The sequence below is a fragment of the Moschus berezovskii genome, chromosome 22, assembly GCF_049115385.1.
Source record: "Moschus berezovskii isolate FMDL1 chromosome 22, NW_MosBer_1.0, whole genome shotgun sequence".
NCBI classification, from domain to species: domain Eukaryota; kingdom Metazoa; phylum Chordata; class Mammalia; order Artiodactyla; family Moschidae; genus Moschus; species Moschus berezovskii.
In genome coordinates, this window is record NC_142481.1 from 52,039,769 (window position 1) to 52,107,223 (window position 67,455).

Sequence of the window (67,455 nt, forward strand, 5' to 3'; positions counted from 1 at the left end):
CTGGTTGGATCTCCTTGCAGTCCAAGGGACTCTTAAGAGTCTTGTCCAACACCACAGTTCAAAAGCATCAATTCTTCAGCGCTCAGCTTTCTTTATAGTCCAACTCTCACATCCATACATGACCACGGAAAAAAACCATAGCCTTGACTAGACAGACTTTTGTTGTCAAAGTAATGTCTCTGCTTTTTAATATGCTATCTAGGTTGGTCATAACTTTCCTTCCAAGGAGCAAGCGTCTTTTAATTTCATGGCTGCAGTCACCATCTGCAGTGATTTTGGAGCCCCAAAAAATAAAGTCTGCCACTGTTTCCCCATTTATTTGCCATGAAGTGATGGGACCAGTGGTCATGTATGGATGTGAGAGTTGGACTGTGAAGAAAACTGATCACTGAAGAATTGGTGTTTTTGAACTGTGGTGCTGGAGAAGACTCCTGAGAGTCCCTTGGACTGCAAGGAGGTCCAACCAGTCTATTCTAAAGGAGATCAATCCTGGGTGTTCATTGGAAGGACTGATGCTAAAGCTGAAACTCCAATACTTTGGCCACCTCATGCGATGAATTGACTCACTGGAAAAGACTCTGATGCTGGGAGGGATTGGGGGCGGGAGGAGAAGGGGATGACAGAGAATGAGATGGCTGGATGGCATCACTGACTCAATGGACATGAGTTTGAGTGAACTCCAGGAGTTGGTGATGGACAGGGAGGCCTGGCGTGCTGTGATTCATGGGGTTGCAAAGAGTTGGACACGACTGAGTGACTGAACTGAATTGAACTGATGGGACCTGATGCCATGATCTTAGTTTTCTGAATGTTGAGCTTTCAGTCAACTTTTCACTCTTCTCTTTCACCTTCATCAAGAGGTTCTTTAGTTCTTCATCGCTTTCTGCCGTAAGGGTGGTGTCATCTGCATACCTGAGGTTATTGATATTTCTCCCAGCAATCTTGATTCCAGATTGTGCTTCATCCAGCCCAGCATTTCTCACAATGTACTCTGCATATAAGTTAAATAAGCAGGGTGACAATATACAGTCTTGACGTACTCCTTTTCCTATTTGGAACCAGTCTGTTGTTCCATGTCCAGTTCTAACTGTTGCTTCCTGACCTGCAAACAGATTTCTCAAGAGGCAGGTCAGGTGGTCTGGTATTCCCATCTCTTTCAGAATTTTCCACAGTTTATTGTGATCCACACAGTCAAAAGCTTTGGCATTGTCAATAAAGCAGAAATACATCTTTTCCTGGAACTTTCTTGCTTTTTCAATGATCCAACAGATGTTGGCAATTTGCTCATTAGGAGAGTTAAAGTTAAAACACTAACAACACCAAGTGGTGGCGCAGCTGTTGAGAAATGGGAACTTTCTGCACTGCTGGAGGGAGTGTAAAATGATACAGCCACTTTGGAAAACATAAACCTATCACATGACCCACAATTCCACGCACAGGTGTTTGCCAGAAACACAGAAAACGCATGCTCACATTAATATCTGTAAACAAATGTGTATAACAGCATTACTCAAGGCTCCAAAAACTGGAAACAACCCAAGTGTCCATGAACTGGTGAATGGATAAACGTACTGGGTGTCTCCGGGCCATGGAGTAGCACACACTGTTGCGGGTGAATTGTAAGAGTGTGACATCAAGTTTAAAAAGCCAAACGTGAAGACGACCTACTATAAGATTCCATGTACATCCAATTATCTTAAAAGACCAAACCACAGCTCAGCTGGTAAAGAATCCGCCTGCAATGCAGACCTGATTTGATTCTTGGGTCGGGAAGATCCACTGGAGAAGGGATAAGCTACTCACTCCAGTATTCTTGGGCTTCCCTGGTGGCTCAGCTGGTAGAGAATCCACCTGTAATGTGGGATACCTGGTTTTGCTCCCTGGGTTGGGAAGGGAACGGTACCCACTCCAGTACTCTGGCCTGGAGAATTCCATGGACTATATAGTCCATGGGGTCGCAAGGAGTCGGATGTGACCAATCAACTTCCACTTTCACAGTGAGAAAGCAGGGAGAGGAGGGAAAAGACTGGCTACAGGAGATGAGGGAACTCCGGGGACGATGGGAATGTTTTATCTCGTCACTGCAGGGGTTACACTGTACACATTTGTCAAAACTCATCAAATTGTACACTTAACACTGGTGAGTCGTATTGTACCTAAATTACATACTAGCGAGCTGAATCCCCAAAGCGTCCTGAGTCCATGACCAAGAACAGTCCAGTACTGCAGTCACAACAGTGGGGAAGTAAGACTTCAGTTTCGTTCTGCCAGAGGATTCCTCTAAATCTAGGTGAGTGAAAGCAAAACATTGCAGACTTTCAGGCTTTCCCTGACGCCTCCCCACACCGGGCCCCTCACCCAGCTGCGTGGCTCTCCGGGCACGTGGCCCAAGACTCTTGGTTTCTCTTCTTTTTAGACAACTTTGACCTCATGCCCAGAGGGGTTTTGGTTCTCAGCTGCCCTGTCAGCGTGGACTTTCCATGTTGTGTTCCCCAGTCAACGTCCAAGATGGAGTCTGGGTCATCTGAAAGGGCTCACCCTCACCCTTCATTTTCTGTGACACTTGGGGAACATTTGCACCGAGGGTGATCCTGAAGAGAGGGTTCTGCAGGAGAGGATAGGTGGTCTTGGGATCCACCTGGAAAGGCATGAGTCAGACAAGGCAGAGAGGTCCGCCAGCGCTCTGTGTCCACCTCCAAGACAGCCTGTACAGGGCTGAGCCTTCAAAGGGAAGGTTCTGGCCATCCTATGTGGCAAGGCTCCCAAGGAGAGGATGGTGGCTTCTAGGATGACCAAGCATGGTCCCTCGAGCAGCGCTGGCCCCGCAGGGAGCAGCCTCGACCTGTCTGGTAGGCCATCACCCAAATTTCCTCACCCTGGGTGGGGGGCCTCCCAGCTTGAGGACACCCGCCTGTCAGTCCCAGGCCTGCGTGCAGTCTGAGGGGCAAAAGCCCACAGCACCAGAAATTCCTAGGAAGGGCTTTCCCTAACCCATCTTCAAGCATCAGAGTAACAGGATTCAAGAGAAACTGATGTGAAAGGAAACTGACTGGTCGGGCACCACTTCCCATCAGAGGGACGACCACAGCAGAAAGCGGGGGAGTCCCTGGGGCCACCTGAGGCACAGACGTGGCCTATAAAAGTCACCCAGAATACACCTGTCAGGAGTCGCCCTCCGCACAGACAGAAACCTGGGCTTCAACCCTCCTGGCCCCCGGGTTTTCTTCCCACTGGCTGGCTCAGGGGCAAATTCAAGCCAGGCTGGGTCGTAGTCCCCAGGCATGAATGAGAAATAACTTGTGAGCTCGTTAAATGTCATCTATAACAGTGTTCTTGTGTCAGCTGATCTCTCACAACCAGCATGTGAGTTTCCTGAGGATTTACACTTCTGTGCCCCCCACCTGTTGGGCATGGTGGCCACTCAGGTTGAAAATGATGGTGATGGTTAAAGTCAGCCCTCCGGGTGACCTTTCTGTGGTGAGCTCTCTGTTCAGACAACAGTCCCTAGTAGGGGCATCAGGGCCCGGGGCTCCCCTCCTGCCACGTGTTCATGAGATCAGAGTTAAGAGCTGGGATTTCCCTGATGGTCTAACAGCTCAGTCTCCAAGCTCCCAATGCAGGGGGCCCGGGTTCAATCCCTGGTCAGAGAACTAGATTCCCCATCTCAAAACTAAGATCAAAGATCCCACTTCGCCACAACTAAGACCTGGCAGAGACAAATAAATAAAAATAAAATTTGCTTTTAAAATCACAGGACTGCGGGCATCCTGGGAGGAAAGTTCACCAGGTCTACCTGGTTCTGAAGTGTGCATCCTGGCTGTTCCAGGCGTCCATGAGCGCCACTCCCCACTCCAGACCTGCCCTCTGTCCGCAGTGGGAGGTCCCGCCTGCTCTGGTCACACAGAGTGTCACCCCCTTGGCCAACACCAAGTCTGGCTAAACACCACCCTTTCTCCACACCTGTGCCCCGCAGCGGGGCACAGCTGGAGGAGAGCATGCACCTGGCTGGCCGCCTCCCTTTGGTCCCGACTTTCATCCTCAGTGAGCCTTTCTGCCGCTGGACCCATGTCTCTCTCTCTCCTGCTCCCCCTGGAAACTGTCGCATACTTTCTCCTCGGTCTCCAGCACCCCCTTGATCTGGTTACCACTTCACTGAGAAACAAATGTAAGCAACCAGAAGAGAAAGAGACAGGAGCCAAGGTCTTCCTTTAATCAGGGTTTTCGTGGAGTGTTTACTTCCCAGAGCCCAGCTCCCCAGGTCTGGCACTGCCCACAGCCCCAGGCCACTGAAGGAGGCCGTGGTGCTTACCTGTGTGTGCCCCGACACTGGCTGGAAGCCCTGGGGTTACATTGCTGGTTTGGGATTCATCTTCTCCTATTGCACAAACACATAGCTTGCAAGTGGACAGGAGTGGACCAAAGGAGGAAATTCCAATTCGAGGATCATTCAACCAGCATCCCTTTCTCAGTCCTGGGAATAGAACTGTGCACAAGACAGAGTTTCTAGAGCAGTGGGAGAGACAGCGCTGAAACACACACACACAGAATCATGATGTGTGCAGATCCTGTGAAGGGGAGGGAGTGGGGAGGGTGGGGTTCAGCGACAGGACAGAGAAGAGATGTGGTTAAGGGTCTTGAAATGGGGGGTACCCTGCCTCATCCAAGTGTGTCTAGTGTCAGCACCGGAGATGTTACAAAAGGACTGAGAGAGAATCAGAGTCAGGGAAAGAGATGTGATGACAGGAACCGAGACAGAAAGGAAGAGAAATTTGAAGCTGTTACACGGCTGACTTTAAAGAGGAGGACAGGGTCCCCAAGCCAAGGAACGTGGAAGACTCTGGAAGGTGGAAAAGGCAAGGACACGGCCCTCCTCTGGAGCCCTCAGGAGGAGCGCAGCCCTGCGACACCGGATGTCAGCCCAGGGACACCCACGCCAGACTACTGACTCCAGGATTGTGGGGAAACAAGTCTGCATGCGTTTTTAAAATTGAGGCAGAAGAGACATACCACCTTATATTTGTTTCAGGGATCCAGTGCAAGGATTCAATATCTGTATATACTGTGGAATGATCACCACAGTAGGTCTAACATCTGTCACCAGATGGCATTACAGAGTTTTCTTCTTGTGATGAGAACCTTTAAGGTCTACTCTCTTAGCAACTTTCAAACATGTGCAGTTTTGTAAACTAGAGTCACCGTGCCATACGTTATATCCCCAGCACTTAAATTTGTGTTGTTGTAGGCCACTGACTTGGTGGCAATTTGTTTTAGCAGTGAGAAGAAACTACATGATCTTAAGTGTCTCCCGCTAATATCTATTCCTTGAATAATGGAAAAAACCAAAAAAGCAATTCAGGTAATATGACAAGGCAGCAATCCATGATGGCTTAGCTTAGCTGTCTTAGCATACACAACATCTAAGTTACTTCAGTCATGTCTGATTCTGCGTGACACTATTGACTGCAGCCCTCCAGGCTTCTCCATCCATGGGATTCTCCAGGCAAGAATACTGGAGTGGGTTGCCATGCCCTCCTCCAGGGGGTCTTCCTGACCCAGGGATCGAACCCACGTCTCTGACGTCTCCTATACTGGCAGGCAGGTTCTTTACCACTAGCACCACCTGGGAAGCCCTAAAGAAACATGTCAGTTCAGATCAGTCGCTCAGTCATGCCCAACTCTTTGCGACCCCATGAATCACAGCACGCCAGGCCTCCCTGTCCATCACCAACTCCCAGAGTTCACTGAAACCCATGTCCATCGAGTTGGTGATACCATCCAGCCATCTCATTCTCTGTCGTCCCCTTCTCCTCCCGCCCCCAACCTTTCCCAGCATTAGGGTCTATCTCAATGAGTCAGTTCTTCACATGAGGTGGCCACAGTATTGGAGTTTCAGCTTCAGCATCAGTCCTTCCATTGAATATATTCAGGACTGATTTCCTTTAGGATGGACTGGTTGGACCTCCTTGCAGTCCAAGGGACTCTCAAGAGTCTTCTCCAACACCACAGTTCAAAAGCATCAATTCTTCAGTGCTCATCTTTCTTTATGGTCCAACTCTCACATCCATACATGACCACAGGAAAAACCATAGCCTTGACTAGACGGACCTTTGTTGGCAAAGTAATGTCTCTGCTTTTTAATATGCTATCTAGGTCGGTCATAACTTTCCTTCCAAGGAGTAAGCGTCTTTTAATTTCATGGCTGCAATCACCATCTGCAGTGATTTTGGAGCCCAAAAAATAAAGTCTGACACTGTTTCCACTGTTTACCCATCGATTTGCCATAAAGTGATGGGACCAGATGCCCTGATTTTAGTTTTCTGAATGTTGAGCTTTAAGCCAACTTTTTCACTCTCCTCTTTCACTTTCATCAAGAGGTTCTTTAGTTCTTTTTCACTTTCTGCCATAAGGGTGGTGTCACCTGCATATCTGAGGTTATTGATATTTTCTCCCGGAAATCTTGATTCCAGATTGTGCTTCATCCAGCCTGGCATTTCACGTGATGTACTCTGCATGTAAGTTAAATAAGCAGGGTGACAATATACAGCCTTGATGTACTCCTTGTCCTATTTGGAACCAGTCTGTTGTTCCATGTCCAGCTCTAACTATTACTTTCTGACCTGCATACAGATTTCTCAAGAGGCAGGTCAGGTGGTCTGGTATTCCCACCTCTTTCAGAATTTTCCACAGTTTATTGTGATCCACACAGTCAAAGGATTTGGCCTCGTCAATAAAGGAGAAATACATGTTTTCCTGGAACTCTCTTGCTTTTTTGATGATCCAACAGATGTTGGCAATTTGATCTCTGGTTCCTCTGCCTTTTCTAAATTCAGCTTGAACATCGAAGTTCACAGTTCAAGTACTGCTGAATCCTGGCTTGTAGAATTTTGAACATAACTTTACTACCGTGTGAGATGAATGCAATTGTGAGGTAGTTTGAGCTCTCTTTGGCATTGCCTTTCTTTGGGATTGGAATGAAAACTGACCTTTTCCAGTCCTGTGGCCACTGCTGAGTTTTCCAAATTTGCTGGCATATTGAGTGAAGCAGCACTTTCACAGCATCATCTTTTAGGATTTGAAATAGCTCAACTGGAATTCCTTCACCTCCACTAGCTTTGTTCGTCACGATGCTTCCTAAGGCCCACTCGAGTTCACATTCCAGGATGTCTGGCTCTAGGTGAGTGATCACACCAAGGCAACATGTACTAGTCATCAAATCAAATGTACACCTAGTAAGCACATCAACAGTTGAGAGGCTTTGTGACTCCTGGAAAGAACTCAGCAAGAATCGTCTTGGGCTACTGAGAACAGCTTCTGAAACAAAGGCTCTCCTGCCCCCAAAGTGAGATGCCTTGTGTTCATTATGTTCAACAGCCCCTCACAGAAAGATGGAGCCTGGAAGACCATCACCCTTGATGCCTCCTGGAATAGTTACTTCATCACTGATTCTCCAGGCCACTTACCCTGAGGAATGCTATGCACAGTCAACACTAGGAAGCAAGTGAACTTAACCACGAAAGAGTTTGAGGTCCTAAGACCTTCTAGCCAGGCCCTGCACAGAGCCAAGTCTGTCATGCAGCACACTGAGCGCATGGCCTGCCTGCAGCACACCAGCTGTGTGCTCCTGCCCCAGTCCCTTTGAACTGCCCTGAGCCTGTGTCCTCCTTTGCAAATGGCAGAGAGAAGTTTCTACCTCAAAGAGCTGTTGTGGCAGGCTTCCCTGGGGGTTCAGTGATTATGAATCCACCTCGCAATGCAGGGGACGTGGGTTCGATCCCCGTTCAGGGAACTAAGACCCCACGTGCCACAACTAAGCCTCCTCATCACAACTGCGAAGTCCGTGCACCTCAGCTACAGAGTCTGCACCCTGGAGCCCATGGGCCACAACTAGAGAGATCGTGCGCTGCAACAACAGATCCTGTGTGCTACAAACAGGACCTGACCCAGCAAAGAGATAAGTCAATTAAAGAGAGAGAGAGACAGCTGCTATGAAGATGAAACGAGACACGTGAAGCAGCTGACGCCCAATAGGCAGTGAGGACAGCAGTTGTCATCTGCATCCATACTTTGACACAGAAGAAGCAGAGGAGAGAGAAGGGTGGTCGGAAGTGAAGGACAGAAAGTCAAAGGATTTCGGTCGTGCCTATAACTGAAATGATCAGGACTTTTTTGGGGGGCGGGGGGCCACACTGCATGGCTTGTGGGATCTTAGTTTCCCAACCAGAAATTGAACCAGGGCCCTCGGCAGTTAGAGTGGGGAGTCCTAACCACTGGACTGCCAGGGAATTCAGATGATTAGTCCTTTTAAGGGCAGCCAAGCTGGATGCAAACTCCACGAAATTCAGAGGTCTGACTGATGGGGAAATTGGAGGAAGTCCTCACTTGATTTATACGGACAAGCGCGAACACTGACATGAGTGGATAATACAAGATACCAGCAGTGGCTGCACATTCCTGATAACCCAGGGACCCAGGGCTCCCCACTGTGTGAAAGGGTAGTTTTAAGAGCTGCAGTCCTCTCAGAACTGCTCCCCCAGGTGATTCTGAGATGCATTCGGGATTGAGAACCACCGCTCCAGGTGAAGTATTTTATTGCTTCCATGAAAGCAGTGCCCCCCAAGATAGAATCCAAGATCTTTCCATTGCTAATTCCATAGACATGCATCTGAACTTGTACAATTAACGTTGATGAATTACAGGAGGTTGAATGAATTATAGGAGGTCAAATCAGTCAACCCTAAAGGAAATCAACCCTGAATATTCATTGGAAGGACTGATGCTAAAGCCGAAGCTCTAATACTTTGGCCACCTGATGAGAAGAGCTGACTCATTTGGAAAAGACCCTGATGCTGGGAGAGACTGAGGTCAGGAGGAGAACGGGGTGACAGAGGATGAGATGGTTGAATGGTATCACAGAGTCAATGGACATAAGTTTGAGCAAACTCCGGAAGATGGTGAAGGACAGAGAAACCTGGAGTGCTGCAGTCCACGGGGTCGCAAAGAGTTAGACACATCTAGCGACTGAACAACAAAGGAGATCGACAGAAAAGAAATTGACATTTGACAGATTTTCCAAAATAATTATGTGAACAAACAGAAATGGAGCAGCAGTCCGGGTCACTGGGACCTCCCAGTGGTTGGGTCATTCTATTTTTTCCTTGTCCTTCCCCAAACTCTTAACTTCCTCATTGCAGCCCTCATTGAGTTGACCTCTCACTCCAGGCTCATTTCCAAAAGTGTTTAGACTCTGCTCTGAAAGTCTCTTTCTCTAAAGGCAGTATTTCATGATCCCTCAGATCCTTACTTTCCCTGACTGTACAAGGGGATCCACAGAAACCCTAAGTGTCTTCTGATACCGTGTGACTACCAAATAGCAGCTGCCATTGACAGCATGAAGCCCCCCTCACCCCACCTAAACTCATGCCTGTTGTGAAATCTAGGGTGTAGAGGGATGTTCAGAAAATAGCTTCTTCCTTCCTGTGGCCAATTTCATGTAGACATGTCAGAATTGCAGGGGGAAAACGAGAGGTTAAAAAAATACACTGGATTTGCTGAAAAAGTTATTTCTTGTAAAAGTTTCTCCCTTCCATTTAGGGACGACATGAACAAGCAGATTACTCTGTTTCCTTAATCTGCGAAGGTAGAGAAAACCCCACTTCAGCAAGGGCTCTGTGCCTAAGCCAGTCACCGTCTCCAGCTGTAGGGTGAAAATAACATTGAGGGTCCATCAAACCAAACCCCGGTGGGTTCTGTTTGAACATTTCTTCAGTCAGTCAGTAAGTTCAGTCACTCAGTCATGTCTGACTCTTTGTGACCCCAAGGACTGCAGCACGGCAGGCCTCCCTGTCCATCACCAACTCCCAGAGTTTACCCAAACTCATGTCCATTGAGTCAGTGATGCCATCCAGTCCTCTCATCCTCTGTCGTCCCCTTCTCTTCCCATCCTCAATCTTTCCCAGAATCAGGGTCTTTTCAAATGGGTCAGCTCTTTTTATCAGGTGGCCTCAGTACTGGAGTTTCAGCTTCAGCATCAGTCCTTCCAGGGAATATTCAGTGTTGATTTCCCTTGGGATGGACTGGTTGGATCTCCTTGCAGTCCAAGGGACTCTCAAGAGTCTTCTCCAACACCACAGTTCAAAAGCATCAATTCTTCAGCACTCAGCATTCTTTATGGTCCAACTCTCACATCCATACATGACTAATGGGAAAACCATAGCCTTGACTGGATGGACCTTTGTTGGCAACGTAATGTCTTGGAGAACTTTGAGCATTACTTTACTAGTGTGTGAGATGAGTCCAATTGTGTGGTAGTTTGAGCATTCTTTGGCATTTGAATATTTCTCATGACCTCAGAACCAGGCTGAGATGTGGTTAGATCTTGTATTCAGTTACTCCATTCCTGCCTACAGCCTTTAAAAGGTCTTTTATTTCAGATCACTAGTGGTAACCCTCTCTCAATCTTCATCTGAAATGTCTTTGTGTCACAAACCCTCTTGAGTGATGGTTTAGATTCTAGCTTGACAGATATTCTTGCTCATCTCTTTGAAGATATTATTCTATTGTGTTCCACTTTATTTAAACATGCCAGGATAACTAGGCATCTATATGGGAAAAAAAGAAATTGGACCCTTACCTCACACCATACACAAAACTCAATTCTACGTGAATTATAGACCTACATGTACAATGTCTTTAAAATTAATATTAGAAATCTCTCTGCATGAATCTGGAATAGGTAAGTTTTCCTTAAGACAAAAACAAGTCATTAACCTCAAGGGAAAGATTGATAAACACAACTCAATTGAAATTTAATATCAAAAATGTCGTTAAAAATCCACAGATGAGAGAAGATATTTATAATACACGTACCAAACAACTGGTTCTTATCCAGAATATATAAAGATCTCCTCAAAGCAATAAGAAAATGAAACACCATAATTGAAAAACTGGAGGAAACTTTTTACAAGAAAGCAAGGCCAATAAACACACGAAAGTATGCTCAACCTCATTAATAATAAGATAAATACAAATTAAAATAACAAGTTACAACTATGCACCCTAAGACACACAATTCCACATTTAGCATATGCCCAGTAAAAATGCAAACACAAGAATACATGTGAATATATATATATACACACACACACATATATATGTGTGTCTGTGTGTATGTGTATGTATATATATTAATTTCCAAAGCCTAGGGGGGAAAATGTCCATCAACTTTACAATGGGGAAAAAACACATTAGAATGGATAAATAAAGTGTGTATATTTGTGCAACTGAATAACATACAGCAATGAAGATAAATGGCCTAGGGCTACACACAACATGATGAGCCTTAATATGGCGTTGAATAAAAGCAGCCAATCCCATCCCCACAAAAAGATGCATATAATATGGTTCCATTGATATCAATTTGGAAATAAATGAAAATGGAACACGTCAGGATGAATGCATAAGCAGTGGATGCAGAAGGCAAAGTAGGGCTCTGATAACCATGGGGACAGTGGGACCTCCGGGGAGAGAGGGCCTGCTGGGAGGTGCAGCTTCTCGGGAACACGTCAGTGGCACATTTATATTTTATGCACCTTTCTGTGAAACATAACACAGCAAAAAGGGGAAATTAAGGGTTCCTAAAATAATAGGAACACAATCCTTATCTTCCAAACTAGTGAATTAGAAAACCTGGGAAGAGGGGTGCGGAGGGGAAAATGAAAAGATCAACAAAACTTAAAGTACAATGTTGGAGACAAGAATAACACCAAAAGGAGAGGAAAGAGAAAGCACGACATGAATGCCAGTGAGAGGAGGTTCAGACCTGTGCATGCTCAGGCGCTCAGTCGTGTCTGACTCTTTGCGACCTCACGGACTGCAGCCCGCCAGGCTCCTCTGTCCATGGGATTCTCCAGGCAAGAATACTGGAGTGGGCTGCCATTTCCTTCTCCATGGGATCTTCGCGACCCAGGGATCGAACCCACGTCTCCTGCATTGCAGGCGGATTCTTTACCGCTGTGCCACCTGGGAAGTGAATTAGGGGCATCTGCTCACTGAGTGACTGCCCCCTCAACGCCCACTGCATGCCACCGAGAGGAAGCAAAGCTTCCCACGCAGAGGCACCATTACATTCAGTCTTTGTTTAAAATATATACACATTAATACAGCTACACATACGCATCTGCAAGTTCTAAGGGACCAGTCAGCAAAATGTTAGTTACCTCTGTGTGATGGAACTGTGGGTTGTTTTTTATTTCTAATATTTCTATAATTAGGTTCTGTCCCTTAGACTTTCTTAAGACTTTATTTTTTAGAGCAGTTATAGGTTCACAGCAAAACTGAGAGGAAGGCAGAGAGAGTTTCAATATACCCCCAACCCTGTTCCTACACACACAGCCTCCCGCATATCAACATCCCCACCAGAGTGGTCCATTCATCATACCTTATGGATCTACACTGACAGGTCATCTCCCAAAGTCTACCGTCTACACTGGGGCTCTTGGCACTGCACACTCTGGTTGGACAAATCTATAAGGTCATGTAGCCCCCATGACAGAGTCACACAGAGTATTTTCACTGCTCTAAAACTGTGTTCCATTTACTCATCCCTCCTGCAGCCTAACTTCTAGCATCCTCAGATCTTTTCATTCTCTCCATCATTTTGCCTTTTACAGAATGTCACAGAGCTGGAATCATATAATATGTAGCTTTTTCAGATGGGCTTCCTTTACTTAGTATTAATAATATGCATTTAAGGTTCTACATTAATATGCATTTAAGATCTTCACGACCAAGAAAATCACAATAATGTGATCATTGACCTAGAGCCAGACATCTTGGAATGTGAAGTCAGTTCAGTTCAGTTCAGTCACTCAGTCGTGTCCGACTCTCTGCGACCCCATGAATCACAGCACGCCAGGCTTCCCTGTCCATCACCAACTCCCGGAGTTCACTCAAACTCATGTCCACAGAGTCGGTGATGCCATCCAGCCATCTCATTCTCTGTCGTCCCCTTCTCCTCCCGCCCCCAGCCTTTCCTAGCATCAGAGTCTTTTCCAGTGAGTCAACTCGTCGCATGAGGTGGCCAAAGTATTGCAGTTTCAGCTTTAGCATCAGTCCTTCCAATGAACACCCAGGATTGATCTCCTTTAGAATGGACTGGTTGGATCTCCTTGCAGTACAAGGGACTCTCAAGAGTCTTCTCCAACACCACAGTTCAGGGCCTTAAAAATCATCTCTATGAACAAAGCTAGTGGAGGTGATAGAATTCCAGTTGAGCTATTTCAAATCTGAGCGACTGAACTGGACTGAACTGAAGGTTCTACCTGGGGCTTCCCAGGTGGTGCTAGTGGTAAATAACCTGCCTGCCAATGCAGGAGACATAGAGACAAGGGTTTGATCTCTGGGTCAGGAAGATCCCCTGGAGGAGGGCATGCAACCCACTCCAGTATTCTTGCCTGGAGAAGCCCATGGACAGAGGAGCCTGGTAGGCTACAGTCTGTAGGATTGCACAGAGTCAGACACGACTGAAGTGACTTAGCAAGCACACAAGGTTCCTCCGTGTCTTTTCATGGTTTAACAGCTCCTTTCTTTTTAGTACTGATGCTCCTTGGAAGAAAAGCTACGACAAACCTAGACAGTATATTACCACTTTGCCGACAAAGGTCTGTACAGTGAGAGTTTTTCCAGTAGTCATGTACAGATGTGAGAGTTGGACCATAAAGAAGGCTGAGCACCAAAGAACTGATGCTTTCAAATTGTGGTGCTGGAGAAGACTCTGGAGAGTTCCTTGGACTGCAAGAAGATCAAACCAGTCAATCGTAAAAGAAATCATCCCTGAGTATTCATTAGAAGGACCGATGCTGAAGCTGAAACTCCAATACTTTGGCCACCTGATGAGAAGAGCTGACTCATTGGAAAAGACCCTGATGCTGGGAAAAACTGAGGGCAAGAGGAGAAGGGGACGACAGAGGATGAGATTGTTGGATGGCATCACTGATTCAATGGACATGAGTGTGAGCAAACTCCAGGAGGTGGTGAAGGACAGGGAAGCCTGGTGTGCTGCAATCCATGAGGTCACAATCGGACATGACTTAGCAACTGAATGACAAGAAGTATTCCATTGTTTGGGTGTGCCATAGTTTAATCACTTACCTACTTAAAAGATAACTCAGCGCTCCCAAAATTTGACACGGTTGCTTTTTAAGTAATGGGAGTGACATGGTAGCTGAGCTGAAGCCTTGATACGGAGATCCTCATGGGCCGGGCCAAGTTTAGACGTCATACATCATACAATGGGAGCGACTGAAGATTCTGGAGCAGACACTCAACAGGACAGGAGCTGGGCCTGTGAAGGGTCCATTCCCTGCAGAATTGTGGTGTGGGGGTGTCAGAGGCAAGCGCAGAGCCAGAAGGCGCTGCAATTGGCCCAAAGGAAAGTGGGAGGGCAGAGATGATGCACAAAGGCCAGGGAGGAGGAGAAGGGGGAGTGAGGCTTTCGATCCTTTGAGGACATTTTAGAGGAAAGAAACAATAGAGCATGGTGAGTTTCAGGCAGCTGGATGGGACCCGGAAGAGGGAGTAGTCAGGAAGATGATGCCCAGCCTTGGAAACCAGGAGAGGAGGTTTTATTTAAGTCAGTTGGAGTTAACCTCAAGTGCTCCCTGAGTGTGTAAGATGATGCCCCAGGAAAGTCAGGTGCAGTTAGAGCCAAAGAGAGGCCGATGAGGAAGCACACTGGTCAGAGGGCCACTCGCCTGTCAGCTCTGGCGCCTCCCTCTGGTCCGACCGCAATCCTGCGAGTGGGGGAAGTGTGAGCCTCCCGGTTCTGCAGATGAGGACAGCCCCTCCCAGAGAGATGAGCCCACGTGTCCAAGGCCATGAGCAGCGGAGGATGTTACTACAGTGTGAACTTGCCTCTCTTGTGGGCAAATCCCACTCTGTTCTTCGATAAACCACTCCCATAGAGACATTCCCATCTGTGGGGCTGAGGAGCAGAGAAGAGGGCAAAGGACTCCATAAGTGTGTGGCAGGCGCAGACCACACCTTCTGGGGACCTGGCCACCAGGCATGGTGGTGAGTGGACAAAGATGCGGCAGGTGGCCTTGTAGAAGAGACCTCCATGTGTGTGAGCGACAGGGACGTGGGCACTGTGTCCCCGGTCCTGGGGGGTGGGGGGCGCTTCACACACACTGCTCTTCCCCTCCTCGTCAGAGCTGGCGCTCAGGACTGCTGTCTGTCCTCCCTCTTACAACTGAGGAGTCAGAGGCCCCAAGTGGCACACAAGTACCAAGACGTCCTACGGCACAGGCTTTGAGCACAGGCTTTGATCAAGGGCACAGGCTTTGGGCGTGGCTCTCTTTCTGGCCAGCCTCAGGTTCCCCATCTGTGAGATCGCAACCTCAGACAGCTGTTACTCGCTAAAGCGTGCGAGCTATTATGATGACTGCAGCTAGGACTTCGTCATAAGAACCAGCACTTGCACTGAAGTGATGGCTTGTATTGATCAAGCACTTTTCCACATTTCATAGCTCTGAGCTCAGGTTGTTTTTTTTAACTCTAGATCAATCATGCTTTCTGTGATATTATGCCGTTTTGTTGGAAGAAATGGTCTGTGGAAAGAAAGAAAATGTAGATGCTCGAAAATAAGGTTCTGGCTGAGAAGGAAAGACAGGAAGTCTCCCGTCATTAGTTTCGGCCTTCCTGAGACCTTGGCTGTGGGAGTGTGGCCTCCTTCCGGAGGTCAGTGAGGGGTCCTTTACTTCCGGTTGTTTTGTGAGCTCTAGGTAATTGGGCCCAGTGTGTCTCGCCCATAGCAGGGTTTTGATAAACATCTGTGGAAGGAAGGGAAGGCGAGGACAGGGAGAGCAAGAGAGCGGCATGGATGCAAGGCCTCTGAGGACCGGGAGCTCCTGTGCAGAGGGTCTGTCTTGCCGATGCACAAATACGGGGGTTCCGAGATGACACAAATTTTTTTCCCCTCAGAACTGACACACTGCCCACGGGAATGAGTTCAGGGTGGATGACCTGGGCACACAGGCCTCCTTCAGGTTGAAAAGCGGTGTCCTGTGCTAAAAATGACCCAAGGCGTGGAGAACCTGGCCTGGCTGGGAGAAGCAATCCGTGCCTCCCCATCTGTCAGCGACATGGGCGTTCAACAGCTGTTCTCGACCGCTGGCCGCGAACCTCTCTCGACCAATGAAGGGTCCTACAGGGCGCATGGGATTTAGCTCCAGGGTCCGCCTTTTTCAGTGAGGTGAGACCACTCCCCATCCTCTCGTCACACTCTGAATTTAAGAAGTGGGAACTTCTGGAAGCCACGGCACAAGGTGAACGTTTACCCTGCTGGAGGAGGTCAGGGGCTAAACACGTGCCCACTCCACATGCAAAGCCCAGCGCCCTGTGGAAGTGGACGGCTTACACTGCGCTTGACCTTCACACACCCACAGGCTCATAAACAGTGCAAGAGAAGACACAGCCAGGAGGGATCTGCTCTGCAGGGGGAGTGGCCGTGCCACTGAAGTAGAGCACGTTAGTCACTAGGCTCGGCCTGGTTTCCTTCCAACAGCTGCCTTTTGCTACATTATTAGATCTGGAAACATTCAAGCAAAGAGAGCAACGAAGGGGGTCAAAACAATAACGCTCGGGAACAGACAGGCAGAGACCCCGAGAGACAGCGCTTCCGGGACAGGCTTGCACGACACTCACAGGTGAGTCTTACCACACCACTGTCAGAGTCCGAGGACCTAAAAACTGCAGAGCCTGAAATGCTACAGAGAAATCAACTGACTTCTAAAAGATCTGCAGTCAGGAGTTCTATTTGTAAAAGCCCAAGTTGAAACGCTAACGTGGATGACAGAATCAATCCCGCAGTGGCAGGTCTGGGAGACGCGATGCTGCAACGGTTTTGCCACGGAGTAGAAAAGAGTGGCGAATGCACAGACACGGAGGGCTTCCCTGGCGGCTCGGTGGCAAAGGACCCCTCTGCCGATGCCGGAGGCACAGGCTCGATCCCTGGTCTGGGAAGATCCCACATGCCGCAGAGCAACTAAGCCCGTGAGCCACAGCTACTAAGGCCCCCAGGCCCCAGAGCCTGGGCTCCACAGCAAGAAAGGCCGCCGCAATGAGAAGCTTGCACACCGCAACTAGAGAGCAGACCCCCACTCACCACTACAGAAAAGTCCTGCAGCAGTGAAGACCCAGCCCAGCCAGAAATAAACAAAGTTTAAAAAGAAAACACAGAGTCGCGGGGCCTGGGCGCTGGGAGGCGGGGGTGAGGCACAGGCATCTCCGTCTCAAGGACTTTGGGGCCAAAAGCAGAGTCGGGGGGGGTTGGGGGGAGGTGCTCAGATTCTGAGGAGGGGCGGGGGGGTTCAGATATCTATACCCTGAAGGGCTGTGTCGTGAGGAGGCCAGGGGAGCAGTGGAGGGACTCTGGGCAATGTCAGTGTGTTAACACAGAGGCCCAAGACAGGGGTCTCCAGGAAGAACTGCTTCCAAGGTGGGCCCTCGGCTGGTGTCTGGGAGCTTGGACCTGGGGAGGGTTCCCTCCACCCCTAGGAGTGGCAAGCGGCTCCCTGTCCTAAACCGTGTGAACAGACAGTGGGGCTGGGCTCCTGCTGTCCTGTGAGTCTGGGGTGGGGGTGGGTGTCGGGCAGAGGGTGCTCATGGGACTGGCCCCCCAGTAAAAACCCTGGGAGCTGACCTGACTCTCTGACGCATCCCTGCTGGACAGCACTGCGCACGTGCAGCCTCAGCTCGCTGCTGGGGGAGTTGAGCACGTCCTGTACGACTCCACTAGAGAGGACGCTGGAGGCTGGTCCCCGGGATTTCACCACCCACCTCCCGGCCACTTCGCGGTGGCAAAACCAGTCCTGGAACCCAGTCGGGCATCCTTGGTGTGGATGGTAAAGAAGAGAACCGTGTTCTTAAGCATCCAGACACACGGAGGCTGACACGAGGCCACACACAGACAAATGACAGCGGAAGACCTGAGGCGGGTCATGAGTTATCACGGGAATGGTTAAAGCCAATAAAAGAGATAAAACAAACCATGTTCTGCTTTCAGATGGGACTTCCAAAATCACTGCGTTCTGAATGTAAGGCAGAATGATCATCAAAAAAAAAAAAAGCCTCAGGATGCAATTTTCCTCATCGTGGGTTGAATTGTCTCCCAAAAAAAGACACACAGAAGCCCTAACCTCTGGTACCCGTGAGCGCGGCCTCACGTGGAGGCAGGTAGGGTGTCTGCAGGTGTGATCCAGTGAAGATGGGGTCAGACTGGGCTGGGGGCCCTGGCAGTGAGCGGTGCCCTAAGAAGAGGCATGGGGGGGAGGGGGGGGGAGGGCCGTGTGATGCTGGAGCCACACCTCTCCAAGCCAAAGAAAGCCCAGCATGTCAGGAGCCACCAGTCGAGAGACGGGCAAGGAAGGACCCTTTCTGAGAGCTTTGAGGGTTCGGTGGCAGGGCCCCACCCTCAATTTCAGGCTTCTGGCCCCCGCAACTGTGAGAGAACAGACCTCTGCTGTTTCAAGTCATCCGGAGTTCAGTATTTGGTTATTGCCGCCCCAGAAGCTAACATACCTACCTGGCTAACTAAGTAGGGTGAGCGAGTGGAAGGCATCTTGTATGGTCCAGTGTCAGAGCCACAGTTTGACCCGCCCCGAAGGCATTCCATACACACATGACACGGTTTCACCCTGTGTGACAGAGAACCCACCGACCTCAGTAACCCAAAAGGCTTGAGTCCCAGTTTTAAAATCAACCTATCCATCAGCCTCTTCTGCTCTGAAGAGGCAGCCTCTGCCACTCAGCTTCCCAATCAAAGGCACGTGACTCATATCAGGTCCTATTCGGCAGCGAAAGGACACCCTTCCCTCACAGAGGGCCTTGTCTCGCTCACCAGAGGCCGAGGGAAGCCCCTCAGGATGCAGGCTTCCTGTCACTGGGAGGATCAGCCACTCGCTGCCCTGAGCCTTGAAGGGGGCTGCTCACGCCTGGGAAAAATGCTTTCAAATTCTATGTGCTCGAATTGAAAGATAAAAGGTTTCACCTTCAAAGCTTTTGCCAAGTTCAAATTAAGAGCTCAAAGTTCAAAGACACACTGGAAAAGGAAATGGCTACTCAGTCCAGTGTTCTTGCCTGGAGAACCCCACGGACAGAGGAGCCTGGCGGGCTACTGTCCATGGTGTCGCACGGAGTCGGACACGACTGAGCGACTGAACAACAAACTAAACGTTCAAAGACACTTAGGAATCATGATACCACAGAGTAATTTGTTTTTGTTCTTTTGGCAGCACTGGGTCCTGGTTCCTGCTCGCAGGCTTCCTCTATTTGGGGAGAGTGGGGGCTACCCTCTGTTGGGGTGCACAGGCTTCTCATTGCGGTGGCCTCTTGTTGCAGAGCACAGGCTCTAGGGCATGCGGCTCAGTAGTCATGGTACATAGGTTTAGTTGCCCCTCGGCATACGGAATCTTCCCAGACCAGGGATCAAACCTGTGTCCTCTACATTGGCAGGTGGATTCTTAAGTACTGGACTGCCAGGGAAGACCCCACAGAGTGGATTTTAAATCACATCCGTGCCAGGAACACCAAAAGGCCACGACGGGGTCCCTGAGCTGGGGCCAGCTGGACATGGACATGGATAGGTGGATGGAGGATTCACACCCCAGCAAATAGTCAACACCGAAGAGGCTGTGAGAAATACTTTACATGGCATCAAAGCCCCTCACAGCACACCTGACAGTCACCCGCACCTTCCAGAAGGGGCCTTCCTGTTTAGAGTCTCTAATTCCCACATTGGAAGGGCTAGGAAATTCCATGCCCGAGGAAACAGTCACTCTCCCAGTTATCCAGAGCAGGGGGACAGGCTGGGCCAGTGTGGGGGCTCCAACTTGTGCACTCCCAGCACAACCCCACCCCCCAATTCTGGGGAGAAGGAGCTAATGGGGCCGATGGCAGGGGAGTGGTTGAGAGAAAGCTTTGTGAAAGGCTGTCCTTGAGCTCTGAGGGTGCGGAGTCTGTGGCTGGGTTGGGGGTGGAGGGTACCCTCTGAGAGGGAAGAGGGAAGGAAAGACAGGCAGGCCGAAGACCAAGCCCTGTCCTATCCCCCGTGGAGCAGAGCAAGCGGGGGTGCGGGCACGTGTGGAGGCCCTCAACGTGGGGGCCCTCAGCTGTCATCCCAGGGGAGAATGAGAACCCTCAGGCTACAAGGGGCACCCGTGTGAGGTGTTAGCCTTCACCTGGGCCCCTGGGCCCCTGTCTCTGGGACCCCTGTGAGGATTCAGGGAGGCTCCTTGAACTCCAAAGACCCGAGTAGAGGCTGCCTGTCCCCGCCCTCCTCCTGGGGACCCTGAGGGATCCTGACCAGCCTGTGCTTATGGGAGGTCACCCCTGCCGTGCCCCCTCTGCCCACGTGGGGATGGGCTCCGGGTCTCTGGACTCCGGGTCTCTGGACTCCACACTACCAGGTGGCTGGAGGTGCACGTGCCACCCTGGGCAGAGGGCTTCTGGAAGTGGATCCCAGGAGAACAGTGAGAGAGCCTTGTCCCTGGGACCCAGGACTGCTTCTTGCTCCCAACTTGTGGGTAAAAGCAGCGGCCCAGAGTGCATGCTGGAAGGAGCTTTGGGCTTTGAATCCCATGAGTCTGAGCATCCCCTGGTCACCCCGAGTTCTGGAGGTGGGCTGTGTGGCTGTGACTGATCCTTTGCAGGTGGGGGTGGGAAGGTGCAGAAAGACTCCGCTAAAAGCTGTCCCCTCGCCCCAGGCCACCCCTCTCATGGGGACTCATCAGGGATCCCTTCATCCAGCAAATGTGGGGAGTGTGCCCTGCCCCCTGGGTCGAGGGCTCTGTGTCTGCAGAGGAGGGCGGGCCAGGATAAGGGGATCTGAACCACTGACCCCGTAGGAAAAAGGAGGGGCCATCCTGGACATGGGGAGAACGGAGCAATGTCCCACACAGGGAAGGAAGGAGCCAGGTTGGAGGCGCCAGAAGCTCCTGAGAGGGACGTTGGGAGGGAAGGCGTCCACACACTGCCTTCAATCCCCCCAGGGACCCTGTGCTGGTGATTTTATTGCCCGAGTTTATAGAGGGGCTCTGAGGGGTTGGTGCCTTGCCCAACAATGACATTAACACTGGGCTCAGGACAGGGAGCTGGGGACCCCGCTTTCCCCTGCACCCCGCAGTCCTCCAAGAGCCACACTCAGGACCAGACGGGCCACGCCCATGTCTCCATCCAGGCTGAGACGGGCGGTGGCATGCAGACCCCCCTCATTGCTGCCGCGCCAGCCACAGGACAGGGACCACAGCCCCGCGGCCAGGCTTCCAGCTGCGCTGGGCGACTCCAGCCCTGGGAACGAGGGCTGATGGGGAACCGAAAGAGCACAGCCTGGCCCAGCTGGAGTGTGGAGTCCAGTTCCCAGGGACCTGGCGAGGACAAGGTCAAGACCACACTGGTGCTTGTGCATTGCTCATTTCTGGAGCACCATCAGCCTAGCCGTACTAGTGCCCCTACCTGCCCCATCCTCAGGAACCACCCAGAGCCTGGCCAACAGCTAACAGCTGGCCGCCCTCATCCCCTGACCCTCCCTCTGGAGCTGGGGCGAGACGGCTCCTCAATGGAGATGGAGGCGCTGAAGGGGCCATCACCTGGAGAGGGCAGAGGGTGGGCAGGGCCATGCGGGGCCCATCCGGAGACCCCTGCTTGGGGACAGTCCAGAGACTCCCTCCTCCTTCCCCACTAAGTCTGCAGGCACACTCTGAGTGCCAGGAGCCCGGGCCCCCCAGGAGACCCTCAGCCTGCTCCCACCCAAGGCCCTGAGTGCATGCCCAGCCTCCCGGAGCCCCTGTTGCCTGGGTCCCTGCACCTGAGGTGTACACTGAATCACACCTTCCCCTCTCTCCTGGGACGCGCATCAGTGCCCACCCTTCACTTCATCAGTGAGGAACCCTCCGCCCCCGTCTCAGTGGTACACCTGGCCCCAGGCCACTGCTTTCTAAGGTCCCCAGCTCCGACTGGGCCACCCCTGGCTGCATAGAATGGGGAGGGAAAGGGTCTTCTGCTCAAATCAGGGGCAGCACTGGAGCCCCGGAGCAACTGAAGGATCTCAGTCTGTCCCCCACCTGACTCTGGGTTTCATCTGTCCTGGCCTCTCTCCTCTAGCAAACCATCCAGCTCCCTGCCTGAGAACACAGTTCAGTGGGCTCCGAGTGTCCAGGGCCTGGAAAGGCGGCCGCTGATTTCCGGGAAGGACCCCCAGGCCATGTTAGAAATTAAACCCCTGCATCCATCCCGTGGTTTGTTAGTGGTCACCTGGGAGTGGCTGAGCTGTGAGGCTGCAGCCTGAGGCCTCACCCTGGGGAGGGGAGGGAAGGCCTGGGAGTCTCTGGGGCAGACAGCGATGACGCTCACTCACGCAAGTGCGTCGCATTTCCTCTCCAAGACTGAGGGCTCCTAGGGCCCTGAGGCACTTCCACCTCCAGAAGTTAAGGGTGTCTGAGTTAGGTGGGGTGGACCCACGCCAGCTCCAGGACGGCCCCTGGAAGCTGAGGTTCCTTCGGTCATTTCTAACACCTAACAGCATCAACCTTTCTTATAAATTTTGCCTCTTTCTCTGAAAGATGGAATTTTTAAAATTCCCTTATTTGATGCTTTACTTCATGACGAATTCTCAGAACAGCGTTCACTCCCACTTCTCAAAGTGACCTGGACTCCAAAGGCAGACACAGAAGCGCTATTGACTTTGTCACTATTTTACTCTGAGGTTTGGCAAGAAACTCAACTGACCTCAAAAGGCAGAACCTATTTTTGCATGTGACTTCACGGTGTAAGTCTCTGACTGTTACTAGGGCAGCCATCAGCCTGCTTATAATAGCGACCTTTTAAATCATCTGAAATGCTAAGCGTTTCAACACCATTTGATTCTCCCAACAGTTCCGAGCTGGGGGTTATGATGTTCATGACAACAGAGCTGGCTGAGACTCAGTGACCATGCCTCCCACGCCCTCTGCAGTGTCCTAGGGGTTGAGCTCACATCATCACATCATGGGCCCTTTCCAACCCACTGTGCCCACTGATGTTTCTAAAGCCCAGGTTTTGACAGCGAAGTGCCATTTGTAGCGGCTTCAAAGCCCCTGATCCACAGAGCTGTGGTTCTCCACTCTTGGTGACCCACTTCTTATATTGACGTCTTGCCCTGCTCACAGAAAACCTGAGAAGACTCCAAACCAGTCAACGAGATTACAACCATGCAAGGAGGCTCCCAGGGCACAGCAGGTCCCTGGGGGCCACAAGAGACCCAGAGCTGTCCTGTTCCCCCATCCTGATGCCTCAACAAGCAGCCCTTGCCACCACAGAGGAGGACCTGGAATGCAGACCTCAGGGTGGCTGGGGAGGCCAGGTGGCATTCATCGCCTTGTCCCATTAATCCTGCAGCTCCAGGGCCTGCCAGTCTCAGAGACGTGGAACAAGTGCAGACTCCAGCTTGCCAGACTCACTTGGGAAAACCAGGAGGCTGCCGTGTTGGTCGTCACTGCCACCCCGGTGTGTCAGGGCCGGAAGGCGCCTGTCAGCGTCACCTGCGCAGCCTCTGCCTCTAGACACATCTGCACGGGAAGCTGGGCGTAAACAGGCAGTGTCTCAGCAGGCTCGGGGCCAGACTGCAGGGGCTGCCTGGAGCAGATGAACCGCAGCCCCGGCTAAAAGGTCTGGGTCCTCTGTCCTGCAGAGGACGGGCGCCCACAGCCAGCGGGCCTGGGATGCTGAGGGGCAGAATTGATCCGGACTGCACTGGGCACCGCCTGGAAGGACAGTGGCTCTGGGACCCTCCCTTCTCCAGACACTCACGGCGGTCCGAGTCCCTCCCTCCACCGAGGAAGCTGGTCTTCCTTCTGCTATGCTGACACCCAACACAGGGCCAGTCAGTCTGCGTGGGGTAGAGACCACGCCCGCCCGCCTCTCTGCTCAGTCTGGCCTGAGCCGATGGATGTGCTGTTGTCTGTAGACATGGGCAAGGTGACAGATCGCCACCCGCCTCTGCGTGCTGGGCTGCGGGCACAGAGGTGTGAGGCCTGGGCAAGCCCAGGGGCTCCTGTGATGGTGCCTGGCACAGCATGGTCACATGGCACGAGGATTACAGCTCCGGGCTTCACTCCCTTCCCGTGCCAGCTTTCCACACTCAAATGTAATTCTGATGCTCAGTCTGACAGTTTCCATTTCACAAGTAAAGCAGATGAAGCGGGAAAATAAACCGAGTGGAGCGGCCCCTCCACCTGTTCTGTCGGCGAGCACCGTCCATCAGAAGAGCAGCTCTTTCCGACAGGCCCTGCGCTGAGGAGCAGCAGAAACCAGCCCCACAGGGCGGACACACTGCACAGGCGGCTCTGGAGGACAGGTGGGCTGGGGGCCCAGCTCAGCCCAGGACCTCGGGCTCTGTGCCGGCCTCCCGGGACACTTGCTGAGTGCAGAGGGCCTCATTCGCTCACCAGCCCGGCTCGCCAGCTGGCTCATCGGGACAGGAGCGCAGCCCGCCAGGACAGAGCTGGGCGCCTCCACGACACAGAGAGCATGCAGTTGAGGGAGGGCGAGGAGAGGAGGGCTGAGCCGGGACCCCTGGTCTAGAGCCCACCCATGAACCGCCCCCGGCTCCATTCCAGACCTCGGGCCATCCGCTAGACCTCTGTGCCAGAATCTTCCACTCCCTCTTCCTGTCCTCTCTGCCTGTGCGGCTCGGGGATGGGGTGGGGGTCAGCTAATGGGGAGCCCTCTGGGAGCCTGGAGGAGGGAGAAGCGCACTGTTGGGCATCTACCTGCCGGGCACCACCCCCCACCACTGCTGGCCATGTCCCTTCACCACAGGCCCCCGCTCCTCTCACAGGACTGAATCACAGCACTTTCTCCTGGTTCCAGAAACTTCTCCCCCCTCCCAACCCTTCTGGCCTGGGGTTGGGGCAGCTCCTCCTCTGCTACCAGCTTGGGGCCCCAGATCTCCCCTTCAGGGTGTGCTCACAGCTGCACAAAGGGCCCCTGCACTCCAATCTGAGGAGGCCTCTGTGTGGGGGACTGGGTAACCCCCTCCCCTCTGTAAACGTGGATAGTCATGCCTATTTCCAGGGCTGTGGAGAGAAATCAGTTGAGGGTGCCAATAAAAAGCTTGCATCACCTCACCCTACAGACCTGGCCACACCGAAGTCCGGCTGGGTCAGCAGTAAGTTGTGGCACCAAATGCAAGTGGCAGCAACTGGCAGTCAGACCTGGAGCCCGAAAAAAAGGAGGCCTGGGGCCCCAGTGGTCAGGCCACTGGGAGGCCTGTGTTCACTGCGGACTCACTCCTGCGGACAGGCTGTGCTGAGAGCAGTGGTGGCACGGGCTCGGCAGCCAGGGCGGCAGGGGAGCTGGAAGGGACACGGCCGGTACCTGGAGACGGGAAGCTGTGGGGGACCTGGGAGCTTCCTCACTGGTTTCTGTGACCCTTGGGGGAACAAGCATTTGGCTGTAGAGCCCATGACTCCTGCCAGCAGGACTGGGTGGGTAGAAGCTGCAGTGAGGTGGGTTTGGTTCAAAAGGAAGAAGAAATTTCTAGTAACTGGAGCTTTCTAAAATAGAATGCTTCCCACAGGGAACAAGGTCCCTGCAGTGTTGTTGGGGGACGTGGAGACAGATAAAGGGACTGTCGATGGAACTGTCACGTCACGGAACAACGAGGCCATGCTCAGACAGAAGGAGGAGTTCGTAGGTCCTGCTGCAGAACAAGCCCTGTTGTAGACGGCTCAGTACAAAAGCGGCTTTCAGAAACGCATTGGTTGGACATCCCTGGTGGTGCAGTGGGCAAGAATCTGGCTGCCAAAGCGGAGGTCACGGTGTTGATCTCTGGTATGGGAAGATCCCACATGCCGAGGAACAAGCTCGAAGGCCACACTACTGAGCCTGTGCTCCATGAGACTAGCTCCCGCTTGTCCCAGCTAGAGAAAGCCCACGCACAGCAACAAAGACCCAGCACAGCCAACGATAAATACAGAAAGAAAAGAGAGGCATGGGTAGTTGAGAAGGAGAGTAAATATCAGTAGTAACAGGGTCTGGTTTTGAATAAACAGGAATCCAGGAATGCACACTGACATCAGTGGGTAAACACGGACAGCTTTCCACTGTGCACTTCCCCCCCCCAAACACAGAACCCCTGAGAAGAACTTAGCATTGTTGCTGTGATTTTCCAGACAAAATGCACAAATGGCATCTCATTGTGAGGAAACATCAGACAAACCCAAATCGAGAGGCATCTGAGAAAAGACTCGACTATTCAAACATGTCCAGGCCGCGAACGCCAAGGAAACACTCAGAACAGATCCAGGCAGACAACAGGTCATCCCGTGATCCTGAATGGGGTCCCGCTGCAAGAGCAGGCGGCTCGAGCCCTGGTCCCAGCTGTCAGGAAACCTGGGTGAGGTCTCAGGGCGAAGGGTACACAGGAATGCTTTGAGATACTCTTATGCGCCTGCAAGTCCAAAAACGTTTCAAAATAAAGAGCAACAATAAACATAAAGGAGAAAAAACAAACCATACGGGGATGGTGCTGACGGCCACCCCTCCTGCTCGATGCCAGGTCACAGAAAGGACAGTGTGCCCTCTGAGGTAGGTAAGCTCAAGCAGGGCCCAGCCTGGGGGACACAGGGACACACGGAGACACACGATCCACGTCAGCCTGTGAGACATCCACCCACACAACAACCCAGTCTCTTCAGCGAACGAACGGCCAGAGAAGAGAGGAATACAGGAGACTCACAAGGCACAGCAGCCTTTCCTGGATCCTAATTCAAGCAAACCAACTTCAGGGAGACGTTCACGAGAGAACTGGAGCGACGTGGACCCTGCCTGGCTGTCAGATGATACAAGCGAATTACTGCTAAGTTGTCTGTATGGAATCATGTTATGACTACGATGCTTTTTTAAAAAAAAAAGTCCTCATCTTTAAGAGCACTTTGACATATCTGTGGACAAAACACGACGATGTCTGGAGTTTGCTCAGACAGTTGTGCAAATGTGCATTGACGGATGGATAGACAAAACGTGGGACACGTGTATGAGAGTATTTATTACTCAGTCTTTGGAAGGAATGAGGCGCTGACACCTGCTGCAACTCCAGTGAACTGTGAAAACATTATGTGCTAAGTGAAAGTCAGACACAAAAGGCCAAAAAATTTTATTCCACTTATATGAGGTACCTAGAGAATCAAATTCATAAACACAGAAAGTAGAAAAGAGGTTCCCAGAGCTGGAGGTGGGGGAAACAGCAGGAGTTAAGTGTTTAATGGAGAGAGTTTCAGTTTGGGATGACGGAAAATTTCTGGAGATGGTGGCAGTGATGACGGCGGAAAAATGTGAATGTGCTTCTTGACTCTAAACTGAAAATGGCAAACTTATTATTATGTATATCCTACCACCTTAAAAAAAAAATACCAGAGGGGTGACGCACAAGCAGATAATTGCTGAAACTGGGTGACGAGAACCTGGAGATTGCTTTTATGATTCACTCTCTTTTCAAGCATGTTTCAAATGCTTCCACACTGAAATGCATTCTTAAAACCTTACAGACAAAACGATGGTCCAAACACCCAGGGTTGATGAGCACAGCTATGAAAACCATTGCATCTTGGAAAAATGTTCGTGAGATTATGCTGGGTCAAAGGCTGGCTCTCCAATTCTGTCTATACTATGTGTGAATCACGTGCCAAAACATGAATTAAGGAAAAAAGTCTGGAAGGAAACACACCAAATTTACAACAGCCGTAGTGTTCTGATGGTTGGATCGTGGGTAGATTTTCTTTTCTTCTTCTAAACTTTCTCTAATAGAGCTACTTGTATAGGTTTTGGAAATAAGTTACCTATCCCCCAGGGCAGTCACAGGAGAGAGGCTGTTAGCAAGCGATGAAAGACTTCTCTGGTGGCACAGTGGGTGGGAATCTACCTGCCAGTGCAGGGGCCACGAGTTCGATCCCTGGGCCAGGAAGATTCCATATGCCACGGAGCGACTAAGCCTGTGCAGTGTTGAGCCTGTGCTCTAAAGCCCACCGGGAGCAACTACTGAGCCCACATGACACAGTTACTGAAGCCTGAGTGCTCTAGAGCCTGTGATCCACAAGAGGAGCCACCGCAATGCGAAGCCCGGGCACCGCGATCAAGAGTAGTCCCTGCTCGCCACGACCACAGAAAGCTGGCTCGCAGCAGTGAAGACCCAGCACAGCCAGGTAAACAACCTCCGCTGTGTTGTGCTCAGTCCTGTCCGACTCTGTGCAACCCCATGGGCTGTGGCCTGCCAGGCTTCTCTGTCCATGGGATTCTCCAGGCAATACTGGAGTGGGTTGCCATGCCCTCCTCCAGGGGATCTTCCCAACCCAGGAACTGAACCTCCATCTCCTGCATTGGCAGACAGGTTCCTTACCACTGTGATACCTGGGAAGCCCTAAACAAATAAATAAAAATTTAGAAAACAACAACACACAAGCTATGAGAAAGCAGCAATCCATCTGGAGAGTTCCGGGCTGCCTGGCCTAAGGATTCAGGGAGAGCTGCCAGCCCAGGGCAAGGGGTAGGCGGCCTCTGCTCCTGCCTCTGGCGTGGGAAGGGGGTCTCCCCCAGTTCTGTCCCTTCCCTAGAGTGCAGTGGGTGCAGAGCAGTGCAGCCAGGCCTGACCCCAGGCCCCCACACACAGAAGGGCCCCCAAGAGTTGAGCTGGGGGCATTTCCTGTGCAAACGCCCGGCGGCTGTGGCGTCCAGGGCTGTGGTCTGCTGGCCCCAATCTGGGCTCGCGTTGCTCAACCCGCCCTGCTTTTCCTGTTCCCCTTTCCCGACGGCGCAGCCCAGGCGGCAGGGTCCGGGGGCTCTGTGGGCTCACCACATGGTGGACCCCCCCGCCTGGGGAGCTGTTTCCATGTCTCTGATTGTTTTCCCTCCCTGGGTTGCTAAACAGCTTATGAAGAAACCCCCTCTTTTGCTTTTGTATTCTGGGGAAGGAACCCAGCACTGTTTGCCGAGAGGCCGTGCCGTCCGGCCAAGGTGGCAGGACACGTCCGGCCCCCCCACAGCCAGGTGGAGCAGGTCCCCCAGATATGGGCCCAAACCTGCCCCGAGGCTGCACAGTGGTAACAACAGCTGACACTTACGGGGCGGGGCAGCTGTCCTCCTGACAGCCGTGGGGGGCCCGCCGTGACCCCAGTGTCTCAAGGAGGGGGCTGCAGCGTCACAGGGAGGTGACACGGTTGACCCAGGTCGGGTTGGGGGGGGTCAACCAGAACCAGGACACAGCTGGTCACCCTCACAGGTCCCCCTGCAGTGTCCCGGGTGCCTAAGTGCCCCCAGGGCCCCACAAAGGCTGTGAGCCTCGGGGGTCCTTTGGAAGAGTGAACACTGACTCCTGAGGTCATCGCTTTGGGAAGGAAATTTCAAAGAGGTGGAGAAAAATGCCCATGGGAAGAAACATCTGTGCCAAGGAGAGCGTCACCTCTGGGGCAGAGAGGGGGCAACTGAGAAGGGGTCCCGGGTAATGCCGTGTTCCATACATCACGACAGGCCCGTAGAGTTCACGGTGGTATCGTGCATAGTTTTCTATGTCCAGAATATTTCACCAGGATTTTAAACGAAAACCAAACAAACAAACCCGACTGACTACACAGGCGTCTTCTCTGACCCTGAGTCAGTACTCTGAAGAATATCAGCCAGTGGCTGACGGTCTCAGCGGGAGATGCCGGGCTCCACTGTTTATCCCAAGACACACCCTCAGGATTGGAGCCCCTAGCAGGCAGAACAAGAGCAGAGCAAGTCCCCCCCCCCCCCCCAACTATGGAATCGTGGCTTTGATGAGAGCCACCCATAGCCCCCTCTGGCTGTGAGGGAGGCCCCCTGACCCGGTCCCTGTGACAGGCCTCCCCGGGGCCATCCGTCCCCACCTTCACAAGAACCCCCGGGGAGACAACCGCGCTAACACAGCAACCCAGCATCCGAGGAACCTGCGGTATTTTTCAAGCCCAAGAAAAGAAAAATTCCGGCTGCTCAGACATCTGAAACAAACACTGGCTTTTCTGATTCTGGGACCCACGGGGATCTTTATTACGTAAACATCTGAAGGATCTGTTCTGTGTGGATACACAAAAATACATAATTCACTTACAACATAAATAGCTTAGCGTTCCACTGCTCCAGGCCCTGGTTATATATTATCATTTCAAAAAACCTGTGGGGGTTTTGCGGCCAGTGGCCGAGGCTCAGTCACCATGAGCAGAAGACTGGTGATGACCGGCTCTGTGAGGAGTAAATGTGGGAGATCCTGGATGCGGGTCCCCCGGGATCTGGCCACGGGCTCCCTTTGTGCCAGTGGCATGGGGGTGGGGCCGCACTCTGAGGTTTTGTTTTTCGGGATTACTTCAAGATGAAGACACTTTTGTGGGCATAACTCTGAGTTACTGTAGATTCGGTGCCAGTTCTCGAAATAAAGTGAGTCACGAATGCTTTGTTTCTCAGAGCCATGAAGGTTCTCTTTATACTCTACTGAGCCTGTTAGGAGTGCAGTAGTATTATGTCTGAAAAATCTGCATGTTGTGCTGTGCTCAGTCGTGTCTGACTCTTTGCGACCCCAAAGACTTCAGCCCGCCAGGCTCCTCGGTCCATGGGATTCTCCAGGCAAGAACAATGGAGTGAACGGCTATTCCCTTTTCCAGGGGATCTCCCCGACACAGGGATCAAACCCAGGTGTCCAGCACTGCAGCTGGATTCTTTACCGTCTGAGCCACCAGGGAAGCTCAAAAAATGTGCATACTTTAAACAACAAAAGCGATGACAAGAGTAACTTCCAGGATCACTGATGACAAATAATAATGTAAAGGTTTGAAATGTGGGGAGAATCACCGACATGTGGCGCACAGAGTGAGCAACACTCGCCGTCGGGAAGCGGCGACGATAAATGCAGGGTCGCCCCAAACTGCCAACCTGCGAAACAGAAACCAGCGCGCCATCCGCAAAGCCCAGTAAAGCAGAGCACAATGAGACCAGGCACGCACGTGCAGGGGGCGGGTGAGGCTACACCTCACAGCTCACCCCTCTGAACCGGAGCTTTCCATCTATGTGTGGGGACCAGACCTACAGTTAAAATGTCTCATTTGATCTCAGACGCCTAGGGCAGGCTTCCAGGAACTTTTCAGCAATTTTTTCAAGTCTGTTTCTTCCCAACTCTTGGTACCTAGAAGCTCCATAAAAGACGTCCACTGAGCCTATGCGCTCGAACACACGCTTGTACATGTCTGTGTGCCTATACATATTTCTGGGGAGAGGGTTCTTCGCTTTTGTTGGATTCTCAAAGAGGGTGGTAAGTCCAAAAGTCTTTGAACCTGTGTGTCGAGCTCTGTCTGTTACGAATGGCAAACAACAACAAAAATCCAACTTAAACTGGCTGGAGTAAATAAAGAAGAAAAAGGAAATGATTGGCCCGTGCAAGCAAAAGATCAGGGAGATGCTGGGCTCAAGTGAAGCTGGATCCAAGGGCTCAAATCACACCAGAAAACCCGAGTCTCTCCATTTCTAGAGCCACTTTCCTCCCTGGTCACCTCAGTATCAGGTGGACTCGCTACCAGTTCTCCCGGGGTCCAGACGCTCACCCTCACTGTTCCAGATGCAGCAGGATTCTAGCATCCTGGGGGCCCAGTGCAGGTCACATTCACAAACAAATCCTTCCAGCAGAGGACTGGGATGCTTATCTAGGATGGGGGTCCTTGGTCTTCCCTGCAGTCCCAGAACAGAGGCTCTGCGAGGCTCATGCGGATACCAAGCTGGTGTTTTCCATGGGGCCTCGAGGAGGTTTGAGGAAGTGGTGGCCCTAATAGCTGGGAAAGTCCTCTGAGGCAGCCTTGTGACTTGCTTCGCAGGTGACCCCAGCAGGCTCCTGATCAAAGGGAAAACCCCAAGAGTCCCCCTCCAGCCCGGCATGGTCACAGCATGTACAGAAACGCCTGGGAAGCACCAAACGCCAACGTGGCCACTGGCCAGGAAGTCCCAAACATGGAGATGCTGCCTAAAGCCCCTGCCAGTCACACCTTCTGGATACATGTGGTCACCTCCAGCTTGCACTCTCTGGTATCTGGACACTGACTATCTCAGCACTCAGCGGAGAAACTAAATCAAAGCCAGCCCTGACAGAGCCAGCGTCTGCGCTAGAGCCCCACCTGACAGCTGTGCCTGGAGCCTTGGCCACCGCAGAGCAAGGGGGAATGTGTGAGCGCTGCATTGAGACACATTGGGGTTAGACCCTGACCCTCGCACCTACCAGGTGTGCAGCCTCTCTTGGTGTCCCCACCTGGAACGGGTAACTACACTTCCTGCCCCAGGGCTGCGATGAGCAGTGACTGAGATGGAACACGACACAGACGTTAGCGTGATGACAGGACAATGAAACGCTCATTCAGCAAATGTTTACTGAGCATCTGTGTCAGGCACTCTCCCAGAAGCTAGGGTTACAGGGAGGAACAAAGCAGATACAGGTGTTTGGAGCTTGTGAAGGTGAAGAAGGAGACGGTGGTGACGAGGGTGGTGGTGATGGTGATGCAGGAGGGTGAAGATGAAGCCAAGACTCCTCCCCAGACCACGAGACCCTCAGGAGCAGGAGCTCAGCTCCCACTTCCCGCCCCCTTCATGTCTTGCACATAGTAGGTACTCAAGCAATGGGTGTTGTTGACAGACTTACTCTCCAAGCCGCTCCAGGCAGAGGAGACCCCTTCCAAGATAGCTCAAACCAGCCTCCATGCGAATTTCTTTAAAGTTGTGTGTTTTACCTTTAAAATGGACTTGAGTCTCTTTCCACTCTGTGGTCCATCCATGTTTGTTTTACTTGTAAACAAGAACCTTTTTCAAAACTGAGTGAAAATGATGCCCCAAGAAAACATGCCGTTTACTTTTGAGACACTAACACAGTCACACAGGCACGCACGTACACACTCATCCCTCTCAGGCCACCCACACACACGGCAGGTCTCAGAGACCAGGGCCAGAAGCACAAACCCACACTGATAAGCCTCTGAGAACACGCATCTCTCCTGGTGGTGCTGAGCCAGAGGAGGAAGGGCAGCTTAGCTCACCACGCTCCAGACAGGAGGCAGGAGCCAGCCACTCTGTGCTAAGAGCCGAAGGCTCTGAAAAGGTCGCTGGGAGCTTCGTTTTCCTCTTCAAACCTGGTGTTCCCATCACAGAGGCCACATCACCACTGGACAGACTCTGGAGGATGCCTGGGGTCTAGGACTCAAGGCAAACAGAGAGCAGCCACTCTGAGTGGCCAGAGTCTTAGGATTTGCTCAGGAGTCCTCTCAACTCCAGCAAGGAGATTAAATCAATCAATCCTAAAGGAAGTCAATCCTGAATACTCTCTGGAAGGACTGATGCTGAAGTTGAAGCTCCAATACTTTGGCCACCTGATGGGAAGAGCCGACTCATTGGAAAAGACCCTGGTGCTGGGAAAGACTGAGGGCAGGAGAAGGGGCAGCAGAGTATGAGATGGTTGCATGGTATCATCAACTCAGCGGACATGAACTTGGGCAAACTCCAGATGGTGTGGGAAAGGGAAGCCTGGAGCGCTTCAGTCCATGAGGTCACAGAGTCAGACACGACTTGGCAACTCAACAACCACAACAACAACCTCCCAACTCCCGTGACAAACATTCTGACCAGGAAAACAGGCAGGAAGAGGGCAGGACACTGCCCCGAGCTGCTGGGCTGGCCAGGACCTAGTCAGAGCCAGCTCCCTGAGTTTCTATTTCCTCGTTTCTGAAGTGAGCCTTCTAGACCATCTCTCAGATGGTTTTCAGTTCTGTTACACAATATCCATCCTCCACAGATGGAGGTGGAGAGCAGCTCAAGGGCAGTTTGACAGCGACACACTGGAATTTATGGTGAGATGAAAATGCTTGTCACCTGATCCCTGAGGGTGGGGGTCCTGACCTTGCCGCCGCAGGAGTTTAGCATCAACATGGAAACGGCTGAGGAGGACACAGTCAATTCCTCCCCTGCATGAGTCAGGAGGCAGACGTGAAGTATGCACTGCCGAGAAGACTACAAGGGTCAGTGCAACTTCCTGGGGGCCGGGGGAGGCCAATGTTACTTGCAATTTGTAGAAATAACTATTTCTATATTAAATACAGCCGTTGTGGAGCAAAATATAAAATTTCCATGGATTTTCACGATCAAACACAAGATTGTTGAAGGCACGTCACGCACAGGGCAGGACAATTGAGGTCACTGCCCCACAACCCACATGGCACAAACTTCCCTGCCAACTTTTCAGTAGACAAGTATGACAAGGAGGAAAAAGAAATTTTTAATGCAGAGCCTGCCTCTGAGGTCTCCAGGACCAGCACGGAGCCTGGACGCCACCTGGTGTTCATTTGGGATATGACAGCATCGCGAAGGGGCTGGATTCAAATACCTGTGGAGCAGGGGAGCCGGTTGGGATATCACTGTGGGAACCTCCCCACCCCTCCCCCGCCAGTCTGCTTCATCGCCAGGGGCCCCCTTTGTTAACACGCTCATTTGGGTGAGGTGGAGCCTCCCCAGCCTGGCCTCAAGAGCAGCACCGGCTTGTTAACCCCACCTCTGCTCTGCTCCCCTGGGAGACCCTGGTCTAGAAGCCCTGGGTTAGGCGGAGAGGTCCGTTTTCTGGCTTCTTAGGCACCTGGGAATGAAGGCAGAGGTTTGAACTTGCCATCACCATGGGCAGATTTTAAACCCTGCAGAAGCACCTAGTACTGATATAAGGCCCAGGCCTCAGTACCTTTACACAATCGCCCAGGTGACCCCAACACCCAGCCTGAGCTGAGAAACACTGGGATGAAGACTCGCATCACGTGAGTTTTCTGATTTCAGTATCCTGGTACTTACCTGGTGGTCCACTGGTTAAGACTCCACACTTCCAATGAAGGGGTTACAGGTCCAATCCCTGGCCAGGGAACTAGATCCCACATGGCCAAAAAATTAGTTTTTTAAAAGATTTCAGCATCCTTGGGAGGGACACCAGCAGTGATCCTGTCTCCTCAGTCAAGTGATGAGCACTTGATGATGAGCCCTTGATGTCCTTTGGATCAAGAGGTTCAGAGAAGTGTAGGCTGCCGGCACGGACCTGTCCCGTGTTTGGGGTCATGTATATCCTGCTCCTGTAGCGTCTCTGTCGAGACACTCTAAATGTCCTATTCTCAGCTTTCTTCACTAAAACACAAGAATTCCACAGTTACAGCTATTTTCTGGCACAGTAATTGGTGGGATTAATCAGGTAAATGACTGCACTAAGGATGCAGAGCTTTGGTGCTAAAACTGGGAAAACCAAGATAGGTTTGCCACTCTCAACCTCACACCCGCCCCAGACCAGCAGTAACTGGGGCTGGGCCTCACTGTGCGCTCTGGAGAGGTGGTGGGAGTCCGTCCCATTCCTGAAGGGTCTGTAACCCCCAAGGATGACAATCCTGCGTTCCGTGCTTACCCACGCTGCAGCCCTATGGGTGCGCTGGAGTGAATCTGGCAATAGGTTTAGGGAGGAATTGAGGTTCCTACCATCCATTCCAAGACCAGGTGCTGCCCGCAGGGCGGGTCTCAGAAGGGAAGGCTCAGGAGATCACTGGTCAGCGGAGAGCAGTGGACGTCTGAGTTCAGCTGGTTTTGTTGACTTCTGGTTTGGTTGGGGGGAGGGGAGAAATCAGTTACAGGGCAAAAGATGAGGAAATCGTTCTGAACATTTCTAATTTCACAGGGTTGTTTTCGCTTGGGGCTGACAGATACGGCAGCTAGCCTCCTGAGATGTGGGGCCTGCCTTCACTCCCCCACATACCTGAGGCTCACCTCTTTCACTCCTGCCATCCCCGCCCTGGTCAATTGGATCCCACTCAGCAGGTTCTCTGCAATGCCGGTCTGTCTCAGAGGCCAGCCCAGGAGGGTCAGTGTCAGGACTGAGTGCCACAGCTCCCTGGACCTTTTCTTTTTACTCTTTTCTCTTTTTCTTTTGGCCGCACTGGGTCTTAGTTGCTGCATGTGGGATCTTCAATGTGGTGTGCTGGATCTAGTTCCCAAGCAGGGAATGAAGCTGGACCCCTGCATTGGGAGCACAGACTTAGCCCCTGGACCACCAGGGCAGCCCACCCCTGCCCAGCTCTTATCAAGGGCCCCCAGTGTTCACTTGCTGTTGGATTGGGTAACCGTCCCAGCCTCATTAGATGGTCCCACCGCACCTCCTTCCTGGTAAAACCCTTGGCTACCCTGGGGTCTCAGCTCTCGGGTCCATCAGCCGTCGCTGCTTCCCTCTGCTTCCTCTGGCACCAAAGCAGACACCGTGCAGGGCTTCTGGCCGTGGTTGATCTGTCCCTGCCCACTTGTCCTCTGGGGGATCATGGGGGTGGTTCATAATAACATCTCACCTAATGGTTCAGTGTGTGCGTGCTCAGCTGCTCAGTCGTGTCTGACTGTTGGCGACCCCATGGACTGTAGACCGTGAGGCGCCTCTGTCCGTGGGATCTCCCAGGCAAGAACAGTGGAGTGGGCTGCCATTTCCCTCTCCAGGGGCGCTTCCTGACCTAGGGATCTTGCATCTCCTGCATTAGCAGGAGGATTCTTTACCACTGTGTCACCTGGGTTGGATAGAAGTATCAGTAGGGATTTTGGTTTTGCTCTCTAGTATCTGTTTCTACAATACAGAGGGAATCACAGAAATTCCAAACCCCTCCACCATAGCCGTCACCTCCCCAGAACCCCCTCTTCATTGCTGTTAACCATCCAAATAGGCCACCACCATCTTTGCTGTTGCGGTCAACCAGTGTTTGAGGATCTGCCTCCATGGTCTCCCATCCCTTTGCCCCGCCTTCGTCCTGAACCGCACTCCTTCCTTCCGAGCTGCTTTCTCCTTCCTGGATTCTGTCCTTCACTGCTTCTGTCAGTGAAGACCCGTGAGTAACGCATGCTCTTCACGTTTGCCTGTGAGCGCCTTTCTTTCCGTTGCACTTGGTCAATAGGTTGTGAGTGCATTCTCAGTCACTTCAGTTGTGTCTGATTCTTTTCGAGCCCATGGACTGTAGAGCCCGCCAGGCTCCTCTGTCCACAGGGTTCTCCAGGCAATAATACTGAAATGAACTGCCATTTCCTCCTCCAGGGGGATCTTCCCGACCCAGGGATCGAACCCTCATCTCCTGTGTCTCTTGCAGCATCAGCAGGCGGATTCTTTACCCACTGAGCCACGTGAAATAGTATGGACCTAACAGAAGCAGAACATATTAAAAGGTGGCAAGAATACACAGGAGAACTACACAAAAAAGATCTTCACCACCCAGATAATCACGATGGTGTGATCACTCACCTAGACCCAGAAATTCTGGAATGTGAAGTGGGCCTTAGGAAGCATCACTACGAACAAAGCTAGTGGAGGTGATGGAATTCCAGTTAAGCTATTTCAAATCCTAAAAGACGATGCTGTTAAAAGTGCTGTGCTCGATATGCCAGCAAATTTGGAAAACTCAGTAGTGGCCACAGGACTGGAAAAGGTCAGTTTTCATTCCAATCCCCAAAAAAAGGCAATGCCAAAGAATGTTCAAACTACCACACAACTGCACTCATCACACACTAGTAATGTTCAAAATTCTCCAAGCCAGGCTTCAACAATACTTGAACCATGAACTTACAAATGTTCAAGCTGGATTTAGAAAAGGCAGAGGAACCAGAGATCAAATTGCAAACATCCACTGGATCATTGAAAAAGCAAGTGAGTTCCAGAAAAACATCTACTTCTGCTTTACTGACTATGCCAAAGCCTTTGACTGTGTGGATCACAACAAACTCTAGAAAATTCTTAGAGATGGGAATACCAGATCACCTGACCTGCCTCTTGAGAAATCTGTATGCAGGTCAGAAAGCAAGTTAGAACTGGACATGGAACAACAGACTGGTTCCAAACTGGGAAAGGAGTACGTCAAGGCTGTATATTGTCACCCTGCTCATTTAACTTCTATGCAGAGTACATCATGAGCATTCTGGGCTGGAAGAAGCAAAGGGTGGAATCAAAATTGCTGGAAGAAATATCAATAACCTCAGATATGCAGACGACACCACCCTTCTGAAAAGCCTCTTGATGAACGTGAAAGAGGAGAGTGAAAAAGGTGGCTTAAAACTCAACATTCAGAAAACTAAGATCATGGCCACTGGTCCCATCACTTCATGGCAAATAGATGGGGAAACAGTGGAAACAGTGGCAGACTATTTTTTTGGGCTCCAAAGTCATTGCAGATGGTGACTGCAGCCATGAAATTAAGACGCTTACTCCTTGGAAGAAAAATTGACTAACCTAGACACCATATTAAAAAGCAGAGACATTACTTTACCACCAAAGGTCTGTCTAGTCAAAGCTATGGTTTTTCCAGTAGTCATGTATGGATGTGAAAGTTAGACTATAAAGAAAGCAGAGCACTGAAGAACTGATGCTTTTGAACTATGGTATTGGAGAAGACTCCTGAGAGTCTGTTGGACTGCAAGAAGATCCAACCAGTCCACCCTAAAGGAAATCAGTCCCGAATATTCATTGAAAGGACTGACGCTGAAGCTCAAACTCCAATACTCTAGCCACCTGATGGAAAGAGCAGACTCACTGGAAAAGACCTTGATGCTGGGAAAGATTGACAGCAGGAGAAGGGGATGACAGAGGATGAGATGGTTGGATGGCATCACTGACCGAATGGACATGAGTTTGAGTAAACTCCAGGAGTTGGTAATGGACAGGGAAGCCTGGCATGCTGCAGTCCATGGGGTCGCAGAGTCGGACATGACTGAGTGACTGGACTGAACTGAGCCACATGGGGTTAAACAGGTTAGCTGATTCTATCATTCTCGTTCAAATTACCGTTCCATTGCCTCTGGCTTCCAGGGTTGCATTTGATACATCCGCTGTTACCTCTATCTGATATTTGATGATTTGTATCTGATGGTTTTTAAGTTCTACAGGGTAGAAAGCTGCCAGTTGGCCACAAGGCGAACTCGAGTGACAGGCAAGATTAAACAGTAGGCAAGTACACAGCACGCTCTATCTGGCAAGGAGCTCTCCACGTGTCAGTGACAGCAGCAGCCCCGGCAGGGCCCTACAATGGTCCCAGGCAGACACGCAGTGCAGACACCCAGGAATCTCCACTCCTAGAGGGACAGGGACCCCACTGGCTAAGCCAGTGGCTGCTCCATTAGCCTTCTCATGGTTCTCGAAGTCCTGCTCCGACTTCACGTTACACAAGGAGCCACAGCAGTCTCGCTGAGTGCCCTGGGAGAGCTACGTGGGCACACCTCCAAGAGCTCCACCTGCGCCCTCCCACACCCTTCCTCTCTCACGGTCTCAGTCCCACAGGTCATCTTTCAGGGCCTGGTCCCAGTGAGTCGTCCTCCTCGAGGCCTTTGTCCATGGTCCTTCAAGTGTGACCGTCTCCAGTGTCGGTGACAGTCATCAAGTCCCAGCCCACACGCTACCTCCCCAGGAAGGCCTCCCGCCCCCGACCTCCTACTGCTCCCACCCTGTCACCCCCCCCAGCCCTCATAAGGAGTCTCAAGATGTTATCCATTGTTTCACTTGTCCTCAGTGCTCCTGGGGGCCCCAACGGTGAGCCCTGAGGGTTGTGTTTAACGGTGGTGTTCACCATCATTCCCCCAGGACATGCAGACCATCTGGAAAGTGGTCAGCAGACCTCCAGCTTCAAGATGGAGGGCTAGGGCCAGCATTCATTCTGCTTCCTCTTGAATCCCTACTGAAATAGAAATAAAGGGTTTTTTTGAAGGACAGAGAGAACAGAGACCAGTCATGTCTTGGGAGTCTGAAACCGAGGTGCAGGTGGTAATCCGCTGAGCAGCTTTAGGAGTGCTTCCAGCGTGTTCAGGGGAAGCCCCAGGCCCAGGGAGACTGTGTGGAACCTCCACAGGGGAGAGGTAGAGTCTGAGGGTCAGTCTCCACCACCCTCCACCCCCACTTGGGCAGCTCCCTCAGCCCCTAGCCAACTTCGGTGGCTCCATCCAACCTGGGAAGGTCCCCTCCCTCTTGGGGTCATTCTGAGGAGACGGCGAGCACCTAGCCAGGGCAGGTACCCCACCAGGGCCACTCAAGTGTCAGAAGAGCCACATGGTGGGCCAGGTTTGTCCCGTAACAGGAGCCCTCCCCAGAAAGGAGCTACAAACAGCATCGCCAAGAGGGAGGCCCGAGCTGCCCAGAGCCCCCTGGCCCTCACAGCCAGACTTGCGCCCTGCCGCTCCAGCACTTCCTCTCCCACCAGAGGGGCCTGGGGGGGGGGGAGGGTCGGGGTCAGCTGGCCTCTGAGAACATGCCGGAAGACACCACGGTCGGGGGTTCTAGTTAAACCTGCTTCTCCATGAGCCTATGGCCATCTTTCCATCTCACCCCCCGCCCCCGTGAGCTCTAGGGCACAATTTCCCTCCAGTTACAGCTCCTTCCCCACCTGCCCGCCTGCCCCTGCACCAATGCTGCTGGGAGACCCCTCTGCACCGGCTATCCGGCAGCCCCCATCACACAGCTTGTATTCTCGGATTTGTTCTGCACCCCCTGCAGGGGCCCCAGGGACCAGGGAGGGGAATGGACTTTAGTGAAGGGGGAGAACCACAGGACAGCAGGAGCAGCCCCCACGGGGAGCCTGCCTGCTGGGGGACCAGGGCAGGGTACCTGGCACTGGCTTCACTGTGGCTTCTTAGATAAAAAGGTGGAGAGCAGCCAGGAAATCAGGCAGGAGACGCAGAACTCAGCCTGCCCTTTCCAACCTCGTGGTCACACACTCCAACCAACACCAACAACCTGAAGGGGACAGTTCCAGGAGAAAACCGACCACAGGGACATCTGTCGGTGGCTACTGAAATGGGATTTTACTCTCATAAAAACCTCTTGCCAAGGACTCTGTATTTTTAGTTTTCACATGCTAGTCCTTATATAACTTGTTTTTGCCAGTTCACTTACACCCAAAACACACTGACTCCTGACAGACACTTGGGAGAAACCTCCCGTGCGTAAGCGCTGCTTCACTTCATTCACCGTCAAAGAACCAACCACAAGGTTGTCATGGAAACTGCGTTTATTCGCACTGGTGCTGAGACAGCGCTTCCAGTGAGCATGCGGAGCTGCATGGCGGTGACCGGACAGGTGAGGCGCAGACTCGGGGGCCGCGCATCCTCACTTCTTCCACTCGTTCTTGTCGTAGTCCCACTTGGCTGAGAAGCCCTGGATGGGGGCCACCTTCATGTCGAGCATCCTCTTGGTCTGCTTGGCCACCCACTCCTCTTCAAAGGTGTGCGGGATGGGGCCGTACACTACAGTCCAAAACAACGTCATGAGGCGACACTGTCTTGACAAGGTGTTTCTAACAACGTGTCACACAGGCGCGTCTTCCCATCTCACTAGCCAACTGATCAGCACCGTCATCGGCCACTCAACACCCACACCCACACACACGTGCTGGCTTCAAACTCTGCCCACTGACAACTTGGTATTTCCAAATTACACCCTGGTTTGTAACGGTGAGCAGGAAAACACAACGCTACAGTAGAATGTCTTCTGGGCAGGACACAGACAGCAGGCACACTGGCAAGCATGGAGCACAAGCAGAACCAAAGGCGACTCAGGAAACAGCAGACAGCCACGGCCTGTCCCCAACCCGCGTCCACAGGCAGGCTGCAAGGACAGGACCACCCCTTCTCAGAATGGGCCCGCCTACCCCACAGAACAGACAATGCGGGACAGGCAGCACCAGGACCAGCGGGCAGCCCCGCCGCTGGCAGAGCAGAGGCTGCTAGGTCTAAAGACCCAGACCTCTGGTGACCTGTGCTGCAGTCCCTGCAGCCCAAACAGCCCCCGATGCTAAGAGTGTCCTCCTCCTCGGTCTAACTCCCACACCTTCTCCTTGACACCTGACCGCCAAACAGATGAGCTACTACAAACGTGCTAGGCTGGAAAACCAAGCATGCCCATTCAGGATCCATCAGCTTCAGGCCACACCACTTCAGTTCACGCGAGCCAGCCTCCCACAGCTGGGGAACACTCCAGGATGGAGCAGATGGAGACGCCTGTCTGTGTGACGGCCCCGCCCCACTCACCATAGTGCTTCTCCCAGATGAGGAGGAGCCCGGTGAAGCCGATGAAGAACATGGCCACACCCACCACCGTCTTCCACTCATTTGTGCTCCTGTTCATCTCAGCAAAGCTCTCCTTGAACTTGAGGCGGTACACTGCGGAGAGAATGGACAGTGCTGCGGGCCAAGGACCCGCCTTGCGGGAGAGCTCCATAACACGGCGGGGGGGGGGGGGGGGGGGCGAGGAGTGAGGAACACAGCACAGGCTGAGTTTGTTCTGGGTGGGGGGAAAAACCTGAAATGCTTCCTTATTTAGAGTAAGGCACAGGGTCCGTTTACTGTGCCTTCTTCCTGACGGTGTGTCAGTGATCTTCCATCAGTACTTAGCACACCCAGCCCCACCAAGCAGAGGCACAGAGGAGCTGCTCACACATGTAAACCATTCCAAGTTCCACTTGGTGGCTCTGCACCCGTTCCCGCTCCTCCTGGGGGCTGACCCCACGAGCATGGACAGAGGCGCCTGGGAGGGGGTTCAGCCAACTGGCAGAGCTAAGGCCCTGGACAGCCCCACAGAGGCACAGTACCCCCACCCTCCCCAGCACAGTGGTCTCCGGGCCCATCCCAGAACCAGAATTCTCGCCCAACACAGGCCGCCCGTGGTGCCTTCAATACCCACGTTCAACTTTCTCATCAATGGAGAGGCTGCTCCAGGAAGCCTTCTCCTTCTCCTTCAAGGCCTTCTGGCTGGCAGACAGGTTCTTGACGTGGGCCACGTCGGGCAAGGGGTAGTCACGCCGGTCGACATAACTCGGGAGAGCATAATCTTCACTCTTTACAACACTTCCTAAAAAAAATTTGAAATTCATGTAGGTTCAGTTACAAACAAGGCAGTACTTCTAAGAACTGAAGTCACTACAGGTATGCGCACCCTGAAAACCTCAGTCATCCTAGGGGCTGTGACCCCCATTCCAAACAGCCACAGGACGGTCATGTAACATGGGGAGCAGGCTCGCCCCATGGGGCCGAGAGCAGGTGAGGACGGAGGGTAGATGGTAACATCAGCACTCTTCATCACAGCAAAACAGAAGACTGCCAGGGCACTGCTAACAAGAGAGCACATCCTGCAACCACCAGGGCTCACACAGACGTTGGAAGGCTACTCAGGTTCCCTGGACTGACTGGAGCCTGGAGTAAATGGATGCCCTTCCACAAGGAACTCCAACTACCAGGGAAGAACAATATAAAACTCATAAAAGAAACGAGGGTTCAAAGTTCAGAAAGAAAGACATGAAAAGATGGCTACTGTGGCACTGCTTATTACAGCAAAGTAGCGAATAACCTTAGAAATGTGCATCATGGAGCCGTTTGGCTTGTTAAACAAATGCTTCCAGAGTGCCTACTGTATGCCAGGTACTGTTCTAGCTCAAAATGGGAAGAGAGTCGTGTACACACCAACTCACAGAACATCTTCAGGGTTATATTTTCCTTTTAAGAATCCAAGTTACGTGTAGATACTCACATGAATATGCCACTAAACACAAGGTAAACCCAAGTTGTCATTAGTGGAAAGCGGGGATGAAATGGAGACTTCTGCCCAAAAAGATAAAAACTTCAGCACCTTCCAACTGGTGTGTACCCAATGCATTACTGTAGTAAAAAGGGGAAAAGTTCAAAAAATCAGGGAAAAAAGGAGTATCTTAAACTTTAAGGTTTTCCCTCAGCAAAAAGCTGTTGGATTCTACCCTCTATTTGCAAGGAAATTCTGTGTTGAGAACGAATCTGGAGGTATAAAGTCCTGCAAAAATGCTTCGCCTCCATTAGCTTAGTCTGAATGATTGAAATCTCCCAAACCATGTTAACAACACTGAAAGAAAACCCTGCACCTTAAACAAAGCAGTAAAATTTCTCCAAATGCTCACCGGTGCCTTGCCAACGATTAGCACACTCATATATTCATACCCAACCTCATCCCAAAGAGACTGAGATGAAAATGGCTAGAATTTTCATTTTAAAAGTTTTCATTTAAAACTTCCCAATTTTAAAACTCTAAGACTCTATTTAAATGATGAGTGGACTAAAAAGCACTCAGCTTACAAGAGTTATTAAAAATAGATGTTAATTAGCGTGATGAGAATGTTCTCAAGTTGATTAGAGGATAATGGCACAACTCAGCGAATGTACTGAAAACTGCTGAAGTGTAGCCTTTAATGTGTCAGGGTGTTATGGGAAATATATCTTAATAAAACTGTTATCAAGATGCAAATGCATATAACCTTGAAGCATCCTAAGCATAAAATTACATGTTCTAGAACAAGAATGACTAATTCGTGACCTCACTGATGCCAAAGGCTCTTCCTAACTTTTGGCCTGGTTCCCTAGTAAATGGAGGGGTGGGGGAGGCCCCCACACAGACACATAAATGTTAACATACCAAACATTCCTTTTAAAAGGAGAGAAAAGCAAAGATTTTGGACCCCAGTGACGGTTTTATCATTTCTATCCTCAATCTGGATGGATATGGGGCCTGCTGATGAAATCCGGTGTATCTGAGCTCCCCTCTCAATCAGATGTGTCTCCACATGAACACCCGAACTGCCAATGGGGGCTCCCAATGGCTATTCTATGTGGAGAACCACTTCATCTATGACTTATACAACTAGAACTTTAGAATGAAAGGACGAAGCTCGTCTGAGAGACAGCAGTTTCCTCCAACTGCTTACTGTGTGCTCGAGAGGCAGCAGTGAGTAAGCGCGGCAGGTCTCTGCTTCCAAAAGCTCACGCTCCAAGAGGCAAACGCCCCTCAAACTACCCACAAACCCACAGCCTCTAAGGGAGCACACAGGGCGAGGCAGGACCTATTTTCCTGTAATATGACACCTGCACGGAGGGTGACGACTGGAACACCCCTGGAGCTGAGGCAGAAGGAGGCGGCCTGGTGCATCTGAGAAACAAAACACCAGTGAGGCAGGGAGCGAGCCACTGGGGAGGGCTGGTCTGGGCTGCTCTCTGCCTTTGTGAGTCTGATGTGATGAGGCCAGTGAGCCCGGGGGCTGATGTTACTCCAGGCATGAGGAGCCAGCGGGTGGTTTCAAGTAGGGACCAACTAGATCTGACTTCCTACGCCAAAAGCAATGTCTAAGAATAAGCCCTGGTCAGTGCCCCTGAAGGAGAAAGAAGTTGCCTTCTCAGAGAATATCAAAATGACCAAAGGGACATGAAGGGACCTTGAGGGGTGATGGAAGTGTTGCACGTCCTGACTGAAGTCATTGTCACACAGTTGAATAAGTTTATCAAAATCCATAGAAACATAACATCCAGAAAAGATAAACTTTCCTTTCTGTAAATTATACTTCAAACTAAACAAACAAAAAGCTAAGAAAATACATTAGCAAAACCAAAATGGAAACAAAAGGTAATCTTTGACCTAAGTGACTTCCTAGGCTTTTAGTGAAAGTGTTTCTTTCTGTATGTATTAACAACCCAATTTTTTATTATCTACTCATTTAAATAATATCTCAATAATGCTTTTACTAAAACTATCTGTTTTAGAGTCTGTTATCTTAAGCAGTATAAAGGACATACACAAATGTAACACCAAAGTATCACCAATTAAAGGACACAACATCAAGGGAAAAAAATCACACATAAAGCAGCTCAGACAAAAGCTCCTGAGTCCCTGGATACAGGAGTCTTGCTCTCGACTTCATCACCCATCACTCGAGCCTTGCACTTGACTCCCCAGTAACACAATCTGTCACAATGACTCCCATTTCCTCCTCCCGCTGGCTTTCCCTCTGCCTGGAATGCCATTCCCCTCGAGTGTGAGGGAACCCTACCAGCCCTTCAGCTGAGCAAGGCCTCTCCTCCAGAAGCCCCTCCCCGTACCTCAGGCCAGGCTAAATGTTTCTCCTCGGAGCCTATCTCTCACTCAAACACTGCCTTCATGTATCTTTTCTCTCCAGACTGCCGACACTCTGTGGAGTAATTCCATGTCTCATATTCCTTTATTCTAAGTGTCTAACACTGACAGCTACAAAGAAGATGCTTGATAAATGCAAAACTCAACTTGCTATCTGCCAGGCTCTAAATTAGGTTCTTTAACTACATTTCAGGTGAGAGAACAGATTCCTAAACTTGAGCGTGTCCAAGGTAGAAATGAGATTAAACCCAGTTCAGGTTAGAAGTCCAAGCTCCTTCCCCTCCACTGTCCCAATAATTTAAACAGCATTCAAGGTAAATGGCTAGAAGTTGGGGGTGGCAGTGGGGTGGCGGGTATGGAACAATAAAGTCAGGTATAATGTGGATCTCTTAAAAGATGCGGAACTTGAACCTGAAAACATGAGGAGGGAAGGAAAAGGAAGAAAATATCAGTATAAGCAAAGACTCAGACCAGAATTCATTAAAACTCTTTAATCTAGAACCAGGCACCATTAAACTGAATGTATCTCCCTTCAAATTCCTCAACAAACGTGATCAGGACCAAAGCACTCCATGTCTGAAACTAGCACACGGCCTTTTAAGCAGCAGAGTAAAAAGAAAGATTACACTTACCATGGGCCCGAACACACACCGAGGTTGAAATTGCACGCCTGCCAATCAGGCTAAATACTCTGGTCGCCAACATTCTGAAAGATAAAAATGTACCTTCACTATGAACAAGAGTAAGCACCTATTAGGAAGGATTCTTTTTTTTGCCCCAGTGCATTCTGGAAGTCAATGCAATTCTTTTTTTTCTTCTTCTCCCCAACATAAGTGACCGGTTCTTCATTACTGTGAATTTTTTTAAAAAACCTAAGATGAAGGCTTTTTCTCTCAGCAGAGAGCATGTTTTAATGGAGCTTCGTTATAAACCATCTGCCATATATACACACTTTAGGCAATTCGTAGAAATCTGGTTTGTTTGAGGGGTTTTGCTTTTTTTTTTCCTTTTTTAAAAAATCAGCTTTTTTAAAAAGCAAAGAGGAAAAAAAATAGTTTAAGGAGACTGGAAAAGCTAGAATGTGCTGCCAATAATGGGCTCCACCGCCTAGAAGGAAAAGGTAAACAGTTTCAAGTAACTAAGAGACACGCACCGCACTCATTACTTGGTTACAGACCTAATATGTGGCCCGACTTGGAAGGGGAAATGAAGGGGAAAGGATGCAAAAGCGGCCTGGTCCACTTTCAATCCCTGCAGGACAACGAATGACCGGATGACACCCCTCTCGCTTGGACCTTTTCTGGGTCAGGCCTAGCTCCCCTATTTGCTCCTCCCTTAAAACTGGACCTTTCAGGGGGCTGCTGACGATGAAAAAGATGAAAGCAGCCCACTAGAGGCAGAATAAACAGAAGCATGACGTCAGGGCCGAACTCGCCTCCGTTTCCCGTGTTTTCCCCCCAGCCTGGCCAGCGCCTGAGCGTCCAACAGGCCGGGAAGCGGGGCGCCTCCCTCGGAGCCCCGTTACACCCCAAGCGGTGGCGCAGTACCGTCGGGAGGGGCGGCCGGGAGCCCGCGAGGCGACCTGCCCTCAGGCCCCCGCCCTCGACCAGCGGACACTCCAAGGTCAGAGCCGTAGCCAGCCCGCGGCTGCGGAAGGACAAGAGGGGACCGGCCGGATGCTTCCAGGCGTCACATAAGTAGCGACCAGGCGGCTCCAGAGCTCGGAGCCCCCAAGGGCCGGCCTCAATGTCACCGGGACAGGAGACCCAATCGTCAGTTCCCTGTGAGCGCCCGGCCGCGGGCACGCAGGCCCGAGGGCTCCGGGAGCCCGACCCTCCTCAGCCTCGCGGCGCGGACCGGCCACCGCCCGCCTCACCTTCCGCCACCGAACAGCCGCTGCCGACGTGCCCGCCGCGACCGCCCTCTACGTTCGGCTCGGCTGCCCGCGACCGGAAGAGACCGAGACCGAGCCGCGGAGCACCACGGGATCTAGGAGGACTCCACCCCGCGCCCGACCGCGCGGGAGGTCACAGGACCGGAAGTAGGTCGAGCGCCGAATGTCGTAAAACGCCGGACTGGGCGGCTTTCCGGCGGCTACTGGACGTCCGCTTTCCGGCGGTGCCCGGCGAGAAGCGCGAGTGGAGTCTTAAGGTGGCCGCAGCGGCTTCTCCCGGGTGGTTAGCCGACTTCTGAGGAGCGGAGCTCAAGCGAAACTGGGCCCGTCAGGGGCCCTCGCCAGCCGCGGGGCCGCGCCAGGGAGCCGCCGCCTAGTCCTGCTTCTCCCCTGAGGCGCCGCGCGGCCGGGCAGCGGATCCAGGCCTCGGCCGGCGCCGGGCCTCCGGGGCCCTCCCGGGCTCAGCATGCCCGGGGTGAAGCTGACCACGCAGGCCTACTGCAAGATGGTGCTGCACGGCGCGAAGTACCCGCACTGCGCCGTCAACGGACTGCTCGTGGCCGAGAAGCAGAAGCCGCGCAAGGAGCACCTGCCCCTGGGCGGCCCGGGCGCCCACCACACCCTCTTCGTGGACTGTATCCCCCTCTTCCACGGCACCCTGGCCCTGGCCCCCATGCTGGAGGTGGCCCTCACCCTGGTAAGCGCGGGAAGGGGCTTTCCTCGGAGTTAGCGGGACAGGAGACGGGCTGACAGTCGGCTTCCGAGCCGTCCCGGCTAGAAGCTCAGGGTGGTCCAGCCGGAATCTGGGGACCCAGCACCGCCGAGTTCGCCAGGACCGTGAACGGACGACCCGCGAGGGCGCGTTGGTCTTTGCCCGCACGCACTTAGCAAGCGCCTCGCAGGTGGCAGGCAACTCGTCGTTGCAGCGGCAGAAGGGGCGACCTTCGTCGTCCCGGGTGTTGTTATAACGCCTTAGGCGACGGAGAAGGCACCTATTTTCTCACACCAGTAGCCCTTATAGAGACAAGCCGCTGTTAGCCGAGCGTCTGTATTTGGAATTTTGAGTCGCAGGGAGTTTGGACGCTGCCGTCGGGCTCGCGCGCACCGTCGCGGGGCCGGATCCGTGTCTGCCGTAGGTGTGAAGGCGCGGTTCTTCCCACGTCACTGCCCCGGGACACCCAGGGTGGACCCTCGGTTAGAAAGGCGGCGTCGAGCGCTCCGTGAACAAGAGCTTGTCTGTCCTCCTTAGCGACATCTGGAATGCACCCGTGGTTTTAAAAGCTGAAGACTTTGTGTGGAATTTAAAAGCCAGAGCAGACTTGCCTTCCAGCCCGCACACTTCTGTGGGTCTGCTCACGACTGGTTTATTTGAAGTACAGTGGGGAACGGTGTGGCATAGGAACAGACCGACTGGTTATTGAATTCTAGGCCGTAGTTGTTGAGGTATGGTGACCGGTGAAGGAAAAAAGACCACCTATAAATTGGAGTTAAAACCTTAGGGAGGAGTAGGCTCAGACCTACCTGGGTTGAGGTAGTTTTTCGAATGTATATAAACTATGATACTAAAAGAATTAGTTGATTCACGCAGAGTAGTTAAGTTTGAGAAGAGTAGTAGAAATCCTTTTTCTCTGCATCCCAATGAGTAAAATGAATCCATTTTGTAAATTACCTGTGATACCCATGTAAACTCTTGATAAGCAGAAAGTATCTTTAGACCAGCAGTCCTTGCCTAAGCTTACTGGGCACATCTTTGAGTACCTGTTAAACTGAGTCATTGTATGAATTTTTTCTATTATCGTGGGGAAGAACATAGAAAGTAGATGATGTGTATAGAATCAACCATTTTAGCTCCTGAAGAAATGTGCTGTTGGTATCAGTGTGTTCCTGGGGTATGCGTGTGTCTGTTTTAATGCAAGTCTTTTCAGCTCCCTGTCTTGATTATTCTATCAAGAACTGTGTGGTGACTGGCTATGTGAAGTCCAGTCACACACAGGGAACTCGATTGACCAGTAGTATTAATGCAGCACTCCAGAGAGCCAAGCCTGTGCTGAGGGAAGGATATTGCTATGGATCAAATACAGTACATGCGTAGCGGTTGAACTTGTACCAGGCAGACAAGTACAGTACTGAAGAATAAGTGCCATATGGGGGGGTCAAGCAGAAATTGGGGGAGGGGTCTGCTGACCCAGGCTGGCAGAGTCAGGGAGAGCAGGCTGCCCAGAGAAAGGGACATGCAAGTGGTGGCCCAAGGGGCAAGGCTGGAGGAGAAAGGCAGAGGGACCAGGTGAAAACCAGGGTGTGGGGGTGGAGACTTAGAGATGAACTAGAAGGTAGAGTATAAAGGGGACCAGACAGAGAGAGGTGAGCAGTGGACAGATTCATCGTAGAACTCATTCAGGGACCACTGCTCGCTCTGCACCACTGCATCTGTACTCCAGACGCACCTTCCAGCGCTTCCCCAAATGTGCCCTTCAGTGTTGGAGTCTCCTGTCCAACAGAATTAAGTGCAAACTAGGTTTTCTGCACTTAGCTTCTTTTCAGACAGTAAAAACTGTCTGAATATCTGTCCTTGCCAAGCAGTGTGGTGGTTTGTGCTCACTTTTCTTATATTGATCAAAGCTTTGAATCATAGACTCAGCATTTAACAAGTAGAACAATGTCAATTGAGTACAAATTAAATAACTTTCAAAATAAAGTTATAAAGAAAACATTGCCATTTGAAACCATCTACAAGTTTTTGTGTTACTGTTAAGATATTTAAGTTTATATCATTCAAATTTTGTCTTAACAACTTTATAACCTGAAGGCAATGAAAAATCTCAGCCATAGTTTATCAGCTGTAGAAAATGTTTTAATAAAGCATCTAAATCCATAAAACTATAAAGGAGGCCTAATTCTGATAGCTTGTTTCTATTCAGGGAGTTTTGTATTGAGTTATTTTTGATAAGTGGGAAAGACTGACTTGGTATGCTGTCCATCAAAGGGCAACATCAAATTCCTTTGCAAAGCTTTTCATTATAATTTTCCATTTTAAAAAAAATCCTTGCATTTCTGGGAGCTTTCAGGTTTTTTTAAGTACTTAAGCCTGTTATCTTAATTTATCCTTACAACCCTTTGACGTAAGTAGTGATGGAATTATGTCTAATAGCAGAAACCCATAAAATGTCAGGGAAATTAGCATAAAGCTGTAGTTTCCCTAAGCCCTCTTTGTCCTTCCCCCACTCCGGGCCAAACACACACACCCCCACTGTGATTTCCTAGTGCTGGGAGCTGCTTGTCGGTACCTTCTGCTCCGATGATTTCCTTGTTTGACTTGGGCCTGGTATTCCTTCTGCTACCCCTGTGTGTGCCTTCTCTGTGCTCATCTGCCCAGGCTACCGCCCCTCTGGCTCTCGGCTCAGCCCTCTACTTCCTCCTGGGAGGGGGAGCTGGCTGCTCTGGGCTCTCCTTTCAGTTCTTCCCGTGACCTTCGCTCTGTTCCCAGGCCCCTTATCTCCAGCATTTTTCCTCCAAAGCCAGCTCCTTCTCGTGGAAGAATCAGCTGCTGATTTGAGGATCTTTATCTTCTCCGTGAAACTAGGCAACCCCTCTAGTTTTAGACTCCGGGGCCTGTGTGTTACTGCAGACAGGGAGGCTCCCAGACACCCTAGCTTGTAAGTGACCTAGCTTGGGGGTGACTCTTACTTAGCAGCGCCCTGCCTTGCCTGCTTTGGGCTGTGGTCATGGAAGTGCATGCCATGTTATGAGAACTCGAGGTGCCTCGCTCATGCAGACACTAGTAAGTTTGCTGAGAGAAGCTGCTTTCTTTGTCCAGCCTAGCTGGGAATGGACGAGTGGGCCTGGAACCTTTAGTAGTTCTCCTGCATGTCGGTGAGGGAGCAGGCCTGAAAGACGTGAACAGAGGGTGGCGGCTTGTGCCAAGGTGACAGTGTCCTTTTTTCCATCTGAAAAGTAAAGGAAACTGCATAAGTGAATGCAGGATTTGGACCTTGTATCAGAGTCCCTTGCCAGGTATCAGAGTGCCATCGTGAACATTTTCATTTTGATTGTTCACGAGATGCATCACAGGAGGACACCAAAGCAGCGGAAACGAATTCACTGAGAACAGAGTTCAGGCAGCTTTTCAGCTCTTTTGCTTTGTCCTGCCCCACTTCAGTACTCTTGCCTGGAAACTCCCATGGACGGAGGAGCCTGGTGGGCTGCAGTCCATGGGGTCGCTAAGAGTCGGACACGACTGAGTGACTTCACTTTCACCTTTCACTTTCATGCATTGGAGAAGGAAATGGCAACCCACTCCAGTGTTCTTGCCTGGAGAATCCCAGGGGCAGGGGAGCCTGGTGGGCTGCCGTCCATGGAGTCACACAGAGTCAGACACGACTGAAGTGACTTAGCAGCAGCAGCAGCAGCCCCACTTGGAGGGTGCTATTTGCCTACTGTATAATCTGCCACTTAAATCCACTCAGGTTTTTTGTTAACAAGCTGTTTGGGCTGACTGCAGGACTCTGAACCCCCTCAAGAGCCAGCTGCCCCATTCCCACGTGGTGGACTGTCCATCCACTCACTGATGAAGCCTGGGTCCACTGAAGCTGTGTGCGCTACTTCTGTGGGCTCTGATGGCTGGTTCTTCAGTTGTCAACTAGTGGCCTCTGGTGTCTCTCTGGACAGTGGATGTGCATGCCCATCACAGGCATCCAGACTTCACTTGGTGGTTCTTACTTGAATCACTGAAAGGTTTTGAAAACCGAGCTTTTGTGACCTGGTTCACTTTGGGAACAACCTCTTCAAAGAGCTCTACTAGGAGTTCCCTGAGGTCCAGTAGTTAGGACTAGATGCTTTCCCTGCCAGGGCCCCATGTTCAATCCCTGGCCAGGGAACTAAGATTCTGCAAGCCATGTGATGCAGCCAGAAAAACAAAACAAACAAAAACAAAGAGTTCTACTAGAAGTTTAAGGTCATGACATTATTTTTCTGCTGGAGTTTAGCTAGGCCTTTAGAGTGTTTTGTACAGGAATTCACCCCTTTTTAGGTAAAATGTCAGTTGAGGCATGCGTTTGTTTGTCACAAGAATCCACCATCCTGTCAGATGCCTTCTCTGCTGTCTGAGGGCAGGTACAGGGTGACCCTGTGTGTTTCTTGAGGACTGAATCCCAAACCATTCCCTTCAGCCCAGGAGCACGATTGGGGAGCAGCTTAGACTGCTCACTGAAGAGTGCTGTGGGAGCTCCGAATGGCCTGGTGTTAGGGTTTGGTGCTCTCACTGCTGTGGCCTGAGTTCAGGGTCTGGTCAAGGAACTGACACCCCCGAAGCCTCGTGGTGCAGCCTGCTGCATGACAGCGGCAATGGGAGATAATCATCTTATCCTTGCATTAAAGGTAGCTGTGGTAGGCCAAAAAAAAAATGCCCCCCCCCCAAGATGTCCACATCCGAGTCCTTGGACCCTTGGACAGGTAATCTTACATGGAACAAGAGATTGCAGATAAGATAAAGGATCTTGAAATGCTATGATTATCCTGGATTATCTGATGGACCCAGTATAATCACAGGGGTCTGCATAAGAGGCAGCAGGGTAAGAGTCAGAGAAAAAGAGTTTTGACAACAGAAGCAGGCGGCAGAGTGAGACGGCCACCACCTGAGGAATGTGGTGTTGGGAAGGCAGGGAGCAGATTCTCCCCTCGAGTCTCCGCCAGGAGTCAGCCCCACGGGCTTGATTGAGACTTCTGCCCTGTGAGACAGGCCTGTGCCGTGTTAGGCCACTAAGGGTCCCTCCCAGACTCAGGACGCTGTCTGTAGTTGTGACTCTGGATGTCAGAGCAGCCCACACCACGGAGCCAGGCGAGGGACGCAGAGGCAGGCAGAAGTGAGGGTCACCTACGTGAGGACGCCCTCAAGAGACCAGTCTTAGATCAGAAACAAAGGCTGAGAGGGCGACACCAAAGGGCGGGCCAGCAGCGGGGTGTGAGTTCAGGAAATGGGACCAAGTGCCAGATTTTAGAACTAGGTTATGCCCTTCGATACCACGTGGAGGTAAATTTAGAAAGAAATGAAAGAAAATTTTGCTGCTGTAAGCAGCAGTAGAGTTTCCAAGACTCATTCTTTTAAGAGGTGATAGAAATCAAATATAAGTAGTTGTGGAATAATTTGCCTCAAAGTTAGAGTGAAAGAGCCATTATAAATATTTTGGAGACATAGCCCTGATCTCTTGGGTGGATGACCAAAACCTCTAATTGGTTCATTGAGCCTTGGTTTTGACCCAGTATGGTAATTTGTGAGCTCTTAGGAGGCCAGAATTACTATTCTAATCCTCATGTGAGCCAGGGAACCTTGGACTGTGACCATTTTGTAATATCTACTTTTAGTCATAAAGGATACTATTGGAGTCCCAAACCAGAATTTGAGAAAAAGAACGAATAGAGCTATGTTTAAAAAGGGAAAAGAGAGAAAAGAAACCCTTTTTAACCAGTTAATTCACTTTGGAAAAATTTGAGAATCAATTGTATCTCTTCTTTTGCAAGCCGAGAATAGAATTTCCTGCAGTGTATTATTAAAATTCTATTACAGCAAAATAGGACGACCTTTTGTTGTTTTTAATAATAGCTTTAGACCTGCAGGATGCTAAATCTGATGAGAGAAGAGTGGCATTGTAAAACAAAACACTTTCCAAGTCTGCTGCCATGCTCCCACTTGAAAGCACACCACAGGGAAGCATGTGAGTGCGTGCACACGTGCTTCTCTGTGCCCCACACCCCAGCACGAGGGGCTTTCATCGTGTACTGCAAGGAGACCGAAATAACAGTACTGAAGGGCTTGACTTTGAAAGAGACTCATTCCCATGCTGCCTCTGTTTTCTGGCTGTGCAAGATTAGACCTTCTCTGAGCTCTTTAGTTTGCTATCTGTGAAGGACTGATTTTAACAATCTGAAGGCTTATTCAAGCCCCAGAAGGCCTCAGTGCTTCATTTTGTCAGAGAAAGTGGGTAACACTGGTTCCCCCTCACCCACGGCACCCATTTATTATGTGTCTGCGCTGGAGCCTTCTGCTGGGACTGGGGGAAGAGGTCATTCCTAGTGTCCAGCCTCATCCCTTCCGGCCATTGCAGGCTCCTCCTCTGTAGGAAGACACCCCACCTCCGAGAGAAGGGGACCCTATGCTCTTCTTTGCTTTCTCTGACCTCCTGTGGATTGTGGAAAAGCTAATTGCAGTGACCTTCTTTCCCCTGAACACCCATACATCCATTTGGTGTGGGGTTTTTTTTTTTTTTGGTGGTCATACCACCGCCATAATTTGGTGGGATCTCAGTTCCCTAGCCAAGGACTGAACCTGGGCCACAGCAGTGAAAGCCCAGAATCCTAGAATCCCATGGACAGAAGAGCTTGGTGGGCTAGAGTCCATGGGGGTCGCAAAGACTAGGACATGACTTAGCGAGTAAACAACAAAGGTCACCAGGAAACTCCCCCATTTCGTTCTGTAGGGAGGAGGATACAGGAGTTCTATTTGTCTTGTCCCAGCATTTGGTTGAGAGAGTGGGGTTCCTCTGTTTATTGAGACTTGATGTTTAAGGGAAAAGCATTCACTTTTTCTTCCCAAATTTTGTTCTCTTTTCAGATTGATTCGTGGTGCAAAGATAATAGCTACGTGATTGCTGGTTATTATCAAGCTAATGAACGAGTAAAGGATGCCAGGTATATCCATGCGAAACCCCTCAGTGGGCTCCGGGTACAGAATCTATAAGAACAGAGTCCCTCCATGCTTGTTGATAGTACTCCAGGGGTACTGGGGTGCAGTGTGGGAACAGAGCCCCTCCGTGCTGTTGATGATATTCCAGGAGGGCTGGGGTACGGGTCATTCCAAACACTTATATGAACTTTGGGATTCTGTCCTGTGTTGTCTTTATTTTGCTTAAAGGGAATTCTTAAAACGAAAGCAAGAGTCCAGGGCCTCCTGTTGGGGGTGCCCCCTCAGCTGTGCCTCGCTTCCCATTCCCAAACTGGGATTGCTGTAGGGCAGAGCACCAGGCAAGAACTCCACTCTCTTTTGGGGTTAAAAAAAAAAACCAAATTTTAGGTTTGGTGTTCTTTGGGTCTGCTGCTTTGACAGAAACATGGCGCTTGCTACTGCTCCCGTATAATAGGTCTTGTTTTCTTTTATCCAGCTAGTTGCCCCCATGGTGGTTCTCCCTAACGAGCAAAGCTGAGATCTTTGCTTTGTTTCTGCGTCAATGTCCTAGCAGGAAAACTGATGACATCCTGACATTAGGGTAATTTGAGGTAGGCTTAATAAGCTGGTTGTTTCCAGAGGTGTGAAACATATGTCAGAAAAAGGAGGGTGATGCAGTTACCCAGAGCTGGTGACAAAAGCTGGCACCTGCCCTGCCTGAAGGAATGAAGACAGATCAGGTCAGGAAGTCCGCCCCAAGAAGAACAGTGTCCTTTGGTCAAGAGATGTGGCTAGCAGCCAGCCTGACATGACCTCACGGAGAGAGTCCCAGAGGAGTCAGCACTCTGAACAGCCAAAGGCAGGAGCCGGGTCACCCTGCAGCTTTCTGCACATGGTCAGGCAGTTAGGGGTGCAGTGAAGGGCCCCAGACCAAATGCCTCCCGGAGTCGTGTCCACTTGCCCAGCATAGGCAAGTGGTGGGACTCAGTAGCATTTGGGGAAATAATACAGTACACCGATAGAGCACTTCCAGAGTGTGAACTGTTTGATCCTAGAGGACTGGGCCCAGTCGGGACTGAGGGTGATAGGGTCCCCAGCACGGGCTCAGAGCGGCTTCTGTGCCAGCCTCTCCGTGGTCGACATGCAGAGCTGCTCTCTGATCCCTGATTCTTCAGCTTTTCCCGAGACATCTCTGTTTGGTCCCTGCGTCCATGCATGCCTCTGCTTTCTCCTCAGTGTGTCTCTTACCAGCCCCTCCTTTGAGTCCACCTGCCTCCCTGCGTTGATGAGCTGGAGCATGTTCACAGCCTGTGCAGTCTTGGTCTTATTACACGAAGGAAGCTGCCAGAGTGTGAATCCCCTGCCCCAGGCCAAGCTCTTTGCTAAGCTGAGCCACGAACTCCTGGCCCTTGCCCTCAAGTTCCTGCACTGAACTTGAAAGGCATTGAAACCCAGGCCTGTGGTGACCCCGGAGCCCATGCTGTCAGGGTGGTGCAGGGGCTGTGGCAGCAGGAGCAGGAGGCACTCCAGCCACGGGCATGACAGAGGAGCCTCTGGGAGGGTGTGGACAGATGAGCCGGTGACTGCGGGACCTGGCCCTTGAGACACCTGTGCAGCACTGCCTTCACTGTAAGGGCTTTCCAGGGTGACCTGGGGGATGAGAATCCCTGGCGCCCTTTCTCTATTACACTGTTTTTTGTTTCATTTTTCTTAATACGATGCTGCAGATAATCACACACCTCTAAATTTTCAGTTTTGAAGGTAAAAAGAGACTACTTGGCTAAATTTATTTTTATAAAGCATTAAGTCTGCTTTTTTCACCTCAATCACAACAAAAGGATCATAACTGTATAGTGTGTTTCTTTCTGGTTCAGTCCCTGCTTCAGAAAGCTGAGACTGATTGTAGAGGGAAAGATGCACAAAGAGACTAGGGCCCCTGCTCTGCCCTGAGCTCCACACAGTCCTCAACAAGTCACTGCAGCGGGATCACAGTTCCTAAAAGCTACTTAAATGGGTGTAACCCCACACGGAGCGGGGGGCAGCGTAGCTTCCTGGTGCTGTTGGTCTTTATGTCATTGCTATTGACTCTGCCACAGGCAGACAGTGTTGCCCAGCATCAGCTAAATTTTGGTAACCTCTCTGGTTCTTCTCTCGCAGTCCAAACCAGGTAGCAGAAAAGGTGGCCTCCAGAATCGCTGAGGGCTTCAGTGACACGGCTCTCATCATGGTGAGTCACTGTCGCTTGCTCCAGAGTCCTATGTGTGGGGACAGCTGCTGAGCAGCCTCTTGCTGATGGGGAGCTTTGTCTGTGAGCGGTTTCCTTTCAGCAGGTACTTATTTCATCAGACTGTGGCCTCCTTCGGCCGTCTTCTCCCAACTGCAGGCTTAAAGTTGCTGAGTCAGGGCCGCTGCAGTCATGGCACACGGGTGTCCAGAGGTGGGGGGTCATTCAGCTCCAGCGGGTCTCAGAGTGGGATCCCTGTGCTGACAGTGTCAGTACCGCCTAGGAATCTGTGTCTCCATAAGCTTCCGGATGATTCCAACATACATTCGAGTGTGAGACATATTGAATTAGGTTAACCAGCACAGCAGAGGAAGCAGGGAGGGAAATAGCTCACATCAGGAGTTCCTCTCAGTTCAGATGGAATTCTAACAGGGAAGGCAGAGTAACGTTTGGAAGCTTCGAGTTAGTGAGAAAGCAGTCAGGTCCTCAGTGTTTCTCCCACGTGATGCACGGTGTGCCTGGGCCATGGTGGGGTGCACCCCGAGGTGGGGTTTCTGCCATGGTGGGCAGTGTTGTGCCCGTCCCTGGCCATCCCTGTGGAGGCCTTCCCCATGGGAGAGCCCCAGGGAGGGCCCTGCAGGCTGCCGCACTGTTCGCAAGTGCGCCCTTTGTCTCGTTGCAGGTAGACAACACTAAGTTCACGATGGACTGTGTGGTCCCCACGATCCACGTGTATGAACACCATGAAAACAAATGGCGCTGCAGAGACCCACACTAGTGAGTGCCCGTTCCCAGGGGTGGCCCGTGTGCCGCCTGTGCCGGGGCCAGTCCCGTCTCGCTGCTCCCACGGGAAAGCTGACCCCTGCCTTCTGGGTTTTTAAGCTAGCATGTTCTCTAGAGAAGTGTGCACACCTCATACAGAATTCATGGGTGTTCCTCAGCCCTCGGGGGACAGCCTGTCACTCGCGGGTCTCCCCTCCCAATCCCAGGCCCTCTTTTCCTAAGCCAGACCCTCTTCTTAGGCTTTTGTGGTTTATTTGCAGTCAGTCATCTACCTCTAGCTTTTTCAGAAGTTCATTTGAAGGTCATCTCTTCCATGTTTCATATCCTTTATATGCATCTTCATGTGTTTAGATGTGTTTGCTAGAATTCACCCTTGGCTTCCTTTATACTACTCTGCACGCGGCTGGTTTCCTGTTTCCTCTATTGAAACGCCACGCGTTTTGAGTAAGAGGCTGACTTCTCCTGTCTCACCTCATAGTGATTACTGTGAAGACTGGCCGGAGGCCCAGAGGATCTCGGCATCGCTCCTGGACAGCCGGTCCTACGAAACACTCGTGGATTTTGATAACCACCTGGATGACATCCGGAATGACTGGACAAATCCAGAGATCAATAAAGCTGTTCTGCACTTGTGTTAAGGAGGGGTTTCAGTGACTGGTCTTTGGGCATTTCCACTACACTGAAGAAGAAAAGTTATTTTTAAATGTAAATAAAATATCATAGCCGGTGTGGAAAGCTGAGTTTTCAGAAGTGGCGTGTGCCTTGAGAGAGGGCAGAATGTCCATCAGTCACCTGTCTAATGCAGAGTCTCTACACCAGGTACAGACCGTCCCATCCAACCACCCTGTGGAGCCTTCCCAGTTGTACGTGGCCGTAATTCTTCAAATCAAAGCTGTTTCTGCTTGTCCAAGATTGTTCCTATTAAACAATTTTAACTAACCTTTTATAATCTGGAGAGAATACTTTTTAAGGTATATGAACTGTCTTTGAAAAAAAAAAGAAAGCCCAGATCTTATACCCAAAAGAGAGTGTTTGTGAGTTTTCATCCTGTTTGAGTTAATATTGTTCAGACGGGGGATCAGGCCCGCGCCTGGTGTGCCGGTGCCAAGCTGTGTCTGAGAGCCGTATGCTGGTGTCCACAGCCGGGAGGCTCCCCTAGCTGCTGCGTCTCTTCACATGGGAATAATGCTGCTGGTGTCTGGGAAACCTTCATCGTTAAAGGGTAAAAACAAACACTGTTGGGAAGGCAGCTTGCGTGGGAGCACTGTATGATGCTCCTCAACCAGACAGATGGGAAACCCACGGAACTGAAGCAAAAGGGGACCAGTGTGCTAAGATTGTCTTAAAAAGGCAAGAGTCGGTCCTGACTCCTGACGGGCTTGCATGATTACCCAAATGGCTCTAATTTATTTCTTCACAAGAATTATTTCTTTTTCATATCTGAAGCTACACGAACTGAACAAAACATAGGCTCCTGGAGTTTTACAGCGCCCGGTCTGTAATCGTTAACGCTTGAAACAGTTAAGCGTTTTAACCCCATTGTAGGAAATTGATGGGGAAAGGACTCCATTGCGTTTATTCTTTTTCATATGAATTATTCCGTGCTGAGTGCAGAAACCTGTACCTTTGCTGCTGTCGTTTTTTTGGACCATGTGAAGGGAGTCTGTGATAATTGGGTTATCTGTTGAAAAGGTATATGATGCAGCATTTCACTGTTTTATCAAGTAGGCAGCCTTCCAGCATTGCTTACAGTCTTGTTTCAGATGGGTCTGTATTTTATTTTGAAAAGGAGAAGAGTCAGTCTCTAGCGTTTGCCACAGAAAAGGCTGTCTTTTCCTGAAATTAGAACGAGCGTGTGCTACCTCCAGGTCAAGGTCAAAGGTAACTGGCAGAGCTATTTGAAGCCAAAGGTGTGGCCAGGTCTAGTTTGGAAGCATTGCACAAATGGTCTTATTGTCTGTCATTTTTACCTCTCTGTGCAATTCTTGTTCTTGGTTCCACCAGCTTCCCAGGAATGTATTCTGTTCTCCAGTTTGGATTTCTGCCTAGAACCAGGTGCCCTCTCTATAGCAGAGTCAGGCTCATGTTTTCAAAAGAAAACATAAATACTCCAAAGAGAAGAATGTATCTGTAAAGAAACAAAAACAAAGTTTCCAAAGTGCTTCTGGATGCTTGTGAAAACAAGGAAGCCTCCGCTGAGCCCCCAGGCCCTGTGCCAGGCTCCCCTCCATCTTCACTCCAGGCCTGGCCTCTGGAGTGTGGCCTCTGGGCCTCCAGCCTCCTGGCCCTTAGAACAGTCGTCGTGTTTACCCACCCAGGGTGAGAGGGAGAGCCCATCAGAGAGCCACTGAAATGGAGTCATTGTGATTTCCCTGGAAAAGACTTAGAGACGCAACACAGCTTATATTGTACATTGAAGAGACTCTTATCAATCAGAACATTCCTAAGTGAGTCCTTCAGTCTGAAGGAGCTGGAGGGGAAGGAGTGGGGAATGTGTAGAGACATCCCCTTAGAACTAGCCATATGCTTAAAATTGGGGTGGACGTTTTTTCTGTTCCATACATCCATCCATCATGCAGTGAGTGGGACAAGTGAATTACCAGTTTGCTTAAAAATGCCATAAGTCTGGTGGTTGCCTTTAAGAGTTGAAACTACTGAATGTGAAAAGGTAGGCTGAGACTTCCTAGATGACAAAAAGCAAAGTGCACACTAAGGAAAAATTGACAGGCTTTCCAGGGAGCTAGTATTTTTAAGCTTCCTCAGTGTGAAAGGTTCTATATAGTTAGCTTTGACTCAGTGGCTTACTTTTCTGATTGATGTGCTTGCAAAACTGTTGTTCCCGCTTAGAGTAATTTTCAGCTTTTCTGACTTACATTCTTTGTTTTGCCTTCAAAAGAAAAATATTGGCTTCCCAAATTGCCCCTTTTTAGTATTATATTTATCTTAACAGAGGAGCTACTTTATGACATCCTGGTAAGTGAAAGCAAGAAAAAGAGCCATGAGCATTAATCTCCATACCCTGCAGACATTTTTAGCAATTTTAATGAAGAGAACTGAATTTAAAAATAGACTTTCGTTTTACTAATTGACATTTCTTTAGCCTTTCTATCAACTCAGTGCCTCTTAAGCACTGGATTCTTTTCTTCAGTTTAGTAGAAAGCCTGGCGGCAAAGACTGGTTTGTGTTCCCCCTGCCAACTTTCAGATAAAGTGAAAGTCTCTTGGTCGCATCCAAGTTTGTGACCCCATGAACTGTAGCCCACCAGGCTCCTCTGTTCATGGAACTCTCCAGGCAAGAATACTGGAGTGGGTAGCCATTCCTTTCTTCAGGGGATCTTCCCGACCCAGGGATCGAACCGGGGTCTCCTGCATTGCAGCCCAATTCTTTACCAGCTGAGCCACCAGGGATGCCTTTAGCTCTCAGGTACTGTGTTAATCTAACTGAGTTCCCATACACCTCAGAATCTGGGGGATAACAGATATTTGTATTGTCATAATGTTGACTTGTTGTTACTACTTAAAATGTTTAAGATCTCCTTGAATAGGATGCAAAATCTGATCAAGGTTTGTATTTCTTTGAAATGAATCCCCAGTCTTAGGAGCTTTTTTTTCCCTTTAAAGATTAACTTCTTGGGATCTAGTCCAGCTTTGGAACTGCCCAAAAATTGTTCTTGATCTTTTGCTGTCACAGTAGTGTGTCAGGTGCCAGCGTGGAGGAAACCTTTGGCTTGAACTGGCATTGCCATATAAAGCAGAATAGCATCCTATATTTAGTGCTGTCTGAAAAAAGTTCCAGATCCCATCAGGAAGGCCATGGTAAATAATCACATTTCAGGATACAGGCACACCTCGGAGATACTGTGGGTTTGATTCAGATCACAGAGATACAGCAGTAAAGTGAGTCACATGAGTGTTTTGGTTTCCTGGTACATATAAGAGTTATGCTTACACTATATGGTAGTCTCTTAAGTGTGCAATAGCATTGTGTCTGAGAAAACAGTATCAGTTCAGTTCAGTTGCTCAGTCGTGTCCGACTCTTTGCGACCCCATGAATCACAGCACGCCAGGCCTCCCTGTCCATCACCAACTCCTGGAGTTCACTCAAACTCATGTCCATCGAGTCGGTGATGCCATCCAGCCATCTCATTCTCTGTCGTCCCCTTCTCCTCCCGCCCCCAATCCTTCCCAGCACAGAGTCTTTTCCAGTGAGTCAACTCGTCGCATGAGGTGGCCAAAGTATTGCAGTTTCAGCTTTAGCATCAGTCCTTCCAATGAACACCCAGGATTGATCTCCTCTAGAATGGACTGGTTGGATCTCCTTGCAGTCCAAGGGACTCTCAAGTGTCTTCTCCAGCACCACAGTTCAAAAGCATCAATTCTTCAGCAATCAGCTTTCTTCACAGTCCAACTCACATCCATACATGACCACGGGAAAAACCATAGCCTTGACTAGACGGACCTTTGTTGGCAAAGTAATGTCTCTGCTTTTTAATATACTATCTAGGTTGGTCATAACTTTCCTTCCAAGGAGTAAGCATCTTTTAATTTCATGGCTGCAGTCAGCATCCGCAGTGATTTTGGAGCCCAAAAATATAAAGTCTGACACTAGTATACATACCTTAATTCTTAAACAATTCTTAGCTCAAACATGCTAACCATCATCTGGGACTTCAGAGAGTCTTCATCTTCGCTGGTGGAGGGGCTGTGTCTCAGTGTTAGTGACTGCTGATTGATCAGGGTAGTGGCTGCTGAAGGCTGGGGTGCCTGTGGCAGTTTCTTAAGCTGAGACAGCAGTGAAGTTTGCTGTGTGGATTGACTTGTGAACAGTTTCTCTGGAGCATACAGTGCTCTGATAGCATTTGACCCACAATAGAACTTCCTTCAAAAATTGGAGTCAGTCATCTCAAACCTGCTTTATCAACTAAGTTGATGTAGTCTAAACCCTTTGTTGTCATTTCAGCAGTCTTAACATCTTCATAGGAGTAGATTCCATCTCACAAAACCACTTCCATATCCTTCCATAAGGAGCAGCTTCTCTTTCATTCAGGTTTGATCATGAAGTTTTAGAAATTCAGCCACATCTTCAGGCTCCACTTCTAGTTCTAGATCTCTTGCTGTTCTCCCCACATCTGCAGTTACTTCCTATGCTGAACTCTTGAACCCTTCGGGGTCATTCATGAGGGCTGGAATCACCTTCCAGACTCCTGTGTATGTTGATATTTTGACCTTTTCCCAAGAATCACAGATGTTAATGGCATCTAGAATGGTGACTCCTTTCCGGAAGATTTTTAATTCACTTTACCCAGATCTATCAGAGGAATCACTCACTACCTATGGCAGTTGGAACCTTACTAAATGTGTTTCTTGAAGAAGACTTAAAAAGTCAGAATGACACTTTGGTCCATGGGCTACAGAATGGATGCTGTGTTAGCAGGCATGAAAACCATTAATCTCATTGTCCATCTGCATCAGAGCTGTTGGGTGACCAGGTGCCTTGTCATTGAGCAGCAGTCTTTTGAAAAGAATCTGAGCCTCAGGTTACAGCAGTGGGATTAAGTATATTCAGTGAACTGTTAAAAGATGCACCGTCATCCAGGCTTTGTTGTTCTGTTTATAGCACACAAGCAGACTAGATTTAGCATCATTCTTCAGAGCCTGGGATTTTTGAAATGAGCACTGGCTTCAACTTAAAATCACCGTAACAGGTATTAGCCCCTAACAAGAGAGTCAGTCTGTCCTTTGAAGCTTTGAAACCAGCCATTGACTTCTCAGTCCTAAAGGAGATCAACCCTGAATATTCACTGGAAGGACTGATGCTGAAGCTGAGGCTCCAGGACTTTGGCCACCTGATGCAAAGAACTGATTCCTTGGAAAACACCCTGATGCTCGAAAAGATTGAGGGCAGGAGGAGAAGAGGGGGCAGCAGAGGATGAGATGGTTAGATGGCATCACCAACTCAATGGGCATGAATTTGAGCAAACTCCAGGAGACAGTGAAGGAAAGGGGAGCCTGGCACGCTGCAGTCCATGGGGTCACAAACAATTGGACATGACTTAGCAACTGAACAACGGCAACAACAAATCAACTTCTCTCTAGTTATGAAAATCCTAGATGGCATCTTCTCCCATTAGAAGGCTTCATCACCTACATTGAGCATCTGTTTTTCACTGCAGCTGCCTCCGCATGTGATCTGAGCTGGAATTCTGGAGAACTCATTGCAGCTTCTCCATCAGCACTTGCTGCTTCAGCTTTCACTTTCATGCTCTGGAGGCAGCTTCTTCAGCCTCATGAACCATCTCTGCTGCTTCACACTTTCCTTCTGCAGCTTCCTCACCTCTCAACCTTTGCAGAGTTGGGGAGAGTAGGGGCCTTGCTCTGCATTAGGCTGTGGCTTCAGGGAACATGGCTGGTCTGATCTTCTATCCAGACGGCGCAAACTTTCTCCGTATCAGCAGCAAGGCTGTTTCACCTTCTTATCAATGTGTTCACTGAAGCAGGGCTTTTAATTTCATTCAGGAACTTTTCCTTTGCATTCGCAGCTCAGATAACTTAGATACAGCAGGCCTCTGGCTGTACTTTTGGCGTATCTTTCTCTCTAAGCCTGATCATTTCCAGGTTTTGATTTAAAATGAGACGTGAGACTCTTCCTTTCTCTTGAATACTTAGAGCCTGTTTCAAGGTTATTAATTGGCCTAATTTCAATATTCCGTCTCAGGGAATACAGGGGCCCAAGTAGAGGGAGAGAGACGGGTCAGTGGAACAGTCAGAACACAGTTTATTTTTGCTGTCATAGGACTGTGGTTTGTGGTGCCCCAAAAAATTAATGATAGTAAGATCACTTATCACAGATCACCATAAGAAATGTAAAAACAGTAGAAAAGCTTGAAATATTGTGAAGTTTACCAACATGTAAAGAGGAGAGTGGAAAGGTTGGCTTGAAGCTCAACATTCAGAAAACAAAGATCATGGTATCTGGTCCCATCATTTCATGGGAAATAGATGGATAAACAGTGGAAACAGTGTCAGACTTTATATTTTTGGGCTCCAAAATCACTGCAGATGCTGATTGCAGCCATGAAATTAAAAGACGCTTACTCCTTGGAAGGAAAGTTATGACCAACCTAGATAGCATACTAAAAAGCAGAGACATTACTTTGCCAACAAAGGTCCGTCTAGTCAAGGCTATGGTTTTTCCCGTGGTCATGTATGGATGTGAGAGTTGGACTGTGAAGAAAGCTGATTGCCAAAGAATTGATGCTTTTGAACTGTGGTGTTGGAGAAGACTCTTGAGAGTCCCTTGGACTGCAAGGAGATCCAACCAGTCCATTCTAGAGGAGATCAATCCTGGGTGTTCATTGGAAGGACTGATGCTAAAGCTGAAACTGCAATACTTTGGCCACCTCATGCGACGAGTTGACTCACTGGAAAAGACTCAGATGCTGGGAAGGATTGGGGGTAGGAGGAGACGGGGACAACAGAGAATGAGATGGCTGGATGGCATCACCAACTCGATGGACATGAGTTTGAGTGAACTCCAGGAGTTGGTGATGGACAGGGAGGCCTGGCATGCTGTGATTCATGGGGTCGCGGAGAGTCGGACACGACTGAGCGACTGAACTGAACTGAACACAAAGTGAGCAAATGCTCTTTGGAAACGCGCCAAGAGATGTGCTCAACGCAGGGGTCATGGACCTTCAATTGCTCGAAAATACAGCGTCTGCAGAGCGCAACAAAAGGGGACCTGCCTATGCTCGTGGCATTCTCTGGGCAAGGCTTCTGCCCAGCACAGCCACAGTAGTTGAGGAGTCTGCCCCAGCTGCAAGTCAGGACACACAGGCGAGTTTGCCAAGACCCCTGGGTGTACCCCGAGCGCTGAGGGTCTCGTGACACATGTAGAGTGGACCTGGCTGGCATCCACCTGCTTCCCTTCTCTACTGTGCTGCCCTCACTACTGAAGAGGGAGTCATTCCTCAGATGTTAACTAACCTTCCTGTTGCCGCAGCTCTGCTGGGCGGCAGCAGTGTGGGTGGATCCAGCCGGCCACTGTCTAGCTCTGTGGTCATGGGCAGGTCACCTCTTGTGTCTCATCAGAAAAGGGAGGATGATGACGCCTCTTGCAGGGACATTGTGAAGACAGAGGGACTGGTATGTGTGCTCTCAGTAGAATGTGTTTTTGCTGCAATTCTAGAGCCTGCTGTTTCCCAGCTGACCCCCAAGGCAAAGGACGGCTTGTGTGCATGTGCTTGTGTCTCCTACTTTGGGATGTAGGTTCTTTACCACTGGCGCCACCTAGGAAGCAGAGGACTACTTAGTCCTTTGCTAAGAAATTTCTATTAATTAATAAGTACTTATTCATAGTAGACACTCAGTGAGCATTTATTGAATGAATGAGTGAATAAAAGCATTTGTTCTCAGAAATGACAGCAGCTTACATTTCTTTAACCCTTTGTTTACACTTGCTTTTCCAGCCCCCCGGGATGCAGCAGGGTGACATGGTCTGCATTTTACGGGTGGGGAACCAAGGCCTGGACCAGAAGTGACTGCCTGAGGCCTCCCACAGCTGGGTCATGGGGTGGGGGCCTGTCCTGGAGATGAGGAGCAGAGAATCCATGTTTCTCCTCTTCCTGCCATGCTGCCCAGCCTCACTCCCGCTCCCGCCCCAGACTGAATGCATTTTCCTTACTACAGTGACAGTGTGTGTTCACAGTAGAAAATCAAAAAAAGACTAGAAGAGACTCCCATCCTACCATCCCCCTGTTCACAAAGACAGGTGGAAAGCTGTGACATCGTCAGGGTCCCCTGAGACCTTTGGTGTCCTGGATACTGAGGTGCAAAGGAGAGGGAAACACGGAAGGCCTACATTTGAGGAGCTTACACTGTAAATTAAGGTGT

General features: G+C 50.6%; 2 protein-coding genes across 2 annotated transcripts; one reads left to right on the forward strand and one right to left on the reverse strand.

The window, feature by feature from the left end:
* Nucleotides 1-41,078: 41,078 nt before the first annotated feature.
* Nucleotides 41,079-47,954, reverse strand: COX4I1 (cytochrome c oxidase subunit 4I1). Its single transcript, XM_055413007.2, has 5 exons — nt 47,886-47,954; nt 46,642-46,715; nt 42,767-42,934; nt 42,115-42,246; nt 41,079-41,331 (listed from the first exon to the last, which is right to left on the reverse strand). The coding sequence occupies exons 2-5, from the start codon at nt 46,712-46,714 to the stop codon at nt 41,195-41,197; spliced, it is 510 nt and encodes a 169-aa protein (XP_055268982.1). The 5' UTR covers nt 46,715; nt 47,886-47,954; the 3' UTR covers nt 41,079-41,194.
* Nucleotides 47,955-48,120: 166 nt separating this feature from the next.
* On the forward strand, nt 48,121-59,588 carry EMC8 (ER membrane protein complex subunit 8). The gene is made up of 5 exons (XM_055413006.2): nt 48,121-48,600; nt 55,507-55,583; nt 57,715-57,784; nt 58,464-58,558; nt 59,043-59,588. Exons 1-5 carry the CDS (start codon nt 48,370-48,372, stop codon nt 59,200-59,202), a joined length of 633 nt encoding a protein of 210 aa, XP_055268981.1. The 5' UTR covers nt 48,121-48,369; the 3' UTR covers nt 59,203-59,588.
* The last annotated feature ends 7,867 nt before the right edge of the window (nt 59,589-67,455 follow it).

Bases quoted from the DNA above. Each gene is read 5' to 3' on its own strand.
- COX4I1 (XM_055413007.2), bottom strand. From the start codon at position 46,714: ATGTTGGCGACCAGAGTATTTAGCCTGATTGGCAGGCGTGCAATTTCA. The intron at 42,247-42,766 runs GTGGGTATTGAA...TTCTCTCCGCAG, and splicing joins CATTGATGAGAAAGTTGAAC to TGTACCGCCTCAAGTTCAAG. The intron at 41,332-42,114 runs GTGAGTGGGGCG...TTTGGACTGTAG, and splicing joins CATCTGGGAGAAGCACTATG to TGTACGGCCCCATCCCGCAC.
- EMC8 (XM_055413006.2), top strand. From the start codon at position 48,370: ATGCCCGGGGTGAAGCTGACCACGCAGGCCTACTGCAAGATGGTGCTG. The intron at 55,584-57,714 runs GTATATCCATGC...CTTCTCTCGCAG, and splicing joins GAACGAGTAAAGGATGCCAG to TCCAAACCAGGTAGCAGAAA. The intron at 58,559-59,042 runs GTGAGTGCCCGT...CTCACCTCATAG, and splicing joins CGCTGCAGAGACCCACACTA to TGATTACTGTGAAGACTGGC.